This window comes from Hyperolius riggenbachi, chromosome 3 (assembly GCF_040937935.1).
Source record: "Hyperolius riggenbachi isolate aHypRig1 chromosome 3, aHypRig1.pri, whole genome shotgun sequence".
In the NCBI taxonomy this organism is placed as follows: Eukaryota; Metazoa; Chordata; class Amphibia; order Anura; family Hyperoliidae; genus Hyperolius; species Hyperolius riggenbachi.
Window position 1 is genome coordinate 15765497 of NC_090648.1, and position 72089 is coordinate 15837585.

Genomic DNA, 72089 nt, shown 5'->3' on the forward strand with positions numbered 1-72089 from the left:
CAGCCTTGGGTGCTGGAGGACCTTGTCCCGGCTCTGACTGGCAGGTCCCTCTAACAGCTGAGGCACGGGAGAGGTCTGCCTTTATACAATACAATACAATAACATTTGTAAAGCGCTTTTCTCCCATAGGACTCAAAGCGCATAGCTGTGTCTCAGATTAATACAGGGTTTCAGGCTGGGCTGTGTTACAGAGGAGATAGTCAGATGTTCATGAATGCCAGACTGAAAAGGTAGGGTTTCAGTTTAGACTTAAATGTTTCCAGGGATGGGGCTGTCCTGATTGGGTGTGGCAGGGAGTTCCAAAGTGTAGGGGCAGCATGACAAAAGGCTCTGTCTCCAAAGGTTTTGAGGTGGACTCTGGGGGTGACCAAGGTGTTACGTCCTTTTGATCTAAGATTGTGGGGGGTGTGATGTAGTTGCAACAAGTCCTTCAGGTATCCAGGGCCCAGATTGTGCAAGGATTTGAATGTCAGTAAGCCAATCTTAAACAGAATTCTCCATTTTATCGGTAGCCAGTGGAGTGAGCTCAGGGTTGGTGTTATGTGGCAATGGCGGGGTTGGCTCGTTAACAGCCTTGCGGCGGCATTCTGTACTAATTGCAGGCGGCGTAAGTTTTTCTTATGCAGGCCTGTGTAGAGGACGTTGCAGTAGTCTAACCTTGATGCGACGAAGGCATGAACTAGGGTTGGAGGATCCTCTGAAGGAATTAGGTGTTTAATCCTTGCAATATTCCTTAGGTGAAAGAAGGAATGTTTCACAACAGCTGAGATTTGATTCCTGAAGCTTAATTTCCCATCAATCAGTACTCCCAGGCTGCGCACACAGTCTGAGTTGTTCAGGTCTGAGCTCCCTATCCTTAGCGGTGTTGGTTGAGACTGGAGCTGCTTTGCTGTTGAGCCCTGGCCCTCGATAACTAGAGTTGGGCCGAACCTCCGATTTTAGGTTCGCGAACCTGGTTCGCGAACTTCCGCGGAAGGTTCGGTTCGCGTTAAAGTTCGCGAACCGCAATAGACTTCAATGGGGATGCGAACTTTGAAAAAAAAATAATTATGCTGGCCACAAAAGTGATGGAAAAGATGTTTCAAGGGGTCTAACACCTGGAGGGGGGCATGGCGGAGTGGGATACATGCCAAAAGTCCCCGGGAAAAATCTGGATTTGACGCAAAGCAGCGTTTTAAGGGCAGAAATCACATTGAATGCTAAATGACAGGCCTAAAGTGCTTTCAAACATCTTGCATGTGTATACATCAATCAGGTAGTGTAATTAAGGTACTGCTTCACACTGACACACCAAACTCACCGTGTAACGCACCGCAAACAGCTGTTTGTGTAGTGACGGCCGTGCTGGACTGGTGCGCACCATGGTGAGAGTGCAGGTTTTGGTGGCTTTACAGCCCATATGGTCGCCTGGCTGATGTAGCTGAATGACAGAACAGTGACTGTCCAGCTGATCAAATTTGGTCTGACCACAATGAGGCAACGACCTTATTATCGTGGGTGTGCCCCCCGAGACACTCATCTAGGCGCCGGTCATTGCTTCATTGTGATACGCAAGCCCCTTCACCACGGCAAGGTAATGATCACGAAGGGGAATGGGCGCATGTACATGCCTTTTCTTTTGTTGCTGCAGCTGCCCGCAGTGCAGCCAGAAAAATTAGGCAGTCATGTACACGCACCAGAAAAATTATTACAGCGGCCGCTGCTAGCAGCGGCCTAAAAAATTCAGCAATCCGCCTGGAGCCCCGGACCCTGTTGGTGGTGGCGGAGAAGGTAGTCAAGCGGCCTGCAGGCAGACATGCTGTGTGGAGGGACTGGGAGCGACTTAGTCTTCTTGGGGCAGGCCAGGCAGCCAGTCACACGGCGTGCAGGCAGAGATGCTGTGTGTGCGGGGACTGACTTAGTCTTGGGGCGGGCAGCAGCCCTCCGGGATCCATGCCTCATTCATTTTGATAAAGGTGAGGTACTTAACACTTTTGTGACTTAGGCGACTTCTCTTCTCTGTGACAATGCCTCCAGCTGCGCTGAAGGTCCTTTCTGACAGGACGCTTGCGGCAGGGCAGGAGAGAAGTTGGATGGCAAATTGGGACAGCTCTGGCCACAGGTCAAGCCTGCGCACCCAGTAGTTCAAGGGTTCCTCATCGCTGTTCACAGCAGTGTCTACATCCACACTTAAGGCCAGGTAGTCGGCTACCTGCCGTTCCAGGCGTTGGTGGAGGGTGGATCCGGAAGGGCTACGGCGAGGCGTTGGACTAAAAAACGTCCGCATGTCCGACATCACCATGAGATCGCTGGAGTGTCCTGTCTTTGACTGCGTGGACACGGGAGGAGGATTAGTGGCAGTGGTACCTTGCTGGCGTTGTGCCGTCACATCACCCTTAAAGGCATTGTAAAGCATAGTTGACAGCTGGTTCTGCATGTGCTGCATCCTTTCCACCTTCCGGTGAGTTGGTAACAGGTCTGCCACTTTGTGCCTGTACCGAGGGTCTAGTAGTGTGGCCACCCAGTACAGGTCATTCCCCTTGAGGTTTTTTATACGGGGGTCCCTCAACAGGCAGGACAGCATAAAAGATGACATCTGCACAAAGTCGGATCCAGTACCCTCCATCTCCTCTTGCTCTTCCTCAGTGACGTCAGGTAAGTCAACCTCCTCCCCCCAGCCGCGAACAATACCACGGGAAGGTTGAGCAGCACAAGCCCCTTGCGATGCCTGCTGAGGTTGTTCTCCTGCCGCTGTCCCTTCCTCCTCCTCCTCCTCCTCCTCCCCCAAAGAAACACCTTGCTCATCATCCTCTGAGTCTGACTCGTCTTCTGCACACGACTTCTCTTCTTCCTCCTCCTCCCCCCTCTGTGCTGCCGCAGGTGTTGAGGAAACAGCTGGGTCTGATGAAAATTGGTCCCATGCCTGTTCCTGCCGTAACGGTTCCTGGTCACGCTCATTCACAGCTTCATCTGCCACTCTACGCACAGCACGCTCCAAGAAGTAAGCGTAGGGAATTAAGTCGCTGATGGTGCCCTCACTGCGGCTCACCAGGTTGGTCACCTCCTCAAACGGCCGCATGAGCCTGCATGCATTTTTCATCAGTGTCCAGTTGTCGGGCCAGAACATCCCCATCTTCCCAGACTGTTTCATTCTACTGTAGTTGTAGAGGTAGTGGGTCACGGCTTTCTTCTGTTCTAGCAGGCGGGAGAACATGAGCAGGGTCGAGTTCCAGCGAGTCGGGCTATCGCAAATGAGGCGTCTCACCGGCATGTTGTTTTTGCGCTGAATTTCCGCAAAGCGTGCCATGGCTGTGTAAGACCGCCTCAAATGCCCACAGAACTTCCTGGCCTGCTTCAGGACATTCGCTAAGCCAGGGTACTTTGCCACAAGTCTTTGAACCACTAGATTCATGACATGTGCCATGCAGGGTATGTGTGTCAGCTTCCCCATATGCAAAGCGGCAAGCAGATTGCTGCCGTTGTCGCACACCACGTTGCCTATCTCCAGGTGGTGCGGGGTCAGCCACTCATCCACCTGTTTCTTAAGAGCAGCCAGGAGAGCTGCTCCAGTGTGACTCTCCGCTTTGAGACAAGACATGTCTAAGATGGCGTGACACCGTCTTACCTGGCATGCAGCATAGGCCCTGCGGAGCTGGGGCTGTGTAGCTGGAGAGGAGAACTGCCACTCAGCCAAGGAGGAGGAGGACAGCGAAGAGCATGTAGCAGGAGGAGAGGAGGTGGCAGGAGGCCTGCCTGCAAGCCGTGGAGGTGTCACAATTTGGTCCGCTGCGCCCTGCTTGCCATCGTTCACCACCAGGTTCACCCAATGGGCTGTGTACGTAATGTAGCGGCCCTGCCCGTGCTTGGCAGACCAGGCATCCGTGGTCAGGTGTACCCTTGACCCAACGCTCTTCGCAAGAGATGACACCACTTGCCTCTCAACTTCACGGTGCAGTTGGGGTATGGCCTTTCTCGAAAAATAAGTGCGGCCTGGCATCTTCCACTGCGGTGTTCCGATGGCCACAAATTTACGGAAGGCCTCAGAGTCCACCAGCCGGTATGGTAACAGCTGCCGAGCTAACAGTTCCGCCACGCCAGCTGTCAGACGCCGGGCAAGGGGGTGACTGGCCGAAATTGGCTTCTTCCGCTCAAACATTTCCTTCACGGACACCTGACTGCTGCTGTGGGCAGAGGCGCAGGAACCGCTCAAGGGCAGAGGCGGAGTGGAGGAGGGTGCCTGTGAAGGTGGAAGGGAGAAAGCGGCAGAAGCAGATAATGCACCTGATGGAGGAGGAAGAGGAGAAGGAGGGTGGCTTTGCTTTTGTGTGCTGCTGCTGCTTTTGCTCAGGTGGCCATCCCATTGCTGTTTGTGCCTTTTCTCCAGGTGCCTTCGTAAGGCACTTGTCCCTACGTGAGTGTTGGCCTTTCCACGGCTCAATTTTTGTTGGCAGAGCGAACAGATGGCTTTGGTCCGATCTGAGGCACACACATTAAAAAATTTCCACACCGCTGAGCCACCCTGGGATGTGGGCACTATGGGGACCTCAGCAGCTGATGCTGAAGGGCAAGTTGGCTGGCTGTACATAGGTGGCGATACATGGTGCCGGACTCTGCCACCAGCTGTTTCTGACGAAGAGCTGCCCCAGCTTCTTTCAGCAACTTCTCTCCTCCTACTACTCTCTGACTCCCCCTCTGAACTGTCCCCCTCTTCATCTCCTCTATTGGGAACATACAGAGGATCCCTATTACCGTCATCATCGTAGTCATCCTGCCCAGCTTCGCTTGCCTCAGACAAATCCAAACTTGCACCATCAGTAGGTCCTTCATCCTCCTGACACGTTACATCCATAGTGTTGCCGCGTAACTCAGACATATGAGCTGGTGAAAATTCATCTGGCTGTAACAACAATGGCTGTGCATCAGTGATTTCACCACTAAATAATTCTTGCGAAGTGTCAAATGCAGCGGAAGTGGTGCTAGTAGTAGCGCTGGTGGCTGAGCAAGATGAGGTGTTCTGTGTCGCTAAATACTCAACCACGTCCTGACAATCTTGGGAGGTGATGGGACGTGCCTTCTTCCGAGCACTGTACTGTGGGCCAGGTCCACACGAAATTACATTTACACGACCTCGCGCAGACCTGCCGGGTGGCCTTCCTCTGGCTCTGGCACTACCTCTTCCTCTACCTGTTTTGTCCATATCGGGTATGCACGGAGTGGTATATCACACTGCGTGCACTCACGTAGGTAGGTGGGTTCACTTAACTGCACAGGTATGCGCACTGATGCGGTGGGTTCACTGAACAGAACAGGTATACAGTGGCGGGTTCACAGAACAGGTATGCAGTGGCAGGTTCACTGAACACAACAGGTATGCAGTGGCGGGTTCACTGAACAGGTATACAGTGGCGGGTCCACTGAACAGAACAGGTATGCAGTGGCGGGTTCACTGAACAGGTATACAGTGGCGGGTCCACTGAACAGAACAGGTATGCAGTGGCGGGTTCACTAAACAGAACAGGTATACAGTGGCGGGTTCACAGAACATGTATGCAGTGGCAGGTTCACTGAACACAACAGGTATGCAGTGGCGGGTTCACTGAACAGGTATACAGTGGCGGGTTCACTAAACAGAACAGGTATACAGTGGCGGGTTCACAGAACAGGTATGCAGTAGCAGGTTCACTGAACACAACAGGTATGCAGTGGCGGGTTCACTGAACAGGTATACAGTGGCGGGTCCACTGAACAGAACAGGTATGCAGTGGCGGGTTCACTAAACAGAACAGGTATACAGTGGCGGGTTCACAGTGGCTCTGGCACTACCTCTTCCTCTACCTGTTTTGTCCATATCGGGTATGCACGGAGTGGTATATCACACTGCGTGCACTCACGTAGGTAGGTGGGTTCACTTAACTGCACAGGTATGCGCACTGATGCGGTGGGTTCACTGAACAGAACAGGTATACAGTGGCGGGTTCACAGAACAGGTATGCAGTGGCAGGTTCACTGAACACAACAGGTATGCAGTGGCGGGTTCACTGAACAGGTATACAGTGGCGGGTCCACTGAACAGAACAGGTATGCAGTGGCGGGTTCACTGAACAGGTATACAGTGGCGGGTCCACTGAACAGAACAGGTATGCAGTGGCGGGTTCACTAAACAGAACAGGTATACAGTGGCGGGTTCACAGAACATGTATGCAGTGGCAGGTTCACTGAACACAACAGGTATGCAGTGGCAGGTTCACTGAACACAACAGGTATGCAGTGGCGGGTTCACTGAACAGGTATACAGTGGCGGGTCCACTGAACAGAACAGGTATGCAGTGGCGGGTTCACTGAACAGGTATACAGTGGCGGGTCCACTGAACAGAACAGGTATGCAGTGGCGGGTTCACTAAACAGAACAGGTATACAGTGGCGGGTTCACAGAACATGTATGCAGTGGCAGGTTCACTGAACACAACAGGTATGCAGTGGCGGGTTCACTGAACAGGTATACAGTGGCGGGTTCACTAAACAGAACAGGTATACAGTGGCGGGTTCACAGAACAGGTATGCAGTAGCAGGTTCACTGAACACAACAGGTATGCAGTGGCGGGTTCACTGAACAGGTATACAGTGGCGGGTCCACTGAACAGAACAGGTATGCAGTGGCGGGTTCACTGAACAGGTATACAGTGGCGGGTCCACTGAACAGAACAGGTATGCAGTGGCGGGTTCACTAAACAGAACAGGTATACAGTGGCGGGTTCACAGAACAGGTATGCAGTGGCAGGTTCACTGAACACAACAGGTATGCAGTGGCGGGTTCACTGAACACAACAGGTATGCAGTGGCGGGGTCACTAAACAGGTATACAGTGGCGGGTCCACTGAACAGAACAGGTATGCAGTGGCGGGTTCACTGAACACAACAGGTATGCAGTGGTGGGTTCACTGAACAGGTATGCAGTGGTGGGTTCACAGAACAGGTATGCAGTGGTGGGTTCACAGCACAGGTATGCAGTGGTGGGTTCACTGAACAGGTATACAGTGGCGGGTCCACTGAACAGAACAGGTATGCAGTGGCGGGTTCACTGAACAGGTATGCAGTGGTGGGTTCACAGAACAGGTATGCAGTGGTGGGTTCACAGCACAGGTATGCAGTGGTGGGTTCAATGAACAGGTATACAGTGGCGGGTCCACTGAACAGAACAGGTATGCAGTGGCAGGTTCACTGAACAGGTATGCAGTGGTGGGTTCACAGCACAGGTATGCAGTGGTGGGTTCACTGAACAGGTATGCAGTGGTGGGTTCACAGCACAGGTATGCAGTGGTGGGTTCACAGAACAGGTATGCAGTGGTGGGTTCACAGCACAGGTATGCAGTGGTGGGTTCACAGCACAGGTATGCAGTGGTGGGTTCACAGAACAGGTATGCAGCCAGACAGGAACAAGTTAAGCCTAACTAATCTTTCCCTGAGAGACAGTCTGCAGCAGCTCGCCCCTACTCTCACTAACGCAGGCAGCACACGAGTGACCGTAATGGCCGCCGCTGCCTGCCTTATATAAGGGGGGGTGGGGCTCCAGGGGCTAGTGTAGCCTAATTGGCTACACTGGGCCTGCTGACTGTGATGTAGAGGGTCAAAGTTGACCCTCCATGTGCATTATGGGGCGAACCGAACTTCCGCAAAGGTTCGCCTGCGGGACTCGAACGCGAACCACTGAAGTTCACATGGAACCGTTCGCAGGCGAACCGTTCGGCCCAACTCTATCGATAACAAGAACCTCAGTTTTGTCAGCATTAAGTTTTAGCCAATTATTATTCATCCACTCCTGAAGCTCAGCTAAGCATGCGTTTATTTGTGGAGTAGGGTCTGTGACGTCAGGTTTGAATGACAAATATAGCTGGGTGTCATCAGCATAGCAATGATATGTCAGGCCATGTTTTTGTATGATTTCTCCAAGTGGCAGCATGTATATGGTGAACAGTAAAGGGGATAATATTGCGCCCTGAGGTACACCGTATTTTAGTGGTACAGGGTTGGAGAGGAAGGGCCCTAAGGCTACCCTTTGTGTTCTGCCAGCCAGGAAGGAGTTGAACCACCGGAGAACAATGCCATCTATGCCACAGTACTCTTGTAGCCTGTTGAGTAAGATTTCATGATCGACTGTGTCAAAAGCCGCTGAGAGGTCGAGCAAAATCAGGATGGAACATTGACCCTTGTCTCTTGCAATGAGCAGATCATTGCAAATCTGGGTGAGGGCTGTTTCACAGCTGTGATATTTCCTGAAACCAGATTGAAGAGGGTCAAGGATGTTGTTTCTGGGGAGCCTGGCTTCAAGTTGGAGGTAGACAGCCTTTTCAATAACTTTTCCCAGAAAGGGGAGGTTTGAGACAGGTCTGTAGCTGTTTAGAGCATCTGGGTCTAAGGATGGTTTCTTGAGTAGAGGCCTGACGATTGCTTCTTTCAGAGTAGAGGGAAACCACCCTTCTTGTAAGGAGCCGTTGACTATTTTGTGAAATGCCGGTGTAAATAGTTCAGGGCATTTCAACATGAACTTAGTGGGGCCAGGGTCCAGATCGCAGGTAGTCTGGCGAAGGTTTGAGAGGATATCCAGGATGTCTTTTTCAGTGATTACCTTTAAATCAGACCATGGTGGTAGGCTATTTTTGCACCTGTTATATGGCTCTGCATGGGTTTCTGGGGCTGTGAATTGAATGGCAGATCGTATGGAGAAGACTTTGTCTGAGAAGAAGTGGGCAAATTTCTCGCACAGTTCCTGTGAAGGTCTGATGCTGGATTTTCTGCAAGATGGATTGCAGAGACTGTCAACCGTGCGGAAGAGTTGGGCAGGTCTGTTGGCTGCATTTGCGATTTCGTGAGACAGGAATAAGGACTTCTTTTTGTTAATCATCGTTTGATATTTTTTCAGGTGAGCAATTAGGGAAAGTTTGTCATCAGGAGACTGATGTTTGCGCCACCTTCGTTCCAGTCTGCGTCCCTGTTTCTTTAGTTCCTTTATAGAGTTGTCAAACCAGCGAGCATGATGTAATGGTGCGGAACGTTTAATCTTTAAGGGAGCTATGGCGTCAAAAGCGGCCGGGACATCGTGGTTATATTTAAGGACCATGGATTCAAGGCCGAAGTTGTGATCTGTCAGTCCACCTAGATTGAGGCTGTTCTGAAGGTGTTGGGGTGTCAAACCTTTCAAGGAACGATATTTTATTAGTTCTTTCACTTGGTGTTTTGTAGCCGGTGCTGTAAAGGAGAAGTGGACAGTGTGGTGGTCTGACCAAACTACTGGATCAATTTCCACATTGGATATTAGGAGTTCTGAATGGAAAATGAGGTCCAAAGTGTGTCCTTTTTTGTGGGTAGGGAGGTTGACGGCTTGAGAGAAGCCCAGTTCATTCATGGAGAGAAGTAGCTTAGTTCCAAATTGGGAAGAGTGTGTATCGACCCGTGCGTTAAAGTCTCCCAGAATTATCCACCTAGGGTGTTTCAGTGTTATGCAAGATACAAGTTCTGCTATTTCCTTGAGAAAAGCTGAGCCAGCGTCAGGGGGTCGGTAGACAAGCAGTATGTTTATTTTTTTTCCAGCTGAGAGCTGGGCTGCTAGACATTCAAAAGAGTGGGTGGGGCTACAGCAAGGGGTTTAATATTCAAACTGGATTTGAAGCACAGTGCTAATCCTCCTCCCTTGCGGTTTTGTCTATCGCAGTGTAAGACTGAGTAATTGTCTGGTACCGCAACCACGAGAGTGGGTCCTGAGTTCTGATCCAACCATGTCTCTGTAATTAAAGCTAGATCTGAAGCCTCTATTAGATCATGAATAACTGCTGTTTTGTTGTTTATGGACCTGGCATTGCAGAGTACTGCTTTAATGTTGTTTCCCTTAACTTTGAGGCCTGTGTTCCTAGCTCCTGGCGGGGGGTTGTAATCAGGAGTGTGGCAGCTGTCTCTGTTATCTGGGTCCTTTACTGATACAGCTGATTTATAGATATGTGAGGATTGCTTTGGCTTTGATTTATGGGTGCCTGCACGTCCTCCCCTCTTCCCCCGCCTTGTTTTCTTGAGAATCCCAAAGGGTTTTAGAGGGGTAATCAAAGCAGAATCTATTTGTAAGAGTTTCTTGGGAACAGAGGTTGCAATATAGATAAGCATCTCAGCTGAGTATTTTAATGGTGGCATTTGGACAACTGATAGACACCCTGCTGAGATCAAAGGGAAGGGGTCTTATGCAAGCTGTACTTTTCAGAAAAAAAAGGAGATGCTCCAGATTAAAACAAATTAAGACAGTTCCTTGTTTCAACTTAAAAAGTTTGGAATAAATGTAGAAATAGGATAGTCATAACATAGAAAGCTCACAAGGTGTTTTTTGCCATTTCCGTTACTTACAGAAGGATCAGCAGCTGAGGGTTGAAAAAAGTTGAAGAATTTCAAAGTTTGAGGTCAGCTCCTAGCAGGCTAGGCATTTTCAGGCATTTTATCACCCCCTCAGGTCTGTTTGAATTCAATGTGATGCCTTTTGGAATGAAAAATGCCCCAGCCACCTTCCAAAGGGTTGTAAATGGTCTCTTGGAAGGATTGGAACACTGCGCTGTCGCCTACCTAGATGACATTGCCGTGTTTAGCGCCAACTGGAAAGACAGCTGTCACAGGTTCTGGGATGCATCACTGCAGCAGGACTAACAGTCAAGCCTAACAAGTGTCAAATAGGTATGAAACAGGTACAGTACCTGGGACATGTGGTAGGGGGGGGAGAGCTTCGTCCAGATACTGGGAAGGTAGATGCCATTGTATCCTGGCCCACCCCCCAAACGAAGAAACAGATTCAGTCCTTCTTAGGAACTGCTGGGTACTATAGAAAGTTTGTCCCCAACTACAGTGCCCTCGCCAAGCCATTGACAGACCTCACAAAAAAGAAGCTGCCCAAGCAGATTCTCTGGACGCCAGAATGTGAACAGTCATTCACAGCTCTGAAGAGGGCCCTAGCCAGCCCTCCCGTGTTTCAGCTGACAGTTTGTAGTCCAGACGGACGCCTCAGCCTTTGGCCTAGGTGCTGTGTTAAGCCAGGTAAACCAAACTGGGGAAGAACATCCTATTCTGTATTTAAGTCGGAAGCTGCTACCCCGGGAGGTAGCTTACGCCACCATAGAGAAGGAGTGCTTGGCAATTGTATGGGCCCTACAAGAGCTGCAGCACTATCTCTACGGTTGCGTATTCACGGTCGTCACTGACCACAACCCTCTTAGTTGGTTACATCGGGTTTCTGGTGACAATGGCAAATTGCTGAGATGGAGCTTAGTTCTCCAACAATATAGCTTCACGATTCAACAAAGGAAGGGGAGCAATCGTGGGAATACTGATGGGCTGTCCCGTCAAGCAGAACCAACAGTGTAGTCGCTGGCAGGATGATCTGGGAAGATCATCTGCCTTGCACCAAGTTAAAGGAGGAGGTGTCAGGAATATAGGAGCTAGTTATGATGTTGGGATAATATGCAGAACACCGAAGCCATATTTTCCCATTTTTATGTCTGCTGTGTACTACTGGATCATATGTGATTGTCTGCTAGCCAGTGTGGCTTTGAAGGTATTGGCAGCTAGCTTCATGGAAACTGTTAATGTGATTGTGTGTGTGTGTCAATAGACCTACATTTGCATTAAATTCCTCTGGAAGCAGGGAGCTTGGACATTAGCATACAGTTCCTCTGGACAGCAAGGAACGGGTAATTCGGTAACGATTCCCTTTTGTCTGGCGTCCTGCAAAGGTGGTGCATTGCTTTGATCTTTGTATTAATGTAAACAGCTGCCTGTTGGTCAAAACACTATCTGACTAATTGAGTCTGCCAAGTTCAAAGCGGACAGGAAAAGCCTTGGAATTCACATAAGACAGGAGGAAGCCTCACTCTTTTGATGTATGTACTAGACTAGTTTTACCCCAAACTTCACAAGCTAAAACAGGAATGCTTTGAAGTTGCACGCGTTAAACAGGAAATTGGATATTCCTGGATATGGACATTGGGGTGGCTCCGGGGCACACATTTTGCTATAAAACAGCAGCTAGGACAGTCACAGATCATCTTCTCTTGGAGGTAGCGCATAGCTAGGGAGGATCCCGATCGAATCGGAAACGGCGTTCTCCCGCCAACCACGTTCTAACATACGCTGGTAACGTTATTTCCCTTTTATTTTTGCAACTTGTCTTGTGTGTATCCTTGTAAACTTTTATTTTGTAACTTTTTACTTTGTTTTTGTAAATCTTTTGTATATATTATTTTCTGCATTGTTCCACTTTTTTTTCCTGGAATATTAAATCGTTATTTAATAAGTTTGAATTCTGCTGTACTAAACTAACACTCATAGCCTAGTAGAGGAGACTGAAGTGTAACTGTGTATAAGTCCATGCCTAATTGTATGATTGAGCAACACTACCGTATAAGATTGTAATTGCATTGTGTGTATGGGGCACTTCTGCGCTCGACAGCAGAGTGGGAAGTCTCAGAGTGGCTAACAGTATCGTTCGGAACGACTGTTAGTGGTTTTGCTTCACTACAGTGTAAGATTGCAACCGTGTGTGTGTGTGCGTGGTGTTCCCGTATTCGGCCTGAAGCGCAAAGCTGACCCGAATACGAAAACGCGGATTGCGTGCTGAGCACTTGACAGCAGAGTGGACATGTCTAGCAACAGCTAGTGGTGGCAGTGAGAAGTGTTCTGAGGGGTCACAGCCTTGTTTTAGCTTGACGAAGGCTGCTCCCCTCTCGATCTGGTCAAACCCGCAGTCGGGAACCATATACGCAGGCGTGCCGTGGGCCGGTTCCTGACAGTCACACTTAGGTGAGAGAAGCTATGTAATTAGAAAACAGTCAGTGTTTGCCAGCAGAGCCAGAGAGTAGGAGAAAAAGTGTTGATTTAAACAAAAAAAATTCATTTTGGTTGCTTGCAATGTAACTTGCGCTTGTGACTCCATGACGCATTCGATATGTCATATCGAAGGCGTCACATTTTCTATCTGTCATTGGCGGCCTATCGCACCAGGATTAAAGGAACAGAGGGCGGGTTCAATCCTGGTGGAGTAGAAGGACTTCTGCCCTCCATGGCGCAGGTCACGGGGTCTCTCCGACGTCATCAGGAAAGTACTGCACAGGCGCAGAACTTCTGCGCCTGCGCAGTACTGTCCTGATGACGTCAGAGAGACCACGTGACCCACGCCGTGGAGCACAGAAGACGCCGACCCGGAACCCGACCTGGCAAGGTCGGCTGTGCCAGCAGAGAAGATCGGGAGCCACCATAGCTGCGATGAGGGCAAAGGATGGCTGCCACGGGCTGGAGGAAGCCCCAGGTAAGTGGATCTTTTTTTTTTTTTTTTTTATTTATTTAGGAGCTTGGATGTGTCCTATAACAATGTTAGGAGAGGGAGATACAGATAAACAGGGAGAGAACTGTTTTGTATTTTCCCCTCTAGCTGGAACTGTGAGGAAGATTGTTTGCAGGGGTGTAACACTAGCCCACGTGACCCCCACCAATGCAGGGGGGCCTACCTCAGTGTGGTCAGACTTAGAGCATGGCAGCGTCATACAATACCTGTTCCCATGGGAGAAATACGTCCTCCATTTTCTATCAAGAAGTTACACTGTATGTGAAGAGAGAAGAGATGAGGACGTGTCGCCATGCTGGTATTAGGTAACCGACCAAACTATTTGATTTGAGAGGATGGGCACTTGAAACAAAAAGAAAAACCGAGAGCCCAATATAGTGCAGTAAGTCTAACAATCATTGGCGAAATAATTAACAGATGTGGATATACTCACAAACACGGGTTACCACATAGGCAACCACTTGAAATGCAGGTGGGGAGCATTAGAACCTGACCCCACTCAGGTTTAAGAAGTCGCTCTCTGTAGATAGAAAGAAGGGGAAAGTCCCCTCCACCCAAGGTGAACTATATACTGTGCAAATTTGGACAGAGGCGCCAGGCAGGTTAAAATGATCTAAAAACAACTAAAAAGGAGGAGTACAGGTGGACTTACCTCCTGAAATGATGGACAATCAAGATTGTTCAAATCGCAAATAACAATTTATTTTAGCACTCCGCAACACGTTGGACCTTTTTGAGCTTGCACTCCTTGCCTGATGAAGCGGGTTGTTCCTGCGAAACGCGTTGCGGAGTGCTAAAATGCATTGTTATTTGCGATTTGAACAATTTCGATTGTTCATCATTTCAGGAGGTAAGTCCACCTGTACTCCTCCTTTTTAGTTGTTTTTAGATAATTTTAACCTGCCTGGCGCCTCTGTCCAAATTTGCACAGGCTTTTGATGGAGGCCAGGCTGGCTTAGTTTTGCTGGGTGGGGCTGCCGGGTCCTAGGCACACTTCTGATGGTTTGCAGATCTAGTTAGCTAGAGCTGTGTTTAGTTAAGGTGCAGCGGTTAGGCTCGGTTCCCTTTTATGCAGAAAATTTGCCCATTCGGCACGTTTTCTGTATCCTATTGTTAAAAATGAGATCGCATTGTGGCAAATGGAACGCAAAGTCCTAACCAGCTGCATTTTTCTGGAACGGAACTAAAAAACCCCGGGTGCACAGTTGTTTGCCGCGTCCACTTTGATCTGTGTTTGATCGCCAATACTCACATGTTCCCCAGTTCTGCTGCTGCTGACTCCTCCCTTCAGTCACCAATAAACAAATCAGTACTGGGCAGAAGCATGGGGATCTCCATAGGGTTGCAAAAGACCAATGGAAATCCTCAGCAACAGGAAGGATTCTCATTGGATCATGGTGGACCAATGAAAATTCTCCCTGTTTGTATTGAGAATTAATCTTTTGCGATCCAGTGGGGAATGGTCTGTGAGCTTCGAGACCGAGCGGAGGAGTGGGCAGCGGCAGAACCGGTAGACATGTGACTATGAGCACTTACCGTGCCGTATTGCATTCCCTCTGGGCAACCGAGAGAGGGACATCTGCTGTTTGTTCTACGTGTACTATAGCACTTGTGCTATAGCGGTGCCCAGCTTCGGCGCAAAGCTTAGCCCCATGCACCAAAACCACCTTCTTCGCACTGCCCACCCTTCAATAAAAATGAGCTTCATTTCACCTTCTGTGGTATCAAGCATTGAGCTTTTCAAGGTAGAGTTATGTTTACACTGTTACACTAATTTTTTAAGGTGAGGTGTCAGTGTTTGAATTGGGTGTTTGAATCAGCAGAATTACCCCAATTATTTAGCTGTGCACTCCATTTAAAAAGTCATCTTTTCAGGTGCTCAGTGTGTGACTTTATACATCTGTTCATTTACCGTTAGGTAGGTACATAAACGGCTATAATTACTGGGTAATTACCGGGAGAGTTGATCCAGGGATTTATCTGACTGCCATCTGGAGTCGGGAAAGAAGTTTTCCGTTTTAAGGCTAATTGACCCAGGCCTTGTATGTGTTTTTCTCCTTCCCATGGGTCAACTGGGATATGTTCAGGTTAGTTTTTTTTGTTTGTTTGTTTGTTTGTTTTTCCTTTTGGTTGAACTTGATGGATGGAGGTCTTTTTTTCAACCAAACTGACTATCCTATGTTACAGAATTAGTCATTTGCAAGATACTTTACCTGTGATTTACCCACATTTAAAAACCATTCATCCTTTTATAACTTTCTCAAAAAACACAAGTTCTTTTTGAATGTTTTTATTTTTTACTTGTTCCTACTATTTCCTTAACATATCTGGCAAATTTACTAATGCTAGCCTGTATGGGTTTTTTGCTATTAACTGCTAAATTCAGTCTCACTGACTTCCAATGCAATTTCAGAAAACTTTGGCCAAAAATTTGTGGAACCATTGGAAGTTCAAAGATTTTTTGCATGGCTGTCAGAGCTGTTCTCACTCACAGAATTGATTGTATTCAGCTAATTAGGACTACACCAAAATTTCGCGTACATTTTTGCAACTACGCCCATGCGTAGTTATGATTTGTCAATTCAACTACCGGTAATTTAGTGTAATCATTCGTAATTTAACATAAGTTTCGTGTAATTTCGTGCCATCTTTAGCGGTGAATAAGAAAGCCCGCATACATGCTATTGCCACCAAAATTGTTATGTATGTTAAGGAGAATAGTGGGAATAGTGGGTACAAGTACAAAAAAAATGGTTTAACCTCCTTGCCGGTCTAATTCTCGCCGGCAAGGAGGCAGCGCAGCACTTTTTTATTTATTTATTTTTTTTCAAATCATGTAGCGAGCCCAGAGCGGCGCCATCCCCCCACCCACTCCGATCGCCTCCGGCGATCAGAGTAAGCAGGAAATCCCGTTCAGAACGGGATTTCCTGCAGGGCTTCCCCGGTCGCCATGGCGACGGGGCGGGATGACGTCACTGACGTCATGGACATCGGGACGTCAGAGGGAATCCCGATCCACCCCTCAGCGCTGCCTGGCACTGATTGGCCAGGCTGCGCAGGGGTCTGGGGCGGCTCGGCGGGTAGCGGCGAATCGGCGGGTAGCGGCGGCGATCGAATGTTACAAGCAGCTAGCAAAGTGCTAGCTGCATGTAACAAAAAAAATTATGCAAATCGGCCCAGCGGGGCCTGAGAAATCCTCCTGCGCCGGTTACCCCGAGCTGAGCTCGGGATAACCGGCAAGGAGGTTAAAAAACATTTTTCCTTTGCATTTTTGAAATTGATTTTCTCAAAAACTAATTTCTTTTTGAAAAATAATTTTCCCATTATGCTTCTTAACATGTGTAGCAAATTTTGGTGGCGACATCATGTATACTTTACTATTAACCGCTGAAATTGGCACAAAATTATGTGAAAATTACGCAAAATTATGAATAGTTACAATTACAGAAAAAATGAATTACGATTTTTCCTGACATTTTGAATTACAATTTTGCGAAATATGTGCTCATCACTACTCGCCCATCCCCAGAGGAGAACTTGGTCAGTCATTGTGATGGACTAATTAACGTGGTACATCTGTTGAAGGGATGATTTTAAAATCCAGATTACTTTGATTGTCGAAGTTGATCATTAGAAACCTAATGATCTGGTGAAGAATAGGATAGACATAGAGTAGAACCCTTTTCATTGACAATTTAATGTACCTATGTTACTACTGGATCTTCATAGTTGGAATCTGCACAGAGCTTCTTTGACGGCTTTTTTCACCTCTCGGTTCCTCAGGCTGTAGATGAGAGGGTTTACCATCGGTATCATCACAGTATAAATAATCGAGACTACTTGATCTTGTTTTTCAAATACCGTACTAGGAGGACGTAGATAGACAAAGCAGGATGTCCCGTAGAAGATGGCAACACACAGCATGTGTGAGGAGCATGTGCTGAAGGCTTTCTTTCTACCCTCCATGGATTTCATCTGTAAGATGGAGGTTACGATGAGCGTGTATGAGACAAATACCATCAGCATTGCACCCACACCACACAAAGACATGGAGATGACTGATAGTATGTAGCACGGAAGGGTTCTAGAGCAGGACAGCTTGAGCAATGGAGGGATGTCACAGTAATAATGGTCTATAATGTTCATTCTGCAGTATTCGAGACTGAAGATACAAGTGGTTTGTATGAATGCTTGCAAAAGACCAATGGAGGAAGCCAGGAGAAGTAAAACCAGACATTTCGTTTTGGTCATTATGGTGATATAATAGAGAGGGTGGCAGATGGCGACGTATCGGTCATACGACATACCAGAGAGCACAAGAGACTCTGTGACAGCCAGCCCAGCAAAGAAAAACAGCTGAAGGGCACAGCAATGGAAGGAGATGGACTTCATGTCACTCCAGAGGTCACAGAGCATCTTAGGTGTCACCGCGGAGGATAAACACAGGTCAACCATGGATAGGTAACTCAAGAAATAGTACATTGGGCTATGGAGGCTGGAGAGGGTGCGGACAGCAATCATCATGCCAACATTGCCAACAACGGTCACCATATACACTAGCAGGAAGAATATGAAGAGGAACGGAACCAAACTACTGTCGTCGGTCAATCCAGAAAACACAAAGACTCTTACGCTGGTCTTGTTTTCCATCCTCATTGGATTCAGGGTCATGATGGAAATATTGAGGAGCGAGGTGATCCTGCAGTGAAAAATGTGACAATACAAAGTATCAGACAGTCACCCTGTAATGTGGAGATATATCATTGGAAATTCATGTAAAAATACCCTTGTCTGACTCCTCAGTAGTGTAGTTCCTAATGCCAGAGTGGGCGTTTTGCAGGAGTACCTCTCCTGCAAGGGACACACCTTCCACTCGTAGATTTCAGACAAGCAGCTTTTCACTTGTGGGGGGTGACAGCGTGGCGCAGGGGGGCTGAGAGTGGCCCAGAGGGGACACAGAGGCATGGCATAGAGCACAGAAAATGCCTTTGTGTCCCATCTGCCCCCCTCCCCCACGAAGCCTTGGGTACACTTTAACTATTACTGGAGAGCTACACATAATACATCTTAAAGGATACCGGTAGCCTTCTAGGAAGAAAATATATATATATATATATATATATATATATATATATTACGTACTCGCCTAAGAAGAGAGAATGCTCTGGATCCTTTAGACTTCCCAACCTCTCTGCACTCCTCGTTTCACCACCGGATCTGTTTCAGCCTCCGACTTTAATGTTGGATCTCCTAAGAAAGCTTCAGAACTACTCGGGCCTCTGAGTACTTCCAAAGAGGAGCTGCTCCGTACTGCACATGCACAAGCACAGACTCATGCATGCGAACTACGGAGCTGCTCATCTTTAGCCACGCTCGGAAACCCGAGTACTTCCCAAGACTTCCAAGGAGACCTGAAGGCACAGCCAGCTGGAAATTGAAATGGAGACAGCAGGGGAATGAGGAGACCGAGAGAGGACCGGGAAGGCTTTATCAGATCCAGAGCCTTCCCGATTCTTAGGTGAGTATGTAACTTTTTTTTTTTTAGAAGACCATGGGTATCCTTTAAGTAAAAAATGTAAAATCACTGGATGAATGTTCTGTTCATACACAGTGCTTTATATTTATTACACAGACATTTCGGCCTCGTCCACATTGTTAGCCTAGAATGGCCGTGCGATCGGGATGCAACACGCATGATCGCACGCCATTCTGCACCACTGTGCTGCTGATCCTATTCACTACAGTGAATGGGTCAGCGCTGCGCTTTGTCAAAAAATGCATGCAGCCGTGCAACAGTGTATCACACTGCTGCACAGCGTATGATGGGAACGGTTGAAGTGCTATCTATGCACTTCTACCGTTCCTGCGTGTTGCACAATTATATGTGCTGCCAAAATGCACCGCGCAGAGCGTATAGTGTGAACGAGGCCTTAGGCTTCACATCGACGGCTGAAGGGTGTGACTTCACTACTTGTCAGATGCTCCCAGGAACAGGCCAGGTGCTAGTGCCCGTCGTGGTCAGTGGAGAGGCTTCTATTGCATTGAGTCACATCTGAGCTTGCCCATGGTTGGACTCAGCAGTGATGAGCGAAAAGCTGATATTCTTTCAAAGCGGAATGAAACCCAGCATTTCTTCTTTGCTCTACTAGATTATTTACAGCATATTATATACAACCAGAGTTTTTTTTTCACTAGAACAGCATTCAAAGGGTTACACACAGGACTTGGAAGTTCCCTGCCAGCAAAGCTGGACGCCGAACTGGAGATAATGTTATCTTGTATTTAATTGTATCAAGTGAGGAATGTAAATGAACACATGACACTGCAGGCTCTGCTGAACAAAGTCAGACAATCAGAAAGCATTTCTGCTTACATTAGAAGATGAATAAAGCAATTATAAATAAAATGCAAAGTCAACTTTCAGAGGAAAAAAAGTGTACTTTGGGAATGTATAATTTGTAAATGAATAATAATACTTAATGCACAAATGCAAATATGATAACCGTATGGCATATAAAAAGTAGGAAAACATGTTTTTATTGAATATTATATCAGGGTTTAATATAAATGTTATCGAAAAATAAAGTAAAATTCGCTTTCGCGCGAAAATGCCATTGAAAATCATATTGTAATACGTTGCATAGGTTTATCCCCTGATGATGGCAAGTGCCGAAACTAGTCGGGACAAGAGCGGGCAGCACGGAGACAGGATCGAGTGGTGAGGTTTTAGTACCACATACAGTGGGAAGCGCAACAAGCCAGGGAGGGTCCTAAGTGGATTAGGACCCTCTAGAAGTAAGTGCCCACCTCGTATTGCCTGTACTGCCTTTTATCCAGAAATAAACGCATCAATTGAATCCACTGAAAGCATCCCTGTTTACTTTGTTTGCACTGTGAGTGCACACAGGTGGTGAAGTGGAGAGATACACTATAAAGCAGAGTATACCTGCGCTGTGAGTGCACACAGGTGGTGAAGTGGAGAGATACACTATAAAGAAGAGTATACCTGCGCTGTGAGTGCACACAGGTGGTGAAGTGGAGAGATACACTATAAAGCAGAGTATACCTGCACTGTGAGTGCACACAGGTGGTGAAGTGGAGAGATACACTATAAAGAAGAGTATACCTGCGCTGTGAGTGCACACAGGTGGTGAAGTGGAGAGATACACTATAAAGAAGAGTATACCTGCGCTGTGAGTGCACACAGGTTGTGAAGTGGAGAGATACACTATAAAGCAGAGTATACCTGCGCTGTGAGTGCACACAGGTGGTGAAGTGGAGAGATACACTATAAAGCAGAGTATACCTGCGCTGAGTGCACACAGGTGGTGAAGTGGAGAGATACACTATAAAGAAGAGTATACCTGCGCTGTGAGTGCACACAGGTGGTGAAGTGGAGAGATACACTATAAAGCAGAGTATACCTGCGCTGTGAGTGCACACAGGTGGTGAAGTGGAGAGATACACTATAAAGAAGAGTATACCTGCGCTGTGAGTGCACACAGGTGGTGAAGTGGAGAGATACACTATAAAGAAGAGTATACCTGCGCTGTGAGTGCACACAGGTGGTGAAGTGGGGAGATACACTATAAAGCAGAGTATACCTGCGCTGTGAGTGCACCCAGGTGGTGAAGTGGAGAGATACACTATAAAGAAGAGTATACCTGCGCTGTGAGTGCACCCAGGTGGTGAAGTGGAGAGATACACTATAAAGAAGAGTATACCTGCACTGTGAGTGCACACAGGTGGTGAAGTGGAGAGATACACTATAAAGAAGAGTATACCTGCGCTGTGAGTGCACACAGGTGGTGAAGTGGAGAGATACACTATAAAGAAGAGTATACCTGCGCTGTGAGTGCACACAGGTGGTGAAGTGGGGAGATACACCATAAAGAAGAGTATACCTGCGCTGTGAGTGCACACAGGTGGTGAAGTGGAGAGATACACTATAAAGAAGAGTATACCTGCGCTGTGAGTGCACACAGGTGGTGAAGTGGGGAGATACACTATAAAGCAGAGTATACCTGCGCTGTGAGTGCACACAGGTGGTGAAGTGGAGAGATGCACTATAAAGAAGAGTATACCTGCGCTGAGTGCACACAGGTGGTGAAGTGGAGAGATACACTATAAAGAAGAGTATACCTGCACTGTGAGTGCACACAGGTGGTGAAGTGGAGAGATACACTATAAAGCAGAGTATACCTGCGCTGTAAGTGCACACAGGTGGTGAAGTGGAGAGATGCACTATAAAGCAGAGTATACCTGCGCTGTGAGTGCACACAGGTGGTGAAGTGGAGAGATACACTATAAAGAAGAGTATACCTGCGCTGTGAGTGCACACAGGTGGTGAAGTGGAGAGATACACTATAAAGCAGAGTATACCTGCGCTGTGAGTGCACACAGGTGGTGAAGTGGAGAGATACACTATAAAGAAGAGTATACCTGCACTGTGAGTGCACACAGGTGGTGAAGTGGAGAGATGCACTATAAAGCAGAGTATACCTGCGCTGTGAGTGCACACAGGTGGTGAAGTGGAGAGATACACTATAAAGAAGAGTATACCTGCGCTGTGAGTGCACACAGGTGGTGAAGTGGAGAGATACACTATAAAGCAGAGTATACCTGCGCTGTGAGTGCACACAGGTGGTGAAGTGGAGAGATACACTATAAAGAAGAGTATACCTGCGCTGTGAGTGCACACAGGTGGTGAAGTGGAGAGATACACTATAAAGCAGAGTATACCTGCGCTGTGAGTGCACACAGGTGGTGAAGTGGAGAGATACACTATAAAGCAGAGTATACCTGCGCTGTGAGTGCACACAGGTGGTGAAGTGGAGAGATACACTATAAAGAAGAGTATACCTGCACTGTGAGTGCACACAGGTGGTGAAGTGGAGAGATGCACTATAAAGCAGAGTATACCTGCGCTGTGAGTGCACACAGGTGGTGAAGTGGAGAGATACACTATAAAGCAGAGTATACCTGCGCTGTGAGTGCACACAGGTGGTGAAGTGGAGAGATACACTATAAAGAAGAGTATACCTGCGCTGTGAGTGCACACAGGTGGTGAAGTGGAGAGATGCACTATAAAGAAGAGTATACCTGCGCTGAGTGCACACAGGTGGTGAAGTGGAGAGATACACTATAAAGAAGAGTACATCTGCGCTGTGAGTGCACACAGGTGGTGAAGTGGAGAGATACACTATAAAGCAGAGTATACCTGCGCTGTGAGTGCACACAGGTGGTGAAGTGGGGAGATACACTATAAAGAAGAGTATACCTGCGCTGTGAGTGCACACAGGTGGTGAAGTGGAGAGATGCACTATAAAGCAGAGTATACCTGCGCTGTGAGTGCACACAGGTGGTGAAGTGGAGAGATGCACTATAAAGCAGAGTATACCTGCGCTGTGAGTGCACACAGGTGGTGAAGTGGAGAGATGCACTATAAAGCAGAGTATACCTGCGCTGTGAGTGCACACAGGTGGTGAAGTGGAGAGATACACTATAAAGCAGAGTATACCTGCGCTGTGAGTGCACACAGGTGGTGAAGTGGAGAGATGCACTATAAAGCAGAGTATACCTGCGCTGTGAGTGCACACAGGTGGTGAAGTGGAGAGATGCACTATAAAGCAGAGTATACCTGCGCTGTGAGTGCACACAGGTGGTGAAGTGGAGAGATACACTATAAAGCAGAGTATACCTGCGCTGTGAGTGCACACAGGTGGTGAAGTGGAGAGATGCACTATAATGAAGAGTATACCTGCGCTGAGTGCACAAAGGTGGTGAAGTGGAGAGATACACTATAAAGAAGAGTATACCTGCGCTGTGAGTGCACACAGGTGGTGAAGTGGAGAGATACACTATAAAGCAGAGTATACCTGCGCTGAGTGCACACAGGTGGTGAAGTGGAGAGATGCACTATAAAGAAGAGTATACCTGCGCTGTGAGTGCACACAGATGGTGAAGTGGAGAGATGCACTATAAAGAAGAGTATACCTGCTCTGTGAGTGCACAAGGGTGGTGAAGTGGAGAGATACACTATAAAGCAGAGTATACCTGCGCTGTGAGTGCACACAGGTGGTGAAGTGGAGAGATGCACTATAAAGCAGAGTATACCTGCGCTGTGAGTGCACACAGGTGGTGAAGTGGAGAGATACACTATAAAGAAGAGTATACCTGCGCTGTGAGTGCACACAGGTGGTGAAGTGGGGAGATGCACTATAAAGCAGAGTATACCTGCGCTGAGTGCACACAGGTGGTGAAGTGGAGAGATACACTATAAAGCAGAGTATACCTGCGCTGTGAGTGCACACAGGTGGTGAAGTGGGGAGATGCACTATAAAGCAGAGTATACCTGCGCTGAGTGCACACAGGTGGTGAAGTGGAGAGATACACTATAAAGCAGAGTATCCCTGCGCTGTGAGTGCACACAGGTGGTGAAGTGGAGAGATGCACTATAAAGCAGAGTATACCTGCGCTGTGAGTGCACACAGGTGGTGAAGTGGAGAGATGCACTATAAAGCAGAGTATACCTGCGCTGTGAGTGCACACAGGTGGTGAAGTGGAGAGATACACTATAAAGAAGAGTATACCTGCGCTGTGAGTGCACACAGGTGGTGAAGTGGAGAGATACACTATAAAGCAGAGTATACCTGCGCTGTGAGTGCACACAGGTGGTGAAGTGGAGAGATACACTATAAAGCAGAGTATACCTGCGCTGTGAGTGCACACAGGTGGTGAAGTGGAGAGATGCACTATAAAGCAGAGTATACCTGCGCTGTGAGTGCACACAGGTGGTGAAGTGGAGAGATGCACTATAAAGCAGAGTATACCTGCGCTGTGAGTGCACACAGGTGGTGAAGTGGAGAGATACACTATAAAGAAGAGTATACCTGCGCTGTGAGTGCACACAGGTGGTGAAGTGGGGAGATGCACTATAAAGCAGAGTATACCTGCGCTGAGTGCACACAGGTGGTGAAGTGGAGAGATACACTATAAAGCAGAGTATACCTGCGCTGTGAGTGCACACAGGTGGTGAAGTGGGGAGATGCACTATAAAGCAGAGTATACCTGCGCTGAGTGCACACAGGTGGTGAAGTGGAGAGATACACTATAAAGCAGAGTATCCCTGCGCTGTGAGTGCACACAGGTGGTGAAGTGGAGAGATGCACTATAAAGCAGAGTATACCTGCGCTGTGAGTGCACACAGGTGGTGAAGTGGAGAGATGCACTATAAAGCAGAGTATACCTGCGCTGTGAGTGCACACAGGTGGTGAAGTGGAGAGATACACTATAAAGAAGAGTATACCTGCGCTGTGAGTGCACACAGGTGGTGAAGTGGAGAGATACACTATAAAGCAGAGTATACCTGCGCTGTGAGTGCACACAGGTGGTGAAGTGGAGAGATACACTATAAAGCAGAGTATACCTGCGCTGTGAGTGCACACAGGTGGTGAAGTGGAGAGATACACTATAAAGCAGAGTATACCTGCGCTGTGAGTGCACACAGGTGGTGAAGTGGAGAGATGCACTATAAAGCAGAGTATACCTGCGCTGTGAAATACTATCACTACATTGACTATTTGGACGTGAGGATTTATCCCTACACAGCAGCAACCTACTCTCAATAAATTGGGGCACCACGGTACTAATCCTAATAAAATTCTTTGCATCCGAAAGAAAAATGTAATTCCTTTGACCATATTGCAAAAATACAGATTGCCTTTGAGTGGCAATTTTTGGACAAATATATCTGTCCAGTGGTTAAGTTAGCCACTTAATGGTATTATCTTGAGTGAAAACGTCGTACTTTTACTGACGGCTGACATGGTACAATATAACTCTTCTTCTGCTAGTAAATGTGTAATGTATAAGTTCAGGGAGTAGCTAGAAATCACTGGGCCCCCCTGCAAAACTTTAGATGGGGCCCCTCCCCCCCTAGCTTTCTGCACAGGTAAACCGAGAACCCATGTTATTCAATTGGCTAGTGCACACTGTAATGTGTTTTCCCCATGCAGATAAGCAGTGAAGCACTGCAGGCATTTTCTCTATCAATTACATTCGCTTCAGTGATAAAACATGCGTGTCTTCACACATACAGACACACATGGTGTGCAGAAAACACATACAGAAAACCGACAGACGAGTGTGCTCCCAGCCTCAGCTTATTACACTCACTCTGTCCACCTCTGATGGAGCAGAACTGGCTGTGCAGACTCCTCTTGCAGCATTGCTACAGTACACAGCACTTGGGGAGGGATAGAGAGGTTGGGTGCAGGATGCTGTACACAAAAGCCTGCTGCATACTGAATAGGGACTGTCGACAATTCTCCGTCTGTAGCATACAAAACTTTGTATGATTCCTTATCAATGGCTGAGTGAATGCAAACATTAGAACAATTGTGTTGTGCAGAGAGCAGAAAGCTTTTTCTCTCCATTCCCTTAGTTGTCAGTCTCTCAGGTCAGGGAAAAGAAACTTCTCCCCCCCCCCAGGGCCCCCTGCAGCTTCTGGGCCCCTCTGTGGCTGCATCCCTTGCAGGGTCTACACTCCTGTATAAGCTATATGTCAAGTAATCTTTGACTTCCTGTTATTTACACCTCAGAGGCCTATCCCGCTTCCTGTTTAGGAGAAGTGGTCTTGACAAACTGCCATTAGGACAACAATATTTATTGTGTTGGTTGTAATTTTTATTCAGAGGCGTATCTATTGGGGTAACATATGCCACGGGCACCAGGACGCAGATTGGCTGCCGCAACCGCATTTTAGGCGATAGCTCAATTGTGTATCGCCTGCCTCACACTCGGATCATAAAGCACAATTGCAATGGCCTAGTGCTTGCAATAGCAATTTTGTGATTTTTCAGCAATTGCACTTTGCAATGCTCGTTCGGGATTTATACAAATTGCAAACGCTGCGGTGAGAATAGACCCATAGGAATACATTGTTAAAGCTCTCAGGTCAGATGAGGAAAGTGCTGAAACATTGCTAAAAAGTGCCCGAATGTGAATCAGACCTTAGCTTCCCTGCCTGTGTCCCGCCTCCCTCCTCACATTACCTGTAGCCCCACCTCCCTACTCACATTACCTGTGGTCCCGCCTCCCTATTCACAATACCCCAGCCCACACAGCATTTTTCCTGCTCTATCCTGCTGCAGAGACTTGGACTGCAGCAGGATATTGGAAGGGAGGGTAAAGAGTGTAGAGGCCTACAGACATCCAGAGGAGACAGAGAGGATATGGAGGGAAAAGCTTGAAATGCATATTTCTGGTTCAAATACCCCCCCCCCCCCCATTCACCGAAAATGTATATTGTGAAGTCTTTAGTCATGTCACCGACTGTCCTCAGAGGAGCCCACACTCTAATCCAGCCTTTCTCAAGCCTCTTACCCTGGAGGAAGCCTGCAAATACATTTTGGAACTCAAGGAACCCCTGTAAACAATTTTTTGATCTCGAGGAACCCCTGTATTTATTCTGCATGAGGCGTGGGGCTGTTTATGTCACTACCCCCTATTACACTACTACTCATTATACTGTCTCCTTATCCTAGGGCTTTTGATTAATGTGCTCATTATTATCATTCTGACCCCCAATTTAGTGATTCTTTTTATAGTACCCCTTTTATAACTTCCTTCTCGCACGATGGGGGAAAATGCTAAGGAACCCCTGCAGAGTACTAGAGGAACCCTGGTTGAGAAAGTCTGGTCTAATCCTACCATAGTCATAGTCTAATGTCCTATCATATTATTACTATGTATTTATATAGCACTGACATCTCCTGCAGCACATTACTGAGTACATAGTCATGTCACTGACTGTCCTCAGAGGAGCTCACACTCTAATCCTACCGTAGTCATAGTCTAATGTCCTACCATATTATTATTATGTATTTATATAGCACTGACATCTCCTGCAGCACATTACAGAGTACATAGTCATGTCACTGACTGTCCTCAGAGGAGCTCACACTCTAATCCTACCATAGTCATAGTCTAATGTCCTATCATATTATTATTATGTATTTATATAGCACTGACATCTCCTGCAGCACATTACAGAGTACATAGTCATGTCACTGACTGTCCTCAGAGGAGCTCACAATCTAATCCTACCAGAGTCATAGTCTAATGTCCTGTCATATTATTATTATGTATTTATATAGCACTGACATCTTCTGCAGCACATTACAGAGTACATAGTCATGTCACTGACTGTCCTCAGAGGAGCTCACACTCTAATCCTACCATAGTCATAGTCTAATGTCCTATCATATTATTATTATGTACTAGCTGGTCGCCCGGCGTTGCCCGGGTATGTAATTGGCTAGTGTTAGCTCTATCCACTTTTTCTAATCCTAACACACAATTACCTAGTTTGTGAGCTTTGCGGTCTTTGGCATCAATAATTGGCTGTGGCTCCACTACTTTGAAAATCAATAGGTGAATTTTGATTAGCTTTTGTAGGCTCCACCTACTTTTCTGAATATTAATCCCAGTCACCCACTGTGCAAAGTTTAAGAACCCTGCCATTGACAGACTGTGTAAGAATGGCTGCAGTTTACATTCTGGCAGTTAAATTTTTATTTTTCTCCACCCACTGATTTCCTGATGTTTCCCAGGTATGTATTTGGCTGCTGTTGGCTGTGGCCACTTTTTCTAACCCTAACACACAATTGTCAACAGTCAATGACCAAGTTTGTGAGATTTGTGGTCTTTGGCATGAATAATTTTCATTGAAATGAAACACATCTGATTCGCTGTTTGTAGCCCCACCCCTTTTCTAAATATTTAACCCCAGTCACCCAATGATCAACTGTACCAGGTTTGAGGCTTGAGCCATTAACAGTGCAAAAATGGCAGCAATTAAATATTTGCCTTGAAAATCAATAGGTGAATTGTGATTGTTTTTTGTAGGCTCCACCCACTTTTCTGAATATTAATCCCAGTCACCCAGTGACCAACTGTGCAAAGTTTTAGAACCCTACAATTAATAGTGTAAGAATGGCTGCAGTTTACATTTTCCCAGTGAAATTTGTGTTTGTCTCCGCCCACTGAAGACTCGGCATTGCCCAGGTATGTATTTGGCTGGTGCTAGCTCCGCCCACTTTTTCTAACCCAAACACAAAATTACTTAATGACCAAGTTTGTGAGCTTTGAGGTCTTTGGCATCAATAATTTGCATTGAAATAAAATAAATCTGATTGGCTGTGGCTCCACCCCTTTTCTGAATTTGAACCCCAATCACCCAATGGCCAACTGTACCAGGTACAGGTGATTAACAGTGCAAGAGGCTTGTGCCATTAACAGTGCAAGAATGGCATCAATTAAATATTCCCCTTAAAGATTAATAGGTGGATTTTGATTGGCTTTTGTAGGCTCCACCCACTTTTCTGAATATTAATCTCAGTCTCCCAGTGACCAACTGTGCAAAGTTTGAGAACCCTACCATTAATAGTGTAAGAATTGCTGCAGTTTACATTTTCTCAGTGAAATTTGTATTTGTCTCCGCCTACTGATGACCCAGCATTGCCCGATTATGTATTTGGCTGGTGTTGGCTGCGCCCACTTTTCCTAACCCTAACACACAATTACTCAATTACTTAATGACCAAGTTTGTGAGCTTTGCGGTCTTTGGCATCAATAACCTGCATTAAAATAAAACAAATTAGATTGGCTGTTTGGGGCTCCACCCCCTTATATAAATTTAAACCCCAGTCATGCAATGATCAACTGTACCAGGTTTGAGACTTGTGCCATTAACAGTGCAAGAATGGCAGCAATGAAATATTCCCCTGAAAAATCAATAGGTAATTTTTGATTGTTTTTTGTAGGCTCCACCCACTTTTCTGAATATTAACCCCAGTCACCCAGTAACCAACTGTGCAAAGTTTGAGAACCCTACCATTAACAGTGTAAGAATGGCTGCTGTTTACATTTTCCCAGTAAAATTTGTATTTGTCTCCGCCCACTTATGACCCGGCATTGCCCGCTTATGTATTTGGCTGGTATTGGCTGTGCCCACTTTCCTAACCCTAACACACAAGAAATCAATTACTCAATTACCAAGTTTGTGAGCTTTGCGGTGTTTGGCAACAATAATTTGCATTGGAATGAAACAAATCTGATTGGCTATTTGTGGCTCCACCCCCTTTCTGAAACGGAACCCCAGTCACCCAATGATCAACTATACCAGGTTTGGGGCTTGTGCCATTAACAGTGCAAGAATGGCAGAAATTTAAATATTCCCCTTGAAAATCATTAGGTGAATTTTGATTGGCTTTTATAGGCTGCAACCACTTTTCTGAATAATAATCCTAATCACCCAACGACCAACTGTGCAAAGTTTGAGAACCCTACCATTAACCTGCTGAGCGGTCTGGACGAGCTCAGCTCGTCCAACACCGCCAGAGGCTGCCGCTCAGGCCCTGCTGGGCCGATTTCCACCAAATAAAAAGCAGCACACGCAGCCGGCACTTTGCCAGCCGCGTGTGCTGCCTGATCGCCGCTGCAGCGCGGAGATCCGCCGCGTGCAGCGGCGAAAGAGGGTCCCCCCAGCCGCCCGAGCCCAGCGTAGCCGGAACAAACAGTTCCGGCCAGCGCTAAGGGCTGGATCGGAGGCGGCTGACGTCAGGACGTCGGCTGACGTCCATGACGTCACTCCGCTCGTCGCCATGGCGACGAGGGAAGCGAAACACGGAGGGCCGCTCATTGCGGCCTTCCGTGTTATTCCTTGCCGCCGGAGGCGATCGGAAGATCGCCTCCGGAGCGCCCTCTAGTGGGCTTTCATGCAGCCAACTTTCAGTTAGCTGCATGAAATAGTTTTTTTTTAATTTAAAAAAAACCCTCCCGCAGCCACCCTGGCGATTTAATCAGAACGCCAGGGTGGTTAACAGTGTAAGAAAAACAAAAGTTTGCTTTCTTAAAACAGAAAGAATTTGCGATAAGGTCTCTTGCACACTGCACGCGATTCCGATTCCGCTTTTTAATCAGTTTTTACATCCGATTCAGATTCTGATTTGCAGTGTGCAGGAGCAAACTGCAAATCAGAATCTGAATCGGATGTAAAAACTGATTAAAAAGCGGAATCTGAATCGGAATCTCGTGCAGTGTGCAAGAGGCCTAATTCAGGTTGGAGTGAGCTTGAGATGTCTCCCAGTGCATCACTGCTGAAAATATGCTAATTAACCATCATTACCCTTTGAAGCTAAACACACCTCCAGGACCGCTGGAATGCAATGATGTGTCAGCTTGTTAAATTGTACAGAGCCATAATAATCCAACACGCATACAGACTGTTTTGGATTGTTTGATCCTTATCAGTGCATGGCATAGATTAATTTGGCTCTATGGAGAAGGGCTTGTAACACCAAGAGGGACATGCTACCCAGCAAAGTCATGGTGACCCAAAACTCATTGAAGTGTGTAAGGGACTACAATGGTCCTAAAAGCCCCCTTACTAAGATGTTAAGAAAAACAAACGTTTGCTTTCTTAAAACAGAAAGAATTTGCGATAATTCAGGTTGGAGTGAGCTCGAGATATCTCCCAGGCATCACTGCTGAATATATGCAAATTAACTATTCTACCCTTAGAAGCTAAACACACCTCCAGTGTAACAGTGAATGGCTGCAGTTTACATTTTCCAGTGAAATTTGTATTTGTCTCTTTTTGGTTATGGGAATAAAAAGTATCCTATACTTTATTCCAGGTAATGTACTATGTGTGTGCCAAATTTCATTCAAATCCGTTCAGCCGTTTTTGCGTGATCGAGTAACAAACATCCAAACATCCGAACTTTCCCATTTATTATATTAGTAGGATTGATATAGCACTGACATCTTCTGCAGCACTTCACAGATTACATAGTCACTTCACTGACTGTCCTCAGAGGAACTCACTCTAATCCTACCATAGTCATAGTCTAATGTCCTATCATATTATTATTATGTACTAGCTGGTCGCCCGGCGTTTCCCGGGTATGTAATTGGCTAGTGTTAGCTCTGTCCACTTTTTCTAATCCTAACACACAATTACTCAATGATGACCTAGTTTGTGAGCTTTGCGGTCTTTGGCATCAATAATTGGCATTGAAATGAAATAAATCTAATTGGCTGTGGCTCCACTCCTTTGAAAATCAATAGGTGAATTTTGATTAGCTTTTGTAGGCTCCACCTACTTTTCTGAATATTAATCCCAGTCACCCACTGTGCAAAGTTTAAGAACCCTGCCATTGACAGACAGTGTAAGAATGGCTGCAGTTTACATTCTGGCAGTTAAATTTGTATTTTTCTCCACCCACTGATGTCCTGATGTTTCCCGGGTATGTATTTGGCTGCTGTTGGCTGTGGCCACTTTTTCTAACCCTAACACACAATTGTCATTAGTCAATAACCAAGTTTGTGAGATTTGTGGTCTTTGGCATGAATAATTTTCATTGAATGGAAACACATCTGATTCGCTGTTTGTGGCCCCACCCCTTTTCTAAATATTTAACCCCAGTCACCCAATGATCAACTGTACCAGGTTTGAGGCTTGTGCCATTAACAGTGCAAAAATGGCAGCAATTAAATATTTGCCTTGAAAATCAATAGGTGAATTGTGATTGGTTTTTGTAGGCTCCACCCACTTTTCTGAATATTAATCCCAGTCACCCAGTGACCAACTGTGCAAAGTTTTAGAACCCTACAATTAATAGTGTAAGAATGGCTGCAGTTTATATTTTCCCAGTGAAATTTGTGTTTGTCTCCACCCACTGAAGACTCGGCTTTGCCCAGGTATGTATTTGGCTGGTACTGGCTCCGCCCACTTTTTCTAACCCTAACACAAAATTACTTAATTACCAAGTTTGTGAGCTTTGCGGTCTTTGGCATCAATAATTTGCATTGAAATAAAATAAATCTGATTGGCTGTGACTCCACCCCTTTTCTGAATTTGAACCCCAATCACCCAATTGCCAACTGTAGCAGGTAAAGGTGATTAACAGTGCAAGAGGCTTGTGCCATTAACAGTGCAAGAATGGCATCAATTAAATATTCCCCTTAAAGATTAATAGGTGGATTTTGATTGGCTTTTGTAGGCTCCACCCACTTTTCTGAATATTAATCTCAGTCACCCAGTGACCAACTGTGCAAAGTTTGAGAACCCTGCCATTAATAGTGTAAGAATTGCTGCAGTTTACATTTTCTCAGTGAAATTTGTATTTGTCTCCGCCTACTGATGACCCAGCATTGCCCGATTATGTATTTGGCTGGTGTTGGCTGCGCCCACTTTTCCTAACCCTAACACACAATTACTCAATTATGGGGCAGCACGGTGGCGTAGTGGTTAGCTCTCTCGCCTTGCAGCGCTGGGTCCCTGGTTCGAATCCCAGCCAGGGTACTATCTGCAAAGAGTTTGTATGTTCTCTCCGTGTCTGCGTGGGTTTTCTCCGGGCACTCCGGTTTTCTCCCACATTCCAAAAACATACGGATAAGTTAATTGGCTCCCCCTAAAAAAAAATTGGCCCTAGACTACAGTACTTACACCACATAATATATATAGACATATGGCAATGGTAGGGATTAGATTGTGAGCTCCTTTGATGGACAGTTAGTGACAAGATATATATATACACTGTACAGCGCTGCGTAATATGTCGGCGCTATATAAATACTAAATAATAATAATAATAATAAAATAATTACTCAATGACCAAGTTTGTGAGCTTTGCGGTGTTTGGCAACAATAATTTGCATTGGAATGAAACAAATCTGATTGGCTATTTGTGGCTCCACCCCCTTTCTGAAACGGAACCCCAGTCACCCAATGATCAACTATACCAGGTTTGAGGCTTGTGCCATTAACAGTGCAAAAATGGCAGAAATGTAAATATTCCCCTTGAAAATCATTAGGTGAATTTTGATTGGCTTTTATAGGCTTCAACCACTTTTCTGAATAATAACCCTAGTCACCCAACGACCAACTGTGCAAAGTTTAAGAACCCTACCATTAACAGTGTAAGAAAAACAAAAGTTTGCTTTCTTAAAACAGAAAGAATTTGTGATAATTCAGGTTGGAGTGAGCTTGAAATGTCTCCCAGGGCATCACTGCTGAAAACATGCTAATCAACCATTGTTACCCTTAGAAGCTAAACACCTCCAGAACTGCTGGAATGCAATGTGTCAGCTTGTTAAATTGTACAGAGCCATAACAACCCAACATGCATACATACTATTTTGGATTGGTTGATCCTTATCAGTGCATGGCATAGATTAATTTAGCTCTATGCAGTAGGGCTTGTAACACCGAGAGGTACAGACTACCCAGCAAGCTCATGGTGACCCAGAACTCATTGGGTTGTGTAAGGGACTACAATGATCCTAAAAGCCCCCTTACTAAGATGTTAAGAAAAACAAAAGTTTGCTTCCTTAAAACAGAAAGAATTTGCGATAATTCAGGTTGGAGTGAGCTTGAGATGTCTCCCAGTGCATCACTGCTGACTATATGCAAATTAACCATTCTACCCTTAGAAGCTAAACACACCTCCAGTGTAACAGTGTATGGCTGAAGTTTACATTTTCCAGTGAAATTTGTATTTGTCTCTTTTTGGTTATGGGAATAAAAAGTATCCTATACTTTATTACAGGTAATGTACTATATGTGTGCCAAATTTCATTCAAATCCGTTCAGCCGTTTTTGCGTGATCGAGTAACAAACATCCAAACATCCAAACATCCAAACATCCAAACATCCAAACATCCAAACTTTCCCATTTATTACATTAGTAGGATTTATATAGCACTGACATCTCCTGCAGCACATTACAGAGTACATAGTCATGTCACTGACTGTCCTCAGAGGAGGTCACACTCTAATCCTACCATAGTCATAGTCTAATTTCCTATCATATTATTATTATGTATTTATATAGCACTGACATCTCCTGCAGCACATTACAGAGTACATAGTCATGTCACTGACTGTCCTCATAGGAGCTCACAATCTAATCCTACCACAGTCATAGTCTAATGTCCTACCATATTATTATGTATTTATATAGCACTGATATCTTCTGCAGCACTTTACAGAGTACGTAGTCATGTCACTGACTGTCCTCAGAGGAGCTCACACTCTAATCCTACCATAGTCATAGTCTAATGTCCTATCATATTATTATTATGTATTTAAATAGCAGTGACATCTCCTGCAGCACATTACAGAGTACATAGTCATGTCACTAACTGTCCTCAGAGGAGACCACAATCTAATCCTACCATAATCATAGTCTAATGTCCTCCCATATTATTATGTATTTATATAGCACTGACATCTTCTGCAGCACATTACAGAGTACATAGTCATGTCACTGACTGTCCTCAGAGGAGCTCACAATCTAATCCTACCATGGTCATAGTGTAATGACCTACCATATTATTATTATGTATTTATATAGCACTGACATCTTCTGCAGCACTTTACAGAGTACATAATCATGTCACTGACTGTCCTCAGAGGAGCTCACACTCTAATCCTACCATAGTCATATCTAATGTCCTACTATATTATTATTATGTATTTATATAGCACTGACATCTTCTGCAGCATTTTACAGAGTACATAGTCATGTCACTGACTGTCCTCAGAGGAGCTCACACTCTAATCCTACCATAGTCATAGTCTAATGTCCTATCATATTATTATTATGTATTTATATAGCACTGACATCTTCTGCAGCATTTTACAGAGTACATAGTCATGTCACTGACTGTCCTCAGAGGAGCTCACACTCTAATCCTACCATAGTCATAGTCTAATGTCCTACCATATTATTATTATGTATTTATATAGCACTGACATCTTCTGCAGCACATTACAGAGTACATAGTCATGTCACTGACTGTCCTCAGAGGAGCTCACAATCTAATCCTACCATAGCCATAGTCTAATGTCCTCCCATAGTATTAGTATGTATTTATATAGCACTGACATCTTCTGCAGCACATTACAGGGTACATAGTCATGTCACTGACTGTCCTCAGAAGAGCTCACAATCTAATCCTACCATAGCCATAGTCTAATGTCCTCCCATAGTATTAGTATGTATTTATATAGCACTGACATCTTCTGCAGCACATTACATGGTACAAATTCATGTCACTGACTGTCCTCAGAGTTGCTCACAAACTAATCCTACCATAGCCATAGTCTAATTTCCTCCCATAGTATTAGTATGTATTTATATAGCACTGACATCTTCTGCAGCACATTACAGGGTACATAGTCATGTCACTGACTGTCCTCAGAGGAGCTCACACTCTAATCCTACCAAAGCCATAGCCTAATGTCCTACCATGTTATTATTGTGTATTTATATAGCACTGACATCTTCTGCAGCACATTACAGGGTACATAGTCATGTCACTGACTGTCCTCAGAGGAGCTCACAATCTAATCCTACCATAGTCATAGTCTAATGTCCTCCCATAGTATTAGTATGTATTTATATAGCACTAACATCTTCTGCAGCACATTACAGGGTACATAGTCATGTCACTGGCTGTCCTCAGAGGAGCTCACAATCTAATCCTACCATAGTCATAGTCTAATGTCCTACCATATTATTAATATGTATCTATATAGCACTGACATCTTCTGCAGCACATTACAGAGTACATAGCCCTGTCACTGACTGTCCTCAGAGGAGCTCACAATCTAATCCTACCATAGTCATAGTGTAATGTCATACCATATTATTATTATGTATTTATATAGCACTGGCATCTTCTGCAGCACATTACAGAGTACATAGTCATGTCACTGACTGTCCTCAGAGGAGCTCACACTCTAATCCTACCATAGTCATGGTCTAATGTCCTACCATATTATTATTATGTATTTATATAGCACTGACATCTTCTGCAGCACTTTACAGAGTACATAGTCATGTCACTGACTGTCCTCAGAGGAGCTCACACTCTAATCCTACCATAGCCATAGTCTAATGTCCTCCCATAGTATTATTACTATGTGTTTATGTAGCATTGGACTCTTTCCAGTAATGAGTATTGGAAATGTTTATTTTTCTAAAATGGAGAAGGTTTGCTGATATAGTTTTAACATTTTATATGTGTAATTGTATAAAAAATAACAGTGAATGAATGTTGAGTTGTAGTAGGAGGTTTATATGAAATCCTTGCCTGCAGGTTTCCCAGGCATCCGCTTGGCAAGCTAAACTTGCATTGACATACTTCTTTTTATTTCTGTCTGTATTTTGCACACCTGGGTTGTGCGATTCTATCAGACTAACACACCCCATGCAACATTTCATGTTGGGAACACAGGAATATTTTTATCATTATAGACAAGTAAGAACAAGGCGAGGACCAGGAATAAGGATTGCTTATCTTTCTACACAGAGGCGCTGGGCCAGACTTTGATCCTACTTAGTGTTCTCCAGATACTTTGCCTGATGAAGCGGGATGTTGACCCGTGAAACGCGTTGCACACTTGGAGATTGTTAAATAAATGTTACTGATGTTCTAGTAACGTCTGTTTAGTTCGATCATTTCTTGAGGGAGGTGAGTCCACCTACTTCCCCCTTTTTAGATGGAATTTAATTATTTTATATTGTGTTGGCGCCTCTGTTCGTTGTCTCTATCAGTCATCTTTCTACAATGTACATTTATGTGAAATGGTAAGTACACCCATTGTCATGTTGGTCCACTTTTGGTTGCACTTTTGTCTTCTAGCAGATGGCCTCATGAGCTTCCCCTTGTGCAATATAGGATTCAGAGTGGATTCTGGGACCTGTGAGCTGCCCAGGAACTGATGCTGAAAGGCGGGCTCAGGACATAATTTCCACCGCTGTGCTTTACAGTTGGTGAAATGCTTCTAAACATCTTCTGATTCTCAATCTGTAACCTTTTTATCTCATCAGTCTAGAGCACCTATAAAGCTTATCTGTGTCTGCCAGTATTGCTGGAAATAAGATGAAATGTTGGAATAAGTAAAACAAGAACAAAAAAGGTCTATGGGTGTACTTACTTATTCACATAAATGCAAATGTTATCTGATTAAACATTTTTTTCCAGTAAATTTTAATTTCAATATGATGAGCATATCAAAAGGATATATTTTCATTCTGGTCTCTTTACCGTCTTGTGGTGACCGACAAAAATGTGTTGCAGACACCTTCAGATTCTGTCTTGAATGGCTTATATATATACTGTATATTTATTTTATGTTATTCACCAGGCAAGCATTTCTCATCTGTCTCTGGGGCGATCGTTATCTTAAATCTCCAGGCAACCAATTATTAAAAACACCTTCCAATTAGGGAATAATTTAATTGTCCTCAAAAATAACACCATGTTACAATAATTTATTTTCTCTCGCTAAATCTATAAAACAAATCATGTAAGGTTTAACACCTACTGTCCTACTATTCCGTTATGTCATCTATAATCATTCAAACACTCTTACCTCCAAGATGGACACCATTTTGGATAACCTAGTGAAGAGCGTAGTGTTGGAACTGGTTTGTAGTTCTGTTCCTGACAGCTAGGAGACCCGTTATTCTCCTTTTTCTGCAGGAATATAAGGCCCCTCTAGTCTTGGTTGGACACACCCCTTATTGGCATCTGTAGATAAGCAGGGTGTGATGATGTCATTAGACCACCCCTCCCACATGAGTAGCAGGACTGGCAAGCTTGTGTAGTGTGTAATAAAAGTCTACGGCCCAGGCTGCCATGACTTGTTGAGAAACCAATCAGTCTAGGCACGAGACAGGTAAAAGGGCTCAACTGGACATTTGGGCATCGCTGGCTGCCACCATAGACTGTAATGGGAATTACGGCAATTTACCGGCCAGCAGTAAGGTGCGTACACGCTTGATTTGCTGGAACGTCAGGTCAGTCAGACCCTCCCGCTGGGCGGGCGTTCCAGCGACAGTCCGGCATGTGTACAGTCTGTCTGCAGACTGACAAGGCTGTTTCTGATCGTTCAGAAACAGCCTTATCAGTCCGCCGACAGACTGTACACACGCTGTAATGTCTGCTGAAAACCCGCCCAGCGGGAGGTGATGACGGACCCGTCGTTGCCTTTAGTACGGCGTGTGTACGAGCCTGTAGCTGACGGCTGAATTGCATATTTTCCCTGAGTCCATGGCGGCCTTGAGGGGGAATAGTAATCTACACTGCCAAGAAATTTGCAATTGCAGGATGGGCCGTTTTTTGGCTTCGCCCAAGGCCCAAACTTCCCAATGCTTTGTTTACATGTAAAAGTCTAGGCATGCCCTTAAAGGGAACCTAAACTGAGAAGGATATGGGTATTTCCTTTTAAAATAATACCAGTTGCCTGACTCTCCTGCTGATCCTGTGTCTCTAATACTTTCAGCCACAGCCCCTGAACAAGTATGCAGATCAGGTGCTCTGACTGGAGTCAGACTGGATTAGCTGCATGCTTGTTTCAGTCTGTGATTCAGCCACTACTACAGCCAAAGAGATCAGCAGGACTGCCAGGCAACTGGTATTGTTTAAAAGGAAACATCCATATCCCGCTCAGTTAAGGTTCCCTTTAAGTAAGCTATGTACACACAACAGACTTTCCTCATCCAAGATGATTGTGTGTGATTTCTTTGGGGCAGTTTATGGAATGTGCGAGTTTACAATCTCGAAAACAGTGTGTGTGTGTGTGTGTGTGTGTGTGCGTGCGTGCGTGCGTGCGTGCGTGTGTGTGTGTGTGTGTGTGGTTGGAAGGGGGTTGAGGGATTGCGACACTAGACAAAGAGATGATGGGGCAAGTTGGTGAGCCTCAACTCAATGTCTGGACACTAAAACCAGGGTGGAGGCACCCAATGCATAAGAATTAGGCTAATAAAGCTAATAAAGAGATTTAATCTTATCTCTCTTTAAAAAATTGAACCTATTGAAAAAAAAAGGTATTTTATTTAACCATTTATGCCGCCTGGACGATATTGTCACATCGAGGCAGCTGCTATAGCACTGGGTGCGCACATGCCCCCCGTTAGCCCAGAGATCAATCAATGGGAGCATGGTTTAACTCAAAATTATCACTTTTCAGCACTGCATTCATTCATTCAGCAATAACTTTATCACTACTTATCACACCGAAATGATCTATACATTGTTTTTCTTTTCACCATAAATTAGGCTTTCTTTGGGTGGTACTTTTTGCTAACAATTATTTTATTTTGTGTGCATTTTAAAGTGAATAAAGAGTAAAAAGAATAATTTTTACTCAGTTTTCAGCTAATATAGTTTTAAAATAAAACATGCTATTGTAACTAAAACCCACACGCTCGGCCGCGGGTGAGTTTTTCTAACCTATTTTTTTTTTATTCCCCCTCCCTGCGCCATCCCGCCCATCCCTCCGATCGTCGGCGGCGGTCTGAACGGGATTTCCTGATAGGGCTTCCCTAGTCGCCATGGCAATGATCAGAATGACGACATCGACGTCATGACGTCAGGGGGAGTCCCGATGCCCCCCATAGTGAAGCCTGTCGGTGATTGGCCAGGCTGCGCTGAAGGTCTGGGGGGGCCTCTTTCACGGCGTGTAGGTGGCAGCGGCGATCGAATTAAACACACAGCTAGCAAAGTGCTAGCTGCGTGTTTAAAAAAAAATTGTAAAAAAAGACCCACCAGGGGATGAGGTATCCACCACGGCGGTAATGGACGAGCTGAGCTCGTCCATACCGCTAAGGTGGTTAATAGCCTCTTCCTCTTGCATGAGTAAGGGATGAATTCCGTATTTATAACAAAATATTACCCCTAGATAATTATAAGCTTATGTTATTGAAACATTTTCTGCATTTATAGTAGTAACTGTGGGTGGGGGGGGGCAGAGAGAGATGGTGGAAATTTATTATTATTATTATTATTATTTTTTATTTATATAGCGCCAACATCTTCCGTAGCGCTGTACATAGTACAAACAAATAATGGGGAACAAATATACATAAGAAATACAAGACACTGTACAGTCATGACATTGAATAGAGTAAATACAGATACATACATAGTTGATATGTAGTTGGTACATATGCATATGTTAAAATTACAGCAGTATGAGAAACACTAGGAGGAGGTCCCTGCCCTTGCGAGCTTACAATCTAGAGGGTAGTGGGTAGGAAACAAAGGGGAAGGAAACACAAGGATTAGTGGGTGAGCCAGTGTGCCTTCAGTGCTGCCTATAGCAAATTATAGGCTTGTCTGAACAGGTGTGTTTTCAGAGTACGTTTGAAGGTTTCCAGACTCGTGGCATGACGAACCGGTTGAGGGAGAGAGTTCCAAAGGAGAGGGACCGCCCGTGAGAAGTCTTGGATGCGAGAGTGAGAGGAGGTGACTAGGCTGGAGGACAAAAGGGTCTCCTGTGAGGAACGGAGGGTCCGAGCGGGGAGGTATCTGGAGATTAAAGAGGAAATGTATGGAGGCGATAGCTTGTGTAGAGCTTTGTATGCCAGTGTGAGAAGTTTAAACTGGATCCTTTGGGCAACTGGTAACCAATGGAGGGATTGGCAGAGAGGGGCTGCCTCAGAGGATCTAGAAGAGAGGTGGATGAGACGGGCTGCAGAGTTTAGTAGGGATTGGAGAGGTGCCAATCTGCTTTTTGGTAGACCACAGAGTAGGGTGTTGCAGTAGTCAAGACGGGAGATGATTAGGGCATGCACAAGCATTTTAGTTGCCTCTTGTGTAAGGAAGGGACGGATTCTGGAAATGTTTTTGAGATGGAAGTAGCAGGAGGTAGTTAAAGTGTTAATATGTGATTTAAAGGAGAGCTCAGAGTCCAGAGTTACCCCTAGGCAACGAGCTTTGGGGGTTGATGCTATTGGGGTGTTCTCTACATTGATTGTGACAGTGGGAGGTGGAACAGAGAGCGAAGGTGGAAATATTACAATCTCCGTTTTGCTCATATTGAGTTTAAGGAAGCGGGATGACATAAATGTAGATACAGCGGATAGACATTTGGGGACTTTTGATAGTAGTGTGGAGAGGTCTGGGGCAGAACAATAAATTTGGGTGTCATCAGCGTAGAGGTGGTATTGAAACCCAAAAGAGCTTATTATCTGTCCCAGGCCATGGGTGTAAATGGAAAAGAGGAGGGGTCCGAGGACGGACCCTTGTGGTACTCCCACAGACAGTGGGCGTGGAGAGGAGTTGGTATTGGCATAGGAGACCATGAAAGAACGTCCAGACAGGTAAGAGTTGAGCCAGGAGTGTGCTAAGCCCTTGATTCCCAGTGTTGAGAGGGTTTGGAGAAGCAGGGTATGATCAACAGTGTCGAAGGCAGAGGACAGATCTAGGAGTATTAGTACCGAAAATCTGCCTTTGGCTTTAGCAACTAGGAGGTCATTGGCAACCTTAGTGAGAACGGTTTCCGTAGAGTGTTGAGGGCGGAAGCCAGACTGGAAGGGGTCTAACAAGGAATTAGCAGAGAGAAAGTTAGACAACTCTGAGTAAAAGTGGCGTTCCAGCAGTTTGGAGGCAAAGGGAAGGAGAGAGACTGGGCGGTAATTAGAAAGGGCAGTAGAGTCTAAAGAGGGTTTTTTGATTAGTGGCGTTATGATAGCTTGTTTAAATGAAGAAGGGAAAATGCCAGTTGAGATGGAAAGGTTAAACAGTGTTGTTAAAGCAGGAGTGAGGGGGGAGGAGAGCTGGGGGATAAGATGAGAGGGAATAGGGTCTGAGGCGCATGTAGTAAGATGAGCTTTAGAGATTAGTGAAGAAAGATGCTGTTCAGTTAAGGCAGAGAAGGTTGTTAGCAGGGAGGGGGTTTGAGTGGGTGAGTGGTTATGTGGAGAGGGATAGTTAATAGTAGGGGAGCTGCCGGGCAGAGAGGAAAAAGGAAGAGGTGATTGGACCGGTGAAGAGGGTTGCTTTTGAAAGCTGTTCTGTAGCGTTTCAATTTTGCTCACAAAATAAGCTGCAAAGTCCTCTGCAGACAAGCTTGTGGTTGTAGGGGGAGGCGGGGGGTGGAGAAGAGAGTTGAAGGTGTTAAAAAGTTGTTTAGGGTTATGGGATTGTGAAGAAATAAGTATAGAGAAGTATGACTGCTTTGCAAGTGAGAGAGCGTCCCTGAGCTGGAGCAGCGTGTTTTTATAGTGGACAAAGTCATCTGCGTTGGAGCTTTTCCTCCACTGCCGTTCTGCTGCCCTGGACTGTCTTTTCAGTTGTTTGATGGGTTCAGTCAGCCAGGGCTGTCTGTTGATGCGGCGGGGGCTGAAGTTGGTGAGAGGGGCGGCTGTGTTCATGGCAGCAGAGACTGTGGTGGAGTAGTAGATGGATGCTGACTCGGGGTCGGTGTAGGATGACAGGGAGCCCAGGGGTTTTAGGGAATCAGCTAGGGAGCAGAGGTCAAGGTTGCGATAATTCCTGCATAAGCGTGATGGCTGCACTACAGTAGCTGGAGGAGGCAGGGAGGGGCTGATTGTAAACGTTATGAGATTGTGATCTGAAAGGGGGAATGAAGAGTTATTAAATGTGGAAACTGGACAGAGCCGGGTAAAAACTAGGTCCAAAGTGTGGCCATCTTTGTGGGTGGAGGTTGAGGACCATTGGGAGAGGTCATAGGATGAGGTGAGTGAGAGGAATTTTGTGGTAGTGGAACAGTTAGTGTCTATGGGGATGTTAAAGTCCCCAATGATGATGGAAGGAATGTCAGTGGATAGAAAGTGGAGAAGCCATGTTGAAAAGTGGTCAATGAAGGTGGAGGCTGTTCCAGGAGGACGGTAGATGACAGCAACCTGGAACTGGTGAGGGGAGTAGATGCGGACAGCATGAGCCTCAAAGGAAGAGAAAGCCAGAGAAGGTGTAGGTGCAAGCGGTGTAAAGGAGCAGTGTTCGGAAAGAAGAATTCCCACCCCACCCCCATGTTTGTCACCCGATCTAGGTGTGTGGCTAAACTTGAGGCCACCGTATGAAAGGGCAGCTGGAGACACAGTATCAGATGGGGTTAGCCATGTCTCAGTGAGCCCCAGGAAGGTGAAAGCATTAGTGATGAACAGATCATGGACTTGGGCTAGTTTGTTGACTACAGAGCGTGCATTCCAGAGAGCCCCAGATATGGGAGGGGGAGAGCTGGGAAGGCAAGGAATGGTGATCAGGTTACATCGGTTAATGTGTGCGGAGGAGTGAGGACGGTCAGTGCGGGATGTGGTATTTACCAGAGTGCAGTGCGGTCTGGGAGAGGGTCCTGGATTGGGTGATATGTCCCCAGCAGCAAGTAAGAGTAGTAGGCAGAGATGAGAGAGGTGAGGATGTGATTTGTATGTAACAGAGGGCTGTTTGAGAGATGTTGAGGAAGGTATGTGTGATTTGAGAAATAAGAATAGTTCATGAGTAGAGAGAAGAGAGGATGGTAGGAGAGAGGGAGCAATGTAGATGTTATTGCTGGCAGCGGGAGGGGTGAGTGATGTACGTATTTTAAGTAGTGGGGCTGACAGAATAATGGCTGTAAAAATTATATTAAACATTTTGCAAGTAGGTGTGTGTATAATTAGGGAAAATAAGTGTCAGAGTTAAAGAGTGCAGGGTAGTTTGTGTGATATTATCAGGTGTATGTTGATGGTTGAAATCAGGGTAGTTCAGGGATTGATAAACATGAGCTGATGGTGGAAGTCAGGGAAACCAAAGAGAAAAGATCATACCAGTGCTAGATCAGCAGATGAGCAGCCATGGAGAGTTTTGTGTTTGTTCTCATCTGGTCTCTTCTGGTTTAATTCTGGGCTAATTCGGGGTGTCTTATACACCCTTAAAGATATGCCCTTTAAGATTATGCCCTGCTGACCAAAAGGTCTGATGACCTTTGAGATCTACTAATATAGGCCCTAACTGAGTTTGGAGTTAATAGGCAGAATGATATCAGGTGTGAGTTGGCTGGCCAATTTGTCTCACAGGGGCAGGGCTAGTCAAACATATGCAAAGGCTCTATTGAATAGGTAAGAAGTAGCAGGAAGTGGCCTAAGTTAATTATGCATACCATTTAAGATAGAGAAATTAGCAATGCAGGATTCAAGGAGCAGATCAATCAGTCAGGAAATATTGCATAGAGTCAAATGCATACCATTTAAGATAGAGAAATTAGCAATGCAGGATTCAAGGAGCAGATCAATCAGTCAGGAAATATTGCGTAGAGTCAAATGCATACCATTTAAGATAGAGAAATTAGCAATGCAGGATTCAAGGAGCAGATCAATCAGTCAGGAAATATTGCATAGAGTCAAATGCATACCATTTAAGATAGAGAAATTAGCAATGCAGGATTCAAGGAGCAGATCAATCAGTCAGGAAATATTGCGTAGAGTCAAATGCATACCATTTAAGATAGAGAAATTAGCAATGCAGGATTCAAGGAGCAGATCAATCAGTCAGGAAATATTGCATAGAGTCAAATGCATACCATTTAAGATAGAGAAATTAGCAATGCAGGATTCAAGGAGCAGATCAATCAGTCAGGAAATATTGCATAGAGTCAAATGCATACCATTTAAGATAGAGAAATTAGCAATGCAGGATTCAAGGAGCAGATCAATCAGTCAGGAAATATTGCATAGAGTCAAATGCATACCATTTAAGATAGAGAAATTAGCAATGCAGGATTCAAGGAGCAGATCAATCAGTCAGGAAATATTGCATAGAGTCAAATGCATACCATTTAAGATAGAGAAATTAGCAATGCAGGATTCAAGGAGCAGATCAATCAGTCAGGAAATATTGCATAGAGTCAAATGCATACCATTTAAGATAGAGAAATTAGCAATGCAGGATTCAAGGAGCAGATCAATCAGTCAGGAAATATTGCGTAGAGTCAAATGCATACCATTTAAGATAGAGAAATTAGCAATGCAGGATTCAAGGAGCAGATCAATCAGTCAGGAAATATTGCATAGAGTCAAATGCATACCATTTAAGATAGAGAAATTAGCAATGCAGGATTCAAGGAGCAGATCAATCAGTCAGGAAATATTGCGTAGAGTCAAATGCATACCATTTAAGATAGAGAAATTAGCAATGCAGGATTCAAGGAGCAGATCAATCAGTCAGGAAATATTGCATAGAGTCAAATGCATACCATTTAAGATAGAGAAATTAGCAATGCAGGATTCAAGGAGCAGATCAATCAGTCAGGAAATATTGCATAGAGTCAAATGCATACCATTTAAGATAGAGAAATTAGCAATGCAGGATTCAAGGAGCAGATCAATCAGTCAGGAAATATTGCATAGAGTCAAATGCATACCATTTAAGATAGAGAAATTAGCAATGCAGGATTCAAGGAGCAGATCAATCAGTCAGGAAATATTGCATAGAGTCAAATGCATACCATTTAAGATAGAGAAATTAGCAATGCAGGATTCAAGGAGCAGATCAATCAGTCAGGAAATATTGCATAGAGTCAAATGCATACCATTTAAGATAGAGAAATTAGCAATGCAGGATTCAAGGAGCAGATCAATCAGTCAGGAAATATTGCGTAGAGTCAAATGCATACCATTTAAGATAGAGAAATTAGCAATGCAGGATTCAAGGAGCAGATCAATCAGTCAGGAAATATTGCATAGAGTCAAATGCATACCATTTAAGATAGAGAAATTAGCAATGCAGGATTCAAGGAGCAGATCAATCAGTCAGGAAATATTGCGTAGAGTCAAATGCATACCATTTAAGATAGAGAAATTAGCAATGCAGGATTCAAGGAGCAGATCAATCAGTCAGGAAATATTGCATAGAGTCAAATGCATACCATTTAAGATAGAGAAATTAGCAATGCAGGATTCAAGGAGCAGATCAATCAGTCAGGAAATATTGCATAGAGTCAAATGCATACCATTTAAGATAGAGAAATTAGCAATGCAGGATTCAAGGAGCAGATCAATCAGTCAGGAAATATTGCATAGAGTCAAATGCATACCATTTAAGATAGAGAAATTAGCAATGCAGGATTCAAGGAGCAGATCAATCAGTCAGGAAATATTGCATAGAGTCAAATGCATACCATTTAAGATAGAGAAATTAGCAATGCAGGATTCAAGGAGCAGATCAATCAGTCAGGAAATATTGCATAGAGTCAAATGCATACCATTTAAGATAGAGAAATTAGCAATGCAGGATTCAAGGAGCAGATCAATCAGTCAGGAAATATTGCGTAGAGTCAAATGCATACCATTTAAGATAGAGAAATTAGCAATGCAGGATTCAAGGAGCAGATCAATCAGTCAGGAAATATTGCATAGAGTCAAATGCATACCATTTAAGATAGAGAAATTAGCAATGCAGGATTCAAGGAGCAGATCAATCAGTCAGGAAATATTGCATAGAGTCAAATGCATACCATTTAAGATAGAGAAATTAGCAATGCAGGATTCAAGGAGCAGATCAATCAGTCAGGAAATATTGCATAGAGTCAAATGCATACCATTTAAGATAGAGAAATTAGCAATGCAGGATTCAAGGAGCAGATCAATCAGTCAGGAAATATTGCATAGAGTCAAATGCATACCATTTAAGATAGAGAAATTAGCAATGCAGGATTCAAGGAGCAGATCAATCAGTCAGGAAATATTGCATAGAGTCAAATGCATACCATTTAAGATAGAGAAATTAGCAATGCAGGATTCAAGGAGCAGATCAATCAGTCAGGAAATATTGCATAGAGTCAAATGCATACCATTTAAGATAGAGAAATTAGCAATGCAGGATTCAAGGAGCAGATCAATCAGTCAGGAAATATTGCATAGAGTCAAATGCATACCATTTAAGATAGAGAAATTAGCAATGCAGGATTCAAGGAGCAGATCAATCAGTCAGGAAATATTGCATAGAGTCAAATGCATACCATTTAAGATAGAGAAATTAGCAATGCAGGATTCAAGGAGCAGATCAATCAGTCAGGAAATATTGCATAGAGTCAAATGCATACCATTTAAGATAGAGAAATTAGCAATGCAGGATTCAAGGAGCAGATCAATCAGTCAGGAAATATTGCATAGAGTCAAATGCATACCATTTAAGATAGAGAAATTAGCAATGCAGGATTCAAGGAGCAGATCAATCAGTCAGGAAATATTGCATAGAGTCAAATGCATACCATTTAAGATAGAGAAATTAGCAATGCAGGATTCAAGGAGCAGATCAATCAGTCAGGAAATATTGCATAGAGTCAAATGCATACCATTTAAGATAGAGAAATTAGCAATGCAGGATTCAAGGAGCAGATCAATCAGTCAGGAAATATTGCGTAGAGTCAAATGCATACCATTTAAGATAGAGAAATTAGCAATGCAGGATTCAAGGAGCAGATCAATCAGTCAGGAAATATTGCATAGAGTCAAATGCATACCATTTAAGATAGAGAAATTAGCAATGCAGGATTCAAGGAGCAGATCAATCAGTCAGGAAATATTGCATAGAGTCAAATGCATACCATTTAAGATAGAGAAATTAGCAATGCAGGATTCAAGGAGCAGATCAATCAGTCAGGAAATATTGCATAGAGTCAAATGCATACCATTTAAGATAGAGAAATTAGCAATGCAGGATTCAAGGAGCAGATCAATCAGTCAGGAAATATTGCATAGAGTCAAATGCATACCATTTAAGATAGAGAAATTAGCAATGCAGGATTCAAGGAGCAGATCAATCAGTCAGGAAATATTGCATAGAGTCAAATGCATACCATTTAAGATAGAGAAATTAGCAATGCAGGATTCAAGGAGCAGATCAATCAGTCAGGAAATATTGCATAGAGTCAAATGCATACCATTTAAGATAGAGAAATTAGCAATGCAGGATTCAAGGAGCAGATCAATCAGTCAGGAAATATTGCATAGAGTCAAATGCATACCTGTAAGAAAGAATATCGCGATGTCAGTACAGATGGATAAGTAGATCTTCAAGTACAGTATATATTAAATAATTCTGGGCTAATTCGGGGTGTCTTATACACCCTTAAAGATATGCCCTTTAAGATTATGCCCTGCTGACCAAAAAGGAAATATCACAATGTCCGTGTTACTCATACTAAGTTTGAGGAAATGAGATGACTTGCATGCAGGAACAGCAGATTCTGAAGAGATAATGATGTAGAGAGAGGTCAGGAGCCAAAAGACAGATTCGTAGTGTCCTCAGTGTAGGGCTGAGACTGGAAACCAAAAGAGTGTATTCATTGTCCCAGACCATGAGTGTTTTCGTACAAAAGTACGGGTTTAAGGGTGTAGCCAGAGCCAGTTCTAGCTCCAATGGGACCCCGGGGCAAAAGGAACTTGGTGGCCCTCCTGACACCCTCCCCCAGAACACTTCCACCACTGCGCTAGCCATGGCCAGCCTTTGACCTGAGCGACTGGAGCGGTGGCTCAGGGCGCCAACTCACAAGGGCGCACAGTACAGTGTCACCAACTGCTGCCTGCTCTGTCTTTTCCTGCCACCGCTCCATCTGTAATTAGAGCACGACTAAAAGAAAATGGCCCCCGATGTCCACAAATGTGGACATCGGCGGCCATTTTCTTGTAGCCCTACTCTAACTACAGATGGAGCTGAGGCAGGGAGAAGCAGGGAGAGACGTCGGCGCTGGAAGTCTGGAACGCGGATGTCGGGTGAGTTATTTTCCCCCCTGCTGCCTCTTACACTATCTGGAGGGGGAGCGCAGAAGGGGGGGGCGGGGGTAACTATACTAGCTACCTAAACTGGCGAAACTACTACCTATTCTGAGGGAAACTATACTACCTATAATGGAGGCAACTATACTAAGGCAACTATACTACCTATACTTGGGGGTAATTTCGGGGTAACTGTATTAGCTACCTATACTGGGATAACTATACTAGCAAACTATACTGGGATAACTATACTACCTGTACTGGGGTTAACTATATTAGCTACCTATACTGGGGCAACTATACTAGCTACCTATACTGGGGCAACTATACTAGCTATCTATACTGGGGCAAATATACTACCTATACTGGGGCAACTATACTAGCTACCTCTACTGTGGCAACTACACTATGTTTGGCTACTTATACTGAGGGCACCTACACATTGACTTCCTATACAGGGGGCACCTATAGCTGGTTACCTATACAGAGATCACCTACACCTGACTTCCTATACTGGGGGCACCTATAGCTGGCTACCTATACTGAGGGTACTGTCACGTTTTCGCGAACGCCATTGCAGCAAGCGCATGTAAATGCGCCCAAACTATGATCTGGAGAGCCCCTTTAATTCATTAGCCTGGCTTTTAGAAACTCAGTGCTCTTCCATCTCACCACCCCTGCACTGGAGGATGTGAGTAAGTGTTTGTTTGTACTTCCCGAGACCCCCCATAAAACCCTAAAACCAGAGCATTCACATAGCTCACAAATCTACTTCAAAGATGATACTAGCTAGGCCAGAACAGACCCCTCATAAAGCCATTAAAGGGACTCCGAGCTCACAATAAAAAAGAAAGTTGAACTCACCTGGGGCTTTCTCCAGCCCAGTGCTGGTCGGGAGGTCCCACGACGGCGTCCTGGCTCCTCTCCAACACCCCGATCCGGAATGGCTGGCAGGCCGCAGCCCGGGCGACACTCAGCAGAGTGTCGGGCTGCTTCTTCCGCATATGACGCGGATTACGTCACACGCCGGCCGCCTCGCGTCATCACGGCGGCCGGCGTGAAAGTACTGCGCATGCGCGCTTTAATCGCGCATGCGCAGTACTTTCACGCCGGCCGCCGTGATGACGCGAGGCGGTCGGCGTGTGACGTCATCCGCGTCATACGCGGAAGGAGCAGCCCGACACTAGGGAGAGTGTCGCCCGGGCTGCGGCCTGTCAGCCATTCCGGATCGGGGTGTTGGAGAGGAGCCAGGACGCCGTCGTGGGACCTCCCGACCAGCACTGGGCTGGAGAAAGCCCCAGGTGAGTTCAACTTTCTTTTTTATTGTGAGCTCGGAGTCCCTTTAAGCACCACATTCCTGCATCTAGCCTGAGGGGAGTAAGAGAGTTAGAGAGAATGACTTTTAATTCACCTTGATATGAAAGAATGAGTCATTCAGACATTTTACTAAATTAATCAGTTTTCTGTCGAGGCTAGCCATTACAAAATTAGCAGACCATTATTAGTAATGATTTGTGTGTGGTGGAACCAATCAGAATGTTCCTACCATTATCCGAAAACAAGCAACAGTGTGATTTGCCTTGGGATACCCCAAGATGCACATGTTTGGTATCTGTGTGACACAGAGAACGCTAGAAGCGCGCCCGTGTCACTCGCTGCAGGTTTTGGTCGGCTGTTGCCGAGCTATGATCATTCCAGTTATTGCCTATTCTTTCTGCTTGTCATGACAAAGGGCGGGAGAAGGTGTACAACACCCATCTCCTTTTACAACTCCGCCCTCTGGCAGAGGAAGAGTTAAAACCAACAATGCTGGACACAGGGGAGAGTCTTTTGTCCAGCCATCCGATACCATCAAAGGAATTGGCATTACAAGACTTATCTATTCCACAGAACTTTGCAGAATTGGACTATATATCTCTGTGGGACTTACCGTAAAGGACACAGTAACTTGACAAACTGCTCAGACTGTAATTAGCTGTTATTTTCATATTGAATCCTTATTATTTCTGTATCAATTTGTTTCTATTGCTATATTTTGTTCTGCATTATTTCTTTAAATAAACGATTAAAAAATCGTTCGTCTAAGTGCTGTTCTGAAACAAATCTCCGCCGAAAGAATTCACATCTTCAGAGAGACATGTTACCATAACTGTTTTGATATTAAATATTGTTAGTTTTGCTATCTCTAGAAAGGTTGTCAAATTAACCCTTTTTCCTACAGGATTTAGCTAGAGTTAGAATTAGCGCATTCGCACGCTTTTATTGTGGATTGGTGGCAGGCTGGCAGCGACCTGGCCTCTATATGAGAGCACAGATTGTATCGATTGTATATTCAATCGAAATTGGACTGTGTGTGGACTCACCAACCAATCCAAAAGGTTACTTTGCCTGCAGTTCTGACTGTCTTCAGGATTCCCTCAGGGTCTGAGGCTTTATGGTAAACTGCAGCAAAGGGAACAGGAATTATTATTATTATTTATTGAATTTATAAAGCGCCAACATATTACGCAGCGCTGGACAATAAATATATACAATGATACAAGGATGACAGACATAACAAGGTTATACAACATAGAACAAAGTTATACATGCAAATTGTGCAAAATACATGATCATGCGATATGGGCTAGTTAGGTAGGCCCAGTAATACAAGTACAGGCTGTTATAGGACAGGAGCACATGATCCTGTAGATTACACTAGGGAGTGGAGGACCCTGCCAGAGACTTACAATCTAAAGGGAGGGGTGGAAACACTAGGTGGGGCTGTTAAATATTCCTTAGAGAGTTACTGTGTGGTAGGGGGTGGGTAGGCCATCATAAAGAGGTGGGTTTTGAGGGCTTGCTTGAATGTGTTGAAAAAGGGAGCAAGTCTGATGGGTGGTGGAAGGGCATTCCAGAGGGTGGGGGCAGCTCTTGAGAAATCCTGTAGGCGGGCATGGGCGTGTGAAATGCGTGGGGTGGTGAGGCGAAGGTCGTTGGAGGAACGGAGAGGGCGACCTGGTGTATACCTGTGAACAAGCTCCGAGATGTAGGTAGGGCAGGTTTTGTGCACAGATTTATACGCCAGGCATAGAATCTTGAAACTTATCCTGAAACGGATAGGGAGCCAGTGCAGGGATTCACAAAGGGGAGATGTGGATGCAGAGCGGTGCGAAGAATGGATGAGTCTTGCAGCCGCGTTCATCACTGATTCAAGGGGGGCAGTGCGTTTCAGGGGGAGGCCAGAAAGGAGGGAGTTACAGTAATCAAATGATCAAATCAATGATGAGGGCATGGATGAGCAGTTTGGTCGTGTCCGGGGTTAAGAAGGGGCGGATCTTGGAGATATTATGGAGGTGGAAATTGCATGCTCTGGTGATGTTTTGGATGTGTGTGGGATGAAGGAGAGGTCAAGGTGACACCTAGACAGCGGGCCTGGGAGGTAGGGAGAATGGTTGTGTTGTCGATTGTGAGGTGGAAATCTGGGAGGGGTGCAGCAGCATGGGGTGGAAAGATCAGGAGCTCAGTTTTGTCTAGGTTAAGCTTTAGGAACCTAGCTGACATCCAGGAGGAGATTGCTGAGAGACACGAGGAGACCTTGTTTATGGTGGTGGATGAGAGATCGGGGGTATGGAGGTAAATCTGAGTGTCATCTGCATAAAGGTGGTAATTGAAGCCCAGGGAGGAGATAAGCTTGCCAATTGAGGAAGTGTATATGGAGAAAAGAAGGTGAGTGCGCATACATCACAGGTACCTACGCCTGGCTACCTATGGGGGGGTCCTACACCAAACTTCCTATACTGGGGTCACCTATGCTTGGCTAATTTAAGACACCTACACATGAGATCCTAAACTGAGGGCACCTATACCTGGCTACCTACCTGCCTATACTGAGTCTGAGGGCGTTTTTGGGGGAGACAGACCGCTGCTATAACGCGCGGTGCAAGGTGTGTGTGTGTGTAGGATGTGTAGGATGAAAGGGGGGGGGGGCACCAAAATCAGGTTTCGCTCAGGGCGCTTCGAAACTTAGCCCCCCCCCCTTCCCCAGTATAGATAGCCAGATGTGCTCCCAGTGTTAGGTAGCCTTCCCAGTATAGATAGCAGGATGTTCCCCCAGGGTTAGTATAGATAGCCAGATGTGTTCCCCAGGAATGGATAGCCCCCCTGTAAAGCCAGATGTGCCCTCAAGGTTTATGTAGCCCCCAATATATATAGCAGATGTGCCCCCAAGGATTACATAGCCCCCCAGGAAAGATAGCCAGTAGTGCCCCCCAGGATTGTTTAGGCCCCCCCCCCCAAGCATAAATTGCCATCTGTACCCACCAGTATTAGGTAGTCTGCCCCTAGTAAAGATAACCAGATGTTCCCCCATTTTAAACAGTCTCCCCCACCTGATAAGCTGAGTGATGCGAGCGGAAGCGACAGTACAACTCACCTCAGCGCCCTCAGGTACTTCTGCAAGTCTTCTCCATATCACACAGTTCCATATCTCTGACTCCTCCTAATGAGAGGCGCCACTAGGGGGCAGCAGAGATAAGACACGGAACTGCGTGATGGGGAGAAGAGTTGCAGAAGTGTCTGATGGCGCTGACAGGTGAGTTGTACTGTCGCTCCCGCTCGCATCACTCTGCATATGGGCAGATGAGGGGACTCTCAGGGGGGAGGGCTTCCCCTGCCAGCCACTGTTCCCCAGCTAACGGTCATGGGACCCGGCAGCCTGGCCAGCTGAAAAACATTTTTAAATGGTGAAGATTGGACAGGCTTGGGGGGCCCTCCTGGGCTCTGGGGCCTGGGGGCAATTGCCCCCCTTGCCGTAATGGTAATGCTGGCCCTGGCAACAGCCATTGCAGCTGCTATGGGGCCCTGGAGTACAGAGGGGGCCCCAAGTGGTACTTGATGCATTCACTATTAATGTTCTTGCGTTGTCTCAGTGCCCATGGCCTATAGGCGGTGTAGATTGCATGAGAATGTATATTGCTCAATTCACTTTTAACCATAGGGTAGGGGCAGGTGGCATTGCTCAAGACCGCCGACATCTGAAGGCCCCATAAAAGTCTTGCTATGTCCCCCAAAATATCCAGCTACGCCACTGGGTTTAACAAATGGAACTCTGTGGTACACCGACAGTCTGACAGTAGGCATAGAGAGGAGTTATTAGGTGGGAAAAGAGCTGGAATTGGGACTTTTAGTTTCAAAAAAGTTTTATTAGGAATTGGGACTTTTAAAATACACCTGTAATGTTTCCCCCCAAAAAAGATATGTTCAATCAGAGGTCAGCAGCACTCAGGTCCCAGTGTGTGGGTGCAGGCAAACAGCCGAGGTCCCCACCTCCACAGGATAATTACCCCCAAAAAAGATACTTACCTCCGTAGGAGGAAGCATCTGGATGAACTAGAGGTTTCCCCAATCCCTTGTGATCCCCCCACTGCCGCCGGGATCCTTCTTTTCTTCACGGCCGTGCTCCCCTTTGGGTATGAGCATGGCTGTACTGCACAGTGGGTCTGAGCCTGCACCGTAGCACAGAGCCACTCATGGGGAGAAAACCTCAATTAATGATAAATATTTATGACCATACAGTAAAGTCAATAAAAATATACCCTTAGTAAAAATATGTCCACAGCGCTAAAAGTTAATGACCTTTATTAAATGCAATGAGTACAATAGTATTCTGATTCTAGGCTCAGTATAAAGCACCTTCCCCTAAATGACTCATTCATTCAAGACATACAGCAATCACTCTGCCTCACTGCAGTGAGATCGTCCTAAAAAATGTGTTCAAAACAGGGGATCTCAGTAAAGAATCAAAAATAGTCCTTTTAAAAAGAAGAAGAGGGGCGTACCCCTTGAAACGTCAGCATCTCACGCTTGCACGTACAGTGACGTCACTGCAAACTAATCCACCGCTGTGGAGCGCATCCACTATTGTACCGGATGTACAAAACTTCTGTGAGAAGACCCGGATTGGATACACTAGCGCCTGCACGACCTCTCCGTTTCCACTGAGTCTGGCCAGAGTGGACGGATAGAGGTAAGTGCGGAGTTCCGTTACATACCCAGAACGCTGCTTATTGGGAGAGTCAGAGGCTGTATACTCGGACCGCTGCATACACGGACGGCGAGGTGGTAATGTATGCCACTCAAAGTTGTGTCTATTTAGAGATACTGGACATTAAAATTACTGGCTAGTGTCACATATCTGTTGTGGAAATATCAGGATGTGGAGATTCCTTTGTGGGATTGGACTATAATGAAGATTTCTGGATACAATGGCCTCAATTCACTAAGCTTAACTCCTGTCTTTAATAACTCTTCTGAGCTGTTTTACAGTTATCACAATTATATCACCATGGTGATAACTGTAAAACAGCTCAGAAGAGTTATTAAAGACAGGAGTTAAGCTTCGTGAATTGAGGCCATTGTATCAACTGTTGCACAGATATATGGACACATGAGCTAAGCACTCATAGGCAAAAGATATTTGCTATTTATTCAACATATCTCCCCCTTTTTTAAAAGGACTATTTTTGATTCTTTACTGGGATCCCCTGTTTTGAACACATTTTTTAGGACGATCTCACTGCAGTGAGGCAGAGTGATTGCTGTATGTCTTGAATGAATGGGTCATAAAGGGGAAGGTGCTTTATACTGAGCCTAGAATCACAATACTATTGTACTCATTGCATTTAATAAAGGTCATTAGCTTTTAGCGCTGTGGACATATTTTTTACTAAGAATCATTTTGAGGTGTTTGAGGAGTACCTGATCCACTACAGCTGCTGCCCATCCATCAGGCGCGGACTGCTATATACTATTTAAAAATATACCCTTTATTACAAATGAATAAAATCAAACATACTATAAAAGCACAGGGATCCTTGCAAAATACAGAGTCATGCACTACATTATATTAGGAAAAATACAAATGTGTACAGATAGAAAATGGCCTGAACATATTCACATGGCTCCTCTGCCAGCGACAGACAGAACCTTCAGAGGGTCATGAGATCAGTCAAGAGAATCATTGGGAAACTTCTCATTCCACCCAACTTCCTCTTCAATTCCAGACTGCGCTCTAGGCGCTGAAGATTGCAAACAAACCCTCTCACCCAGACCACTGCTACTTCAGTCGGCTCCCTTCAGGTTGGAGGATTCAGGCCATCTCCACCAGGACTGCTAGACACATGAACTCTTTCTTCCCTTCTGCTGTCAACCTCCTGAACTCCATCCACGCAGTTCCCCCCCCCCCCCCCCACCGGGTCCTGTCATAGACAATCTGTGTGCGGGGCACTGTAACTGCACTGTACCTACACTGAGTAACACTTGAGTGATTTTGTCTCCACAGACTGTTATTGTCATGCATTGTTCTGTATATTGTAATTATGTTGTGCAGAGCTTTGTATGTGCCAAACCCAATTATGGGCATGACCCAGTCATGCCTTGCAAAATAAATCATTCTCATTTTGATTTAAGAGGTGGGTTTTGAGGCAGCAAATTTTTGACACTTCGCTACCCAACTTGTAATAAAATATTAACGTGCAATCACTATTAATTTGACAATTCCAGAAACACTCTTAAAGGACATCCGAGGTGACATGTAACATGTATATGTACAGTGCCAAGCACACAACTAACTAGGCTGTGTTCCTTTTTTTCTTTCTGTGCCTGAAATAGTTAAAAATCAGGTATTCAAGTGACATTTTCTGTCTGGGTCGGGACTGAGTCGGACTATTGCGTAACCCTCAGTAATAAGGAATTACAGCTATAAAACACTTTCCTGGCAGGAAATGGCTACTGAGAGCAAGAAGGAGATAAAAAGGGGCAATTTTAGCTCTGTCATACTTCAATGAATGTGTCATTGAGAGGAGGTCATGAAAAATTAAAACTTTAAAAAAGTAGATTTAAATATAAAATAAAACTGGGGGGGTAACTGAAAGAATGCCCAGACAGTAACAGCCCAAAACGGCGCAGGATATTTGGGTGCTGTTGGGTGCCGCCATAGGCCGTAATATGAACTGTGGCTATAGCGGAGCTCAGGCAGTAATTTGGGTGCCGTGAAAAGACGAAGCTCAAATTACTTTAAAACAGCCCATGTATATATTTATATATTCATTTAACAATAGCAAGTGACAGGTTAGAAATTTGATTAAAAAGAAAAAAAATAATGTTTACAATGTTGCAAATTAAATAATAATAACAACAACACAACAACAACAACAACAACAACAACAATAATAATAACAACAACACACTATTATTATTATTATCCAGCTGCAGTGGTAGTAGTAGTGGTAATGGAAGCATAACACTATTATTAGTGATGATCATGTCTAGGAGAACTCATGGAGGAGCATGTGACTTGTTTGATCAGATGATTTTAAAAGCTCTGATTTGCTGTGATCACATCTTGCTTTATCACATGATCATGACTAGCAAATCAGACAGTTACAAATCTATCAGCTGATCAAACTGATCACATGCTTCTCCATGACTTCCCCTAGACACAACCATCCGTCACTAGTTATTCAGAAAAAAGCACCAAAAGACCGCTCACTCTATCCCAGGACAGTGCCAGGACCAGGACAGCCAATCCAATTCTAAGTAGGAACAGAAGAAATGCCCGCACGATGTCCTAAAACAAGATCCTTTATTGTGGACGTATACAGATATGTTCACACATCACTAGCTGACATGTTTCGGACCGATTGGTCCTTAATCATAGCTACGATTAACCTCCCTAGCGTTCTGGACGAGCTGAGCTCGTCCAGTGACGCCGGAGGGCACCGCTCATTCATCGCTGAGGGGTGGATCGGGACTCCCTATGACGTCACAACGTCGATGATGTCATTCCGTTCATCGCCATGGCGACGGGGGAAGCCCTGAAGGAAATCCCATTCAGAACGGGATTTCCTGATGGGCATGATCACCGGCGGCGATCGGAAGGGTGGGCGGGGTTCGGCAGGGAGGGGGGTATCATGTAGCTAGCGATAGGCTAGCAACATGATCAAAAAAAAATATTAGGCTTAAAAAACCACGTGCGGCTGCGCAGAATCAGAACGTCAGGGAGGTTAAGGACCAATCGGTCTGAAACATGTCAGCTGTTCCTACATCACTAGTTATTATAATACTCATAATGATACCAATAGTTCTTGCATCTATTATTTTTATTTTATCAGTAACAGCATTGTTAGTATAAATAATAATAATACTAGGGATGGGGCGACGAATCCGGCAAATCCACGAATCCCTCGAATATTGGGAAATATTCGAGATTCGTGGATTCGAATCCCGACGCCATTTTCCACTTTACGAATCCGCCGAATCCCGCCGCTGCATCGCCGCGCATCCGCCGCTCGCACTCGTCCTCCTCCGACCTCCTCCGACCCCCCCCGCGCCTCCTCCGCCCGCATACTTTGTATCAACTCACCTATCCAAAGCGGAGCGCAGAGCGGCAGACCTCTCGCTGACTTCCTGGTTCCCTCTAGTGACGGCTTTTACAATGACGTCATCAGTAAAAGCCGGTCCAGCCACTAGATGGAACAGAGATGTAACGAAGAGGTCTGCCGCTCTGCGCTCCAAGGGACAAGTGAGTAGATACTTATGCAGGGGTGAGCGGAGGAGGCACGGGGGACGGAGGAGGCCGTGGGGGTGAGCGGAGGAGGCACGGGGGACGGAGGAGGCCGTTGGGGGTGAGCGGAGGAGGCACGGGGGGGCCTACCTACCTACCTACCTACCTTGCTACCTACAGGACACTATACCTACCTACCGGCCACTATACTTACCTACCTACCTACAGGCCACTATACCTACCTACCTACCCACCTACCTACCTAAAGGCCCCCTATACGTGCCTACCTACCTAAAGGCCCCTAAACCTACCTACCTAAAGGCCCCTATACCTACCTACCTACCTAAAGGCCACTATACCTACCTACAGGCCTCTATACCTACCTACCTACCCACCTACCTACCTAAAGGCCCCCTATACGTGCCTACCTACCTAAAGGCCCCTAAACCTACCTACCTAAAGGCCCCTATACCTACCTACCTATATACCTACCTATACTTAAGGCCCTATACCCTGCTACCTATACTGAAGGTCCCTTTAACTACCTACCTACCTACCTAAAGGCCCCTATACCTACCTACCTACATACCTACCTATACTGAAGGTCCCTTTACCTACCTACCTACCTAAAGGCCCCTATACCTACCTACCTATACTTAAGGCCCTATACCCTGCTACCTATACTGAAGGTCCCTTTACCTACCTAAAGGCCCCTATACCTACCTACCTACCTAAAGGCCCCTATACCTACCTACATACCTACCTATACTTAAGGCCTCTATACCCTGTTACCTATACTGAAGGCCCATATACCCTGCTACCTATACCGAAGGCCCATATACCCTGCTACCTATACTGAAGGCCCATATACCCTGCTACCTATACTGAAGGCCCATATATCTTGCTACCTATACTGAAGGCCCATATACCCTGCTACCTATACTTAAGGCCCATATACCCTGCTACCTATACTGAAGGTCCCTTTACCTACCTACCTACCTAAAGGCCCCTATACCTACCTACCTATACTTAAGGCCCTATACCCTGCTACCTATACTGAAGGTCCCTTTACCTACCTAAAGGCCCCTATACCTACCTACCTACCTAAAGGCCCCTTGTGAGAAAACGCGGAAAAGACGCCGCAAGTACTCAGAGTAAGGCGGCTGATTCCGCGTTCAACATGCCAGCTTGCGTGCAGGGACCTGCATTCACTGGCCTGACGGAACGCGGAGAAACCGCCGCATGCCCAGAGAACAGGGTGGCGGATTCCGCATCCGACGCGGCGGTTTGCACGCATAGGCCTACTTCTGTCTGTACTGCTGAACGCGGAGAAGACGCCGCACGCTCAGACAGCGGTGCGGCGGATTCCGCATCCAAAACTTCAGAGGCATTACAACACATGTCTGGTGTGGCTGGGACTGATAGTCCACACAGGTTCAGAAGGACGCGCGCGCGCTCAGAGAGGCAGAGCATTTATGACAGCCAGAAGGGGGTCAGCTGACCAGGCCGGTCAGCTGACAATTCTTTCAGTTCTCATTGGTCCAGCACTTAGGGGAGGCGCCGGAGAGCGCTTGTGTATATACAATGGTGTGAAAAACTATTTGCCCCCTCCCTGATTTCTTATTCTTTTGCATGTTTGTCACACTTAAATGTTTCTGCTCATCAAAAACCGTTAACTATTAGTCAAAGATAACATAATTGAACACAAAATGTAGTTTTAAATGATGGTTTTTATTATTTAGTGAGAAAAAAACCTCCAAATCTACATGGCCCTGTGTGAAAAAGTGATTGCCCCCCTTGTTAAAAAATAACTTTATCACACCTGAGTTCAATTTCTGTAGTCACTCCCAGGCCTGATTACTGCCACACCTGTTTCAATCAAGAAATCACTTAAATAGGAGCTATCTGACACAGAGAAGTAGACCAAAAGCACCTCAAAAGCTAGACATCATGCCAAGATCCAAAGAAATTCAGGAACAAATGAGAACAAAAGTACTGTAATTGAGATCTATCAGTCTGGTAAAGGTTATAAAGCCATTTCTAAAGCTTTGGGACTCCAGCCAACCACAGTGAGAGCCATTATCCACAAATGGCAAAAACATGGAACAGTGATGAACCTTCCCAGGAGTGGCTGGCCGACCAAAATTACCCCAAGAGCGCAAAGAAAACTCATCCGAGAGGCCACAAAAGACCCCAGGACAACATCTAAAGAACTGCAGGCCTCACTTGCCTCAATTAAGGTCAGTGTTCACGACTCTACCATAAGAAAGAGACTGGGCAAAAACGTCTGCATGGCAGATTTCCAAGGCGCAAACCACTTTTAAGCAAAAAGAACATTAAGGCTCGTCTCAATTTTGCTAAAAAACATCTCAATGATTGCCAAGACTTTTGGGAAAATACCTTATGGACCGACGAGACATAAGTTGAACTTTTTGGAAGGTGCGTGTCCCGTTACATCTGGCGTAGAAGTAACACAGCATTTCAGCAAAAGAACATCATACCAACAGTAAAATATGGTGGTGGTTGTGTGATGGTCTGGGGTTGTTTTGCTGCTTCAGGACCTGGAAGGCTTGCTGTGATAGATGGAACCATGAATTCTACTGTCTACCAAAAAATCCTGAAGGAGAATGTCCGGCCATCTGTTCGTCAACTCAAGCTGAAGCGATCTTGGGTGCTGCAGCAGGACAATGACCCAAAACACACCAGCAAATCCACCTCTGAATGGCTGAAGAAAAACAAAATGAAGACTTTGGAGTGGCCTAGTCAAAGTCCTGACCTGAATCCTATTGAGATGTTGTGGCATGACCTTAAAAAGGCGGTTCATGCTAGAAAACCCTCAGATAGAGCTGAATTACAACAATTCTGCAAAGATGAGTGGGCCAAAATTCCTCCAGAGTGCTATAAAAGACTCCTTGCAAGTTATCGCAAGCGCTTGATTGCAGTTATTGCTGCTAAGGGTGGCCCAACCAGTTATTAGGTTCAGGGGGCAATTTCTTTTTCACACAGCTCCATGTAGGTTTTGAGTTTTTTTTCTCACTAAATAATAAACACCATCATTTAAAACTGCATTTTGTGTTCAATTATGTTATCTTTGACTAATAGTTAACGTTTTTTTGATGAGCAGAAACATTTAAGTGTGACAAACATGCAAAAGAATAAGAAATCAGGGAGGGGGCAAATAGTTTTTCACACCACTGTATACTGGGTGCTGGTCATTTCTCTGGTGTCTGGCGTTGCGATCACTACGTGGTAGCACTCAGACCTTGTCAGTATCTGTGTTACTTTAGACCAGTTTCCTAGGTGTTGATGATCAAGGAGCTCACACACCTTAGTCTAGGAATTCTGTTATCATTTGTGTTATTATCTAGACCAGTTTCCAAGGTGTTGATGATCAAGGAACTCACACCTTAGTCTAGGAATTGTTGATTATTTGTTATGACCTTCTGCTTTCCTGACCACTCTTCTGATCTCTGATTAGGTACTTCGCTATATCTGATACTCTGTTGCCAAACTCTGCTAGTCTTAGGATTCCGCATCTGTCTCCTGTCTCTGTACTTTATCTGTCTGTGTGTTAACGACCTGGCCTGTCCGACCTCGAGAACTATCTTCCCAGTTGGGAGATAGTTCCCTGTCCTGTCAGTGACACTTCACCTTTGGTGTCACTCTCTCTCTGATCCTTCCCACTCTCAGTCTGGCTCCGCCCCTTGGGGAGCATCAGACCAATGGAAGGAACCTGTTCTCTAAACAGTATCTCGTACTGTCTAGCACCCTCTACGTGGGTGCTCTCCTCAAAGTATACGGTTGCACCAAACACTCATATTACTCAGGTGTCCAGAGGTTAGAGATATATCTGATTATCGGTGATACTGCAGATCATCAATAATCAGGTATATATCTGCATTCTCGGTGATACTGCAGATCACCGGTAATCAGACCCTCTCTGTGTTACACCGATCGTTACAGAACGCCAGACCCAAAAAAGCAAATGGACGCACACACTGACCGTCTGGGCGCACTTACCACTTCGGTGGATACCATCAACCAAGTGCTGGGTAATCACAAGGCGATGATTGACGCTTTGTCCGGTTCTTTACGAACCCTTCAGACGGCTGTGGATGAGGTGCGATCCCCTCCTAGCTCCGACATACGTATGCCTGTACCTGAAAATTTTTCTGGTCACAGATCTGACTTTCGAAATTTTAGGAGTAGAGTGTTGTCATACTTTGAGTTGAGACCTAGATCTTCAGGAACCATGACCCAAAGGGTCACATTTATCAAGACTTTGTTATCAGGCGATTCTCAGACCTGGGCATCCAGTCTGCCCACCGGAGATTTAGCTTTAATCTCCGTAGATGAATTTTTTCAAGGCTATGGCAATAATTTACGACGATCCAGACATTGCCTCGACTTCTGAGCGGAAGCTCAAATTGTTGCGTCAAGGCAAGGGTCCGGTCGAGGAGTATGCTGCCGAATTTAGGAGGTGGTCAGTTTCAGCCAGGTGGGACACCTATGCCCTCTTAGACTGTTTCTTATCAGGTTTATCTGATGAGGTCTCAGACCTTATGTTAAGTCAGCCCGAACCAAAAACCGTCGATGAGGCCATTTCATCGGCCATCAGGATTGATCGCAGATTACGCTATCAAAGGCAGACCCGGGGTAGGAACAATGTTAAAATGGTGTCCTACGCCGCGCCTCCTGTGACTTCATCTCCTCCCGTTTCACCTCCACCCGAGCCTATGCAGATTGGTCGGTCAAGACTGTCTCAAGTGGAGCGGAGACGCAGAATTTCTGAGCAATTGTGTCTTTATTGTGCAGAGGGGGGTCATAGAGTGCAAAATTGCCCTAAGAAGTCGGGAAATGCTACTGCCTAGGAGTAGTTGGGGGTAATACCCTAGGCGTACAGCTCTTACCCCTAGAGGATAAGCGGTTACTTCTTCCTTGTATGATTACATGGGATGATAAATCTGAAGTCTCTGAGGCCTTCATTGATTCAGGCTCAGCGGCTAATTTTATGGATTACGAATTTGCAAAGAGATTGAGTATTCCGCTGACCCCGGTAAAACTACCCCTTCAGGTTACGGCAGTGGATGATTCACCCCTGCAGCGTAACCAGCCTCTGTCTCAGACACCAGAAGTGGAAGTCACTCACTATAGGGGTGCTGCATAGAGAGAAATTGCAGTTTTTGTGTTGCGCATGACAACCTCCACAGTCATCCTTGGCATGCCGTGGTTACACCTTCACTCTCCTCAGATAGATTGGGCCACTGCTCAGCTAACGAGCTGGTCAGCCCATTGTTTTCGTCATTGTTTTGTGAAGGTGACCTTAGGTCAGACCAGGATTCATGTGGAGGGTGTTCCGGAACAATATGCTGAGTTTTCAGACGAGTTTTGTCCCAAAGCTGCCGATAAACTACCTCCGCATCGCCCTTTCGATTGCCCCATTGATCTCCGATCGGGTTGTATGCCCCCTAGAGGTCATCTCTACAATTTGTCTGGGCCAGAAAAGGTGGCCATGCAAGAGTATATCCGTGAAAACTTAGCTAAAGTATTCATTCGCCCTTCCCGGTCGCCTGCCGGTGCAGGTTTCTTTTTCGTAAAAAAAAAGATGGAGGCCTTCGGCCATGCATTGATTATCGGGGACTGAATAAGATCACAGTTAAAAATCGTTATCCGTTACCCTTGATAGACGATTTATTCACCCAAGTCACCAATGCTAAGATCTTTTCGAAATTGGATTTGAGGGGTGCATACAACCTGGTGCGGATCAGAGAGGGCAATGAATGGAAGACGGCCTTTAACACACCCGACGGCCATTACGAGTACCTGGTGACGCCCTTCGGGTTGTGTAACGCCCCGGCCGTCTTTCAGGAACTCATCAATGAAGTTTTCAGGGAGGTGTTGGGTAGATTTGTTTTAATATACCTGGATGATATATTAATCTTCTCAGACAACCTCTCTGAGCATAGGGCTCATGTCAAATTCGTGCTGCACAGGCTTAGACAAAACAGACTTTATGCCAAATTGGAGAAATGCATTTTTGAGGTGACATCTGTCGCTTTTCTGGGATATATAATTTCCACCTCGGGCCTTTCTATGGATCCCGCCAAAGTCTCTGCTGTCCTGGAATGGCCGCAGCCAGTAGGACTCAAATCCCTCCAGAGATTTTTAGGGTTTGCTAATTACTATAGAAGGTTCATAAAGGGGTACTCCACAGTCGTAGCACCCCTCACCAGTCTCACAAAGAAAGGGGCAGATACCAACCACTGGTCCCCTGAAGCCCTGGCTGCTTTCTCCACTTTGAAAGAACTGTTTTGCTCTGCACCCATTTTGAGACACGTAGACACCTCTTATCCATTTATTGTAGAGGTTGACGCCTCTGAAGTCGGGGTAGGGGCTGTGCTGTCTCAACGCTCTGGGCTGCAGGGAAGGTTACACCCGTGTGCCTATTTTTCTAGGAGGTTTTCACCAGCAGAGAAAAACTACGATATAGGCAACAGGGAGCTCCTGGCCATTAAATTGGCCTTTGAGGAATGGCGTCATTGGCTATAAGGAGCAGAACATACGATTACAGTTTACACTGATCACAAAAATTTGGAATACATTGAAGGGGCTAAGAGATTGAGTCCCCGACAGGCTCGGTGGTCACTGTTTTTCTCGAGATTTAGATTTATAATTACGTATACTCCGGGTAGTAAAAACATTAAGGCGGATGCCTTGTCCAGATGTTTTGAGCCGGAGACAGCACAGCCCTCAGACCCAGAGACCATTGTCCCACAGAGAGTAGTGCTGGGAGCCACAGAAACCTGGAAAGACTGGACGGAGACTTTAAGTCCCTTCCAGCAGGATGTCCCTGAGGGAAAGCCTGAAGGGGTTATGTTTATACCACTGCCATTTCGCCTCCAGATTTTGCAGTTGTTTCACTCGCACAAGAATGCTGGGCATCCGGGGGCCTCCAGAACACAAGACTTGGTTGCTAGGTGTGCTTGGTGGCCTTCTCTGGCAACAGACTGCAAGGAGTATGTTAGAGAGTGTGCAGTGTGTGCTAAAAGCAAACCCTCCCGTCTGGCACCTGTGGGAACGTTGCAGCCTTTGCCCACCCCGAGTGAACCGTGGACCCATTTGTCCATGGATTTTGTGGGTGAACTTCCGAGGTCTGAAGGCATGTCGGTCATTTGGGTGGTAGTCGACCATTTCAGTAAAATGGCCCATTTTGTGCCCTTGAAAGGACTCCCCTCGGCCCAGGAATTGGCCGATCTTTTCATCATCCACGTTTTCCGACTGCATGGCATTTCGGAAAACATAGTGTCAGATCGGGGAGTCCAATTTGTCTTCCCTGTTGGGAGATAGTTCCCTGTCCTGTCAGTGACACTTCACCTTTGGTGTCACTCTCTCTCTGATCCTTCCCACTCTCAGTCTGGCTCCGCCCCTTGGGGAGCATCAGACCAGTGGAAGGAACCTGTTCTCTAAACAGTATCTCGTACTGTCTAGCACCCCCTACGTGGGTGCTCTCCTCAAAGTATACGGTTGCACCAAACACTCATATTACTCAGGTGTCCAGAGGTTAGAGATATATCTGATTATCGGTGATACTGCAGATCATCAATAATCGGGTATATATCTGCATTCTCGGTGATACTGCAGATCACCGGTAATCAGACCCTCTCTGTGTTACACCGATCGTTACACCCCTATACCTACCTACATACCTACCTATACTTAAGGCCTCTATACCCTGTTACCTATACTGAAGGCCCATATACCCTGCTACCTATACTGAAGGCCCATATACCCTGCTACCTATACTGAAGGCCCATATACCCTGCTACCTATACTGAAGGCCCATATACCTTGCTACCTATACTGCAGGCCCCTATACCTTGCTACCTATACTGAAGGCCCATATACCCTGCTACCTATACTGAAGGCCCATATACCCTGCTACCTATACTGAAGGCCCATATATCCTGCTACCTATACTGAAGGCCCATATACCCTGCTACCTATACTGAAGGCCCATATACCCTGCTACCTATACTGAAGGCCCATGTACCCTGCTACCTATACTGAAGGCCCATATACTGCGGGCAACTATACTACGGATCGCACAATTCTTATGCGCAGGATTCGTTGGATTCGAGATTCGAAAGGTTCGAGATATTCGAGAACCTTTTTAGATTCGGATCCGGATTCGGATTCGAAGAAATTGTGGATTCGTCCCATCCCTAACTAATACTAATAATAATACTACGATTATTATTATTATTATTATTTTAACATAGTTGCATTTTTGGAAGAACATTATGTCTTCTTTATATATGTTTTTATACATTAGATAGTCTAACATTGTTTGAAACAATGGCTATGGAAAGTAGAAGGAAATACAGTAGAATTGCGTAATGTAAAACAAAACTGATATTTCTGCAGGGATTCCAGCGAATGGTTTGAAATCTCTAATCAACTCGTCTCAAATGTGTTCATTAGATTCTTACTAACGAGAGAATAATTGTAATAATGTAACACTGGGAAATGTGTATTTAAAATTAATAAATCTAATCCATTCCTCCCCCTGTGTGTAACATGCTATAGAGACCTGGAATCTAGAGAAATCAGCTGCATCACATCATGTTATTTTAATATCGGTAATCAGAGTCTTATCATTGTCTAAACAGCCTCTGCTAATGAATTCCAGCAGGACAGCCATGTACAGTAACACAAGCTAACTGGTTTATTATGTCTGTGAAGGAAATAAAAATAAATGATGTAATCACATTGTTAGATTTCTATGATTTCCCTGCAGAGAGACTATGAAAGCCAGAATAATGAGCCTTGCAATATATTTTGTATCCATTTTATTATGGAAATAATTGAAGAAAATAAAATGTATTTCTGAAGTTGGAAGATCAATAAAGCTGCAATTTTGATAAAGATTTACTTTGTCTAATCTTGTAATAAATGAAAATAGACTCAATTGATTTTCATCCATCACTTTTACACAAATCAACCTTTTCATTTATTTATTTTTTTGTTTGGTATTCATACATTACAGAGCACATAGTCATGTCACTGACTGTCCTCAGAGGAGCTCACACTCTAATCCTACCATAGTCACAGTCTAATGCCCTACCATATTATTATTATGTATTTATATAGCACTGACATCTTCTGCAGCACATTACAGAGTACATAGTCATGTCACTGACTGTCCTCAGAGGAGCTCACAATCTAATCCTACCATAGTCATAGTCTAATGCCCTACCATATTATTATTATGTATTTATATAGCACTGACATCTTCTGCAGCACATTACAGAGTACATAGTCATGTCACTGACTGTCCTCAGAGGAGCTCACAATCTAATCCTACCATAGTCATAGTGTAATGTCGTACCATAGTATTATTATGTATTTATATAGCACTGACATCTTCTGCTGCACTTTACATAGTACATAGTCATGTCACTGACTGTCCTCAGAGGAGCTCACAATCTAATCCTACCATAGTCATAGTCTAATGCCCTACCATATTATTATTATGTATTTATATAGCACTGACATCTCCTGCAGCACATTACAGAGTACATAGTCATGTCACTGACTGTCCTCAGAGGAGCTCACAATCTAATCCTACCACAGTCATAGTCTAATGACCTACCATATTATTATTATGTATTCATATAGCACTGACATCTTCTGCAGCACTTTACAGAGTACATAGCTATGTCATTGACTGTCCTCATAGGAGCTCACAATGTAACCCTACCATAGCCATAGTCTAATGTCCTACCATATTATTATTATGTATTTATATAGCACTGACATCTTCTGCAGCACATTACAGAGTACATAGTCATGTCACTGACTGTCCTCAGAGGAGCTCACAATCTAATCCTACCATAGTCATAGTCTAATGCCCTACCATATTATTATTATGTATTTATATAGCACTGACATCTTCTGCAGCACATTACAGAGTACATAGCCATGTCACTGACTGTCCTCAGAGGAGCTCACAATCTAATCCTACCATAGTCATAGTCTAATGCCCTACCATATTATTATTATGTATTTATATAGCACTGACATGTTCTGCAGCACATTACAGAGTACATAGTCATGTCACTGACTGTCCTCAGAGGAGCTCACAATCTAATCCTACCATAGTCATAGTCTAATGCCCTACCATATTATTATTATGTATTTATATAGCACTGACATCTTCTGCAGCACATTACAGAGTACATAGTCATGTCACTGACTGTCCTCAGAGGAGCTCACAATCTAATTCTACCATAGTCATAGTCTAATGCCCTACCATAGTATTATTATGTATTTATATAGCACTGACATCTTCTGCTGCACTTTACATAGTACATAGTCATGTCACTGACTGTCCTCAGAGGAGCTCACAATCTAATCCTACCATAGTCATAGTCTAATGCCCTACCATATTATTATTATGTATTTATATAGCACTGACATCTCCTGCAGCACATTACAGAGTACATAGTCATGTCACTGACTGTCCACAGAGGAGCTCACAATGTAACCCTACCATAGTCATAGTCTTATGTCCAACCAGAGCTGGATCTTCAACCAGGCAAACTAATCAATTGCTTATGGGCCCTAGGAGGTCAAAAGGGCCCCATAAAGATGTCTTGCCTCTGTTCATGTAGTCCTTTAGTAACTCTTTCAGCCTTTAAAAACAAGATCTCTGCAGCAATTCTCTACTACAAAGATAAGAAGCAGGAGGCACACACAGAGTTACCCCCCCCCCCTCCCCTTAGCTCAGATCTGTCAGACACAGACTGGGTGCTGGAATGTGATCTCTTCATACAGGAGCCCTTGCTACGGTAGCTTAGCTAGAGAAACTTTATGTAGCAAAAACATCTGTAATTAAACTTGTTTTCATAGTAGCATCATAATTTGCTTAAAAGCCTATGACTTATGTTAGCAATGTTTACATTTAGTTCCGGTCTTTGCTGAACTTATTAGCCTTAAAGGACTTACGAGGCGAATATCAGAAAAAATGTTAGTTACCTTATTGCAATATCAGACCTCAGGGCAGATGATCAGTGCCTCCCCTGTCAGTTTCAGGCGCTCTGTTATCTAAATCCAGGATTCATTACAGGCCCCGACCCTCTGCAGGGTCGCCTGAACTGATGAGATAAGAATTGCCGCTTTAAACAGCAATGTGAGAGTTACACTCGTGGCCGCCACATAGCGGCTCCCTCCCCCGCTGTGAGCCGCTGCTAGGAGGGAGCCGCTGCTAGAAGGGAGCCGCTGCTATAGTAGGCAGCCTTGCCGGTATCATCCATTCACACGCCGCCGCCTCCCTTCCCCCACCCGCCGAGCAGCCAGCACATCTACCCCCTTTTGCGGAGGAATTCTGGGCACGCTGACATGCGGTCACTGAAGAAGAGCCGCTGGCTCATATTGAGCAGAGAGTCACTGAGGAGCCGCTGGTGAGCCGGCTCACGTACGAGCAAAGTGCGGATAACAAAGAACCGCTGGTGAATCAGAATACAAATTCTGATTCTGATTCACCAGCGGTTCTTTGTTGCTGCCTCTATCCCCTGGTACCAGGTCCCGTCTCTTCAGCCAGTCAGGGCCAGTTGACGCACGCACAGTGCACTCCCTCTGTACTGCGCAGGCGCATGGGTAAGGCAGGCGCTGGCGAGATGGAGGGAGCCCCTGTGCATGCATACAACCGGCTGCGTCCTGCGGAAGTGACGGGACCCGGTACCGGCGATAGAGGCAGCGGAGGATGGCAGCGCGGGAGCGATCCATGCTGATGGGGCTGGAGGAAGCCCCAGGTATGTGTAAAATCTTTTTTAATTTTTCAAGTTCCTTCATCTCAGGTCTGACAATAATGTCACCTGATCTGCTGCATGCTTGTTCAGGGTCTGTGTGGATAAAAGTATTAGAGGCAGAGGATCAACAGGATAGCCAGGAAACTGGTATTGCTTAAAAGTAAATAAATAAATAAATAAATGAATTCAAGATGGCGCCGGACTCGGACGCCTCGGCCACAGGGCTCCGGCCTTTTTTGCTTTTTTAGGAGGAAATCTCTCCTCCACTCACCTCTGAGCTTCACCTCTTGCTGAGGTAGGAGGCGGAGGACATGGGTACTGCCGGTCCGGCTCTGCATCGTCCACGGATCGGCATATTGAGTCGGGAAGCCCACGTGCAGGGCACAGGCATGGAGGCATGACGCCGGCAGCATGCCAGCTGATCGGGCGGACAGCTGATCGGGGCTAGTGTTGGGCGAACATCTAGATGTTCGGGTTCGGGCCGAACAGGCCGAACATGGCCGCGATGCTCGGGTGTTCGACCCGAACTCCGAACATAATGGAAGTCAATGGGGACCCGAACTTTTGTGGTTTGTAAAGCCTCCTTACATGCTACATACCCCAAATTTACAGGGTATGTGCACCTTGGGAGTGGGTACAAGAGGAAAAAAAAATTAGCAAAAAGAGCTTATAGTTTTTGAGAAAATCGATTTTAAAGTTTCAAAGGGAAAACTGTCTTTTAAATGCGGGAAATGTCTGTTTTCTTTGCACAGGTAACATGTTTTTTGTCGGCATGCAGTCATAAATGTAATACATATAAGAGGTTCCAGGAAAAGGGACCGGTAACGCTAACCCAGCAGCAGCACACGTGATGGAACAGGAGGAGGGTGGCGCAGGAGGAGAAGGCCACGCTTTGTGAGACACAACAACCCCGGCCTTGCATGAGGGCAAGAAGCGTGCGGATAGCATGCTTTGTACCGCCATGCAGTCATAAATGTAATAAAGATAAGTGGTTCAATAAACAGGGACCACGCGGCAACGCTAACCCAGCAGCAGCAGACGTGATGGAACAGGAGCAGGCGCAGGAGGAGAAGGCCACGCTTTGTGAGACACAACAACCCAGGCCTTGCATGAGGGCAAGAAGCGTGCGGATAGCATGCTTTGTACCGCCATGCAGTCATAAATGTAATAAAGATAAGTGGTTCAATAAACAGGGACCACGCGGCAACGCTAACCCAGCAGCAGCAGACGTGATGGAACAGGAGCAGGCGCAGGAGGAGAAGGCCACGCTTTGTGAGACACAACAACCCAGGCCTTGCATGAGGGCAAGAAGCGTGCGGATAGCATGCTTTGTACCGCCATGCAGTCATAAATGTAATAAAGATAAGTGGTTCAATAAACAGGGACCACGCGGCAACGCTAACCCAGCAGCAGCAGACGTGATGGAACAGGAGCAGGCGCAGGAGGAGAAGGCCACGCTTTGTGAGACACAACAACCCAGGCCTTGCATGTGGACAAAAAGCGTGCGGATATAGCAGCAATGCTTTTTGCCGCCATGCAGTCATAAATGTAATACAGATGAGAGGTTCAATAAACAGGGCCCGGAAACGCAACACCATCCCAGATGTTCATTGGTCATGTTACTTGGTTGGGGTCCTGGAGTGTTGCGTAGTCATTTCCAATCCAGGATTGATTCATTTTAATTTGAGTCAGACGGTCTGCATTTTCTGTAGAGAGGCGGATACGCCGATCTGTGACGATGCCTCCGGCAGCACTGAAACAGCGTTCCGACATAACGCTGGCTGCCGGGCAAGCCAGCACCTCTATTGCGT

General features: G+C 45.4%; 1 protein-coding gene across 1 annotated transcript; it reads right to left on the reverse strand.

The window, feature by feature from the left end:
- Positions 1-17065: 17065 nt before the first annotated feature.
- On the reverse strand, positions 17066-48265 carry LOC137561811 (olfactory receptor 5AR1-like). Its single transcript, XM_068273168.1, has 2 exons — positions 48174-48265; positions 17066-18041 (listed from the first exon to the last, which is right to left on the reverse strand). The coding sequence occupies exon 2, from the start codon at positions 18011-18013 to the stop codon at positions 17066-17068; it is 948 nt and encodes a 315-aa protein (XP_068129269.1). The 5' UTR covers positions 18014-18041; positions 48174-48265.
- Between the last annotated feature and the right edge of the window lie 23824 nt (positions 48266-72089).

Excerpts from the sequence above, each read along its gene's own strand:
- LOC137561811 (XM_068273168.1), bottom strand. The coding sequence starts at position 18,013 with ATGACCCTGAATCCAATGAGGATGGAAAACAAGACCAGCGTAAGAGTC.